The following is a 72,089-nucleotide window of genomic DNA, read 5'->3' as shown; positions in this document are numbered from 1 at the left end:
CATGGATAATAAACGATTATCATGAACAATGAAATATAATATAATAATAATCAATTTATTATTGGCTCGGATGCCACTGTTGGGAACGTAGTAATTTCAAAAAAATTCCTACGCACACGCAAGATCATGGTGATGCATAGCAACGAGAGGGGAGAGTGTTGTCTACGTACCCTCGTAGACCGGCAACGGAAGCATTGACACAACATAGAGGAAGTAGTCGTACGTCTTCCCGATCTGACCGATCCAAGTACCGAACGTACGACACCTCTGAGTTCTGCACACGTTCAACTCGGTGACGTCGCTCGAGCTCCGATCCAGCCGAGTGTTGAGGGAGAGTTTTGTCAGCACGACGGCATGATGTTGGTGATGATGTTCTACCGACGCAGGGCTTCGCCTAAGCACCGCTATGATATGACCGAGGTGGAATATGGAGGAAGGGGGCACCGCACACGGCTAAGGAATGATCACGGAGATCAACTTGTGTGTCATGGGATGCCCCCTTGCCCCTGTATATAAAGGAGGGAGGGGGGAGGTGCGGCCGACCCCTAGGGGTGCGCCTGGAGGAGTCCTACTCCCACCAGGAGTAGGACTCCCCCCTCTTGCCTTGTTGGAGAAGGAAAGGGGAAGGGGAAAAGAGGAAAGGGGGGCGCCGCCCCCTCTTCCTTGTCCTATTAGGACTAAGGGGGAGGGGGCACGCAGCCTGCCCTGGCCGGCCCTCCTCTTCTCCCTTAGGGCCCATGTAGGCCCATTAACCCCCCCCCCCCCGGGGGGGGGGGGGTCCGGTAACCCCCCGGTACTCCGGTAAAATCCCGATTTCACCCGGAACGATTCCGATATCCAAATATAGGCTTCCAATATATCAATCTTTATGTCTCGACCATTTCGAGACTCCTCGTCATGTCCGTGATCACATCCGGGACTCCGAACAACCTTCGATACATCAAAACACAAAAACCCTAATTATGATCGTCACCGAACTTTAAGCGTGCGGACCCTACGGGTTCGAGAACTATGTAGACATGACCGAGATACGTCTCCGGTCAATAACCAATAGCGGAACCTGGATGCTCATATTGGCTCCTACATATTCTAGGAAGATCTTTATCAGTCAGACCGCATAACAACATACATTGTTCCCTTTGTCATCGGTATGTTACTTGCCCGAGATTCGATCGTCGGTATTCCAATACCTAGTTCAATCTCGTTACCGACAAGTCTCTTTACTCGTTCCATAATACATCATCCCGCAACTAACTTATTAGTTGCAATTCTTGCAAGGCTTGAGTGATGTGCATTACCGAGAGGGCCCAGAGATACCTCTCCGACAATCGGAGTGACAAATCCTAATCTCGAAATACACCAACCCAACAAGTACCATTGGAGACACCTGTAGAGCACCTTTATAATCACCCAGTTACGTTGTGACGTTTGGTAGCACACAAAGTGTTCCTCCGGTAAACGGGAGTTGCATAATCTCATAGTCATAGGAACATGTATAAGTTATGAAGAAAGCAATAGCAACAAACTAAACGATCAAGTGCTAAGCTAACGGAATGGGTCAAGTCAATCACATCATTCTCCAAATGATGTGATCCCCTTAATCAAATGACAACTCATGTCTATGGTTAGGAAACATAACCATCTTCGATCAACGAGCTAGTCAAGTAGAGGCATACTAGTGACACTCTGTTTGTCTATGTATTCACACATGTATTATGTTTCCGGTTAATACAATTCTAGCATGAATAATAAAAATTTATCATGATATAAGGAAATAAATAATAACTTTATTATTGCCTCTAGGGCATATTTCCTTCAATATCCATATACCCTAAAACACCAGGGAGCAGAATAGATCAGGAGTTCCACTGCCAGAAGCCTCCGTAGCCACCGAAAACCAATCTAGACCCGTTCCGGCACCCTGCCGGAGGGGGCAATCCATCTCCGGTGGCTATCTTCATCATCCCGACGCTCTCCATGATGAGGAGGGAGTAGTTCACCCTCGGGGCTGAGGGTATGTACCAGTAGCTATGTGTTTGATCTCTCTCCCTCTCTCGTGTTCTTGAGGTGATACGATCTTGATGTATCGCGAGCTTTGCTATTATAGTTGGATCTTATGATGTTTCTCCCCTCTACTCTCTTGTGATGAATTGAGTTTTCCCTTTGAAGTGATCTTATCGGATTGAGTCTTTAAGGATTTGAGAACACTTGATGTATGTCTTGCATGTGCTTATCTGTGGTGACAATGGGATATCACGTGATCCACTTGATGTATGTTTTGGTGATCAACTTGCGAGTTCCGTGACCTCGTGAACTTATGCATAGGGGTTGGCACACGTTTTCGTCTTGACTCTCCGATAGAAACTTCAGGGCACTCTTTGAAGTTCTTTGTGTTGGTTGAACAGATGAATCTGAGATTGTGTGATGCATATCGTATAATCATACCCATGGATACTTGAGGTGACATTGGAGTATCTAGGTGACATTAGGGTTTTGGTTGATTTGTGTCTTAAGGTGTTATTCTAGTACGAACTCTATGATAGATTGAACGGAAAGAATAGCTTCGTGTTATTTTACTACGGACTCTTGAATAGATCGATCAAAAAGGATAACTTTGAGGTGGTTTCGTACCCTACCATAATCTCTTTGTTAGTTCTCCACTATTAGTGACTTTGGAGTGACTTTTTGTTGCATGTTGAGGGATAGTTATATGATCCAATTATGTTATTATTGTTGAGAAAACTTGCACTAGTGAAAGTATGAACGCTTGGCCTTGTTTCAACGCATTGCAATACCATTTACGCTCACTTTTATCATTAGTTACCTTGTTGTTTTTATATTTTCAGATTACAAAAACCTATATCTACCATCCATATTGCACTTGTATCACCATCTCTTCGCCGAACTAGTGCACCTATACAATTTACCATTGTATTGGGTGTGTTGGGGACACAAGAGACTCTTTGTTATTTGGTTGCAGGGTTGCTTGAGAGAGACCATCTTCATCCTACGCCTCCCACGGATTGATAAACCTTAGGTCATCCACTTGAGGGAATTTGCTACTGTCCTACAAACCTCTGCACTTGGAGGCCGAACAACGTCTACAAGAAGAAGGTTGTGTAGTAGACATCAAGCTCTTTTCTGGCGCCGTTGCCGGGGAGGTTAGCGCTTGAAGGTATATCTTTAGATCTTGCAATCGAATCTTTTTGTTTCTTGTTTTATCACTAGTTTAGTTTATAAAAGAAAATTACAAAAAATGGAATTGAGTTTGCCTCATAAGCTTCATCTTTTTAATATCTTTCGTGAGTGTGATGGAAAATAAAATTGTGCTCAAGTGCTAGAAGAAGAAGTCTATAAAATGTTTGGCACTAAATCTTTGAATGATGAGTATGATTGCAATGTTGTTAGTATGAACTCCTTGAATATCCATAGTACTAATGATGATTGCACTAGTCATGATGAAAATGTCTCTTCTAAGCATGTCAATTTTTGTGGAGTGCATAGAGCTTGCAAGTACACACCAATTAGGGAAAATAGATTTTGCAAGAGGCATAAGTATTTGGAAACTAAATGGTTGCAAGAGAGGCTAGATGTTTGTGCTGAAAATTTAAAATTTCCTCACCATACTTGTGAACTTTGCAATGAACATGGTCATTTAAATCTCAAATGCAAATTGTTTCATGATTGTATTGTGTCCAAAAATTGTGATGATTTGATTTCCCTTGCACATCATAATGAACTTAGTTTGCTTTTGGGTTATGAAGAAATGAAACGTATAACTAAGCATATTCCAGAATATAACCTTGAGAAATTCCTCGATATTGATCTAGAAGAAATTTTTATGTATTGTTCGGTGAATTGCATTGAAAATCCTTATATTGCCAATTACATAAAGAAAATAAAACAAATAGAGGATGAAGAGAATACTAATGAAAGGGAAGAGGCTTCCCAGTATCCTCCTATTATTTCTTATGATGAATCAGGTAACGAGGAGGAGCCTTCTATTCAACCGATCTCATTAATAAGGAGCTCCAAAAAGAGGATTGAACCCACACATAATGTGAAGAAGAAAAAGAAAAGATGGAGAAGTAAAGGTAAAAATGTATCCCTCCCAAATGATGATGTTGCTCCTACTACTCATTGTGATGATGATAATTGCTATACTATTGGTGCTATCCATACTATTAATGATGAGAGTGATTATGATTATGATATGAAAAGGCCCAAGCTTGGGGATGCTATGTTTGATGAGAATGACATGTTTGAGAATATATTTTCTGCAATTAATGTTTTTCCCAAGCTTGGGGATTCTATGTTTAATGAAGATGATATTTCTAGCCTCCCAAGTTTTGATATGCAAATTTGTTATGATGATAGCATGCCTCCTACTTATGATGATTATATTGATGAAAGTGGGTTTGGAAGAGTGTCAAATTTAGGAAGTAATGATCCCACTATTTTGGAGGATGTTGAATCTTATTGTCATAATTATGAAAGTGTATTTGGAGAGGTCATCACTTTATTTAGTAATGATTCCACTATCTTGGAAGAGGTTTCAATTGGTTATGATGAGAACAAAGTTGCTACCTATGATGATTATTGTGATGACACTTATGCTATAAAAAGTAGTGATGATTATATTTATAAAACTTGTCATGATTATGATTACCCTTTTTCTGAACATTATTCTTTGAATGTGGAAACAATTTATAGTATTCGAGTTTCTTATGATACTCCCACTATTCTGAATAAGAAGAATTTTGCTTATGTGGAGAGTAGTAAATTTTCTATGCTTGTAGATCATGAAAAGAATGCTTTATGCGATGGTTATATTGTTGAATTCATTCATGATGCTACTGAAAATTATTATGAGGGAGGAACATATGCTTGTAGGAATTGCAATAATATCAAGTTTCCTCTCTATGTGCTTAAAATCCGGAAGTTATACTTGTTTTACCTTCCTATGCAAGTTGATTCTTGTTCCCATAAGTTGTTTGCTCACAAAATCCCTATGCATAGGAAGTGGGTTAGACTTAAATGTGCTAGTCATATTATTCATGATGCTCTCTTTATATTTCAAATCTTGTCTTTCATGTGAGCATCGTTGAAATATTTTGCCTAGCTAAAAGGCTTTAGAGAAAAGCGCTTGTTGGGATACAACCCAATATTTTTCCTTGATGTTATTAAATAAATAATTTATGTAGAATCTGTTTTGGTTGTGTTTTTTGTGTTTAATTAGTGTTTGTGCCAAGTAGAACCGTTGGGAAGACTTGGGGAAAGTCTTTTTGATCCTGCTGTAAAAAACAGAAACTTTAGCGCTCACAAGAATTGCTGCCATTTTTATTGGAGAGTGATATTTAGTTAATTCTTTTTGAAGATGATTAATAGAAAAATTACTCAGGTCCACCAATTTATTTTAGAATTTTTTGGGTTCCAGAAGTATTATAAAACTACAGATTACTACAGACTGTTCTATTTTTGACAGATTCTGTTTTCTATGTGTTGTTTGCTTATTTTGATGAATCTATGAGTAGTATCGGAGGGTATGAACCATAGATAAGTTGAAATACAGTATATATTAAACTAATATAAATAAATAATGAGTTCACAACAGTACCTAAGTGGTGATTTATTTTCTTATACTAACGGAGGTTACAAGTTTTCTGTTAAGTTTTGTGTTGTGAAGTTTTCATGTTTTGGATAAATATTCGATGGACTATGGAATAAGGAGTGGCAAGAGCCTAAGATTGGGGATGCCCAAGGCACCCCAAGGTAATATTCAAGGACAACCAAGAGCTTAAGCTTGGGTATGCCTCGGAAGGCATCCCCTCTTTCGTCTTCGTCTATCGGTAACTTTACTTGGAGCTATATTTTTATTCGCCACATGATATGTGTTTTTCTTGGAGCATCATTTTTTTTGCTTGATGTTTTAATAAAATACCAATATCTGAAATTATTAAATGTTAGAGAGTCTTCACATAGTTGCATAATTATTTGACTACTCATTGATTGTCACTTATATCTTTCGGAGTAGTTTGTCATTTGCTCTAGTGCTTTACTTATATCATTTAAGAGAACGGCGGTGGTTTTATTTATTAGAAATAATTTATCTCTCATGCTTCACTTATATTATTTTGAGAGTCCTTTAGAACAACATGTAAATTTTCTTTTAGGAATAATATAAAAACTTTCATAGAAGTGCATTGAATACTATGAGAAGTTTGATACTTGATAATTGTTTTGAGATATGGAGATGGTGATATTAGAGTCATGCTAGTCGAGTAGTTGTGAATTTGAGAAATACTTGTGTTGAAGTTTGTGATTCCCATAGCATGCACGTATGGTGAACCATTATGTGACGAAGTCGGAGCATGATTTATTTATTGATTGTCTTCCTTATGAGTGGTTGTCGGGGACGAGCGATGGTATTTTCCTACCAATCTACCCCCCTAGGAGCATGCGCGTAATACTTTGTTTCAATAACTAATAGATTTTTGCAATAAGTATGTGAGTTCTTTATGACTAATGTTGAGTCCATGGATGATACGCACTCTCACCCTTCCACCATTGCTAGCCTCTCTAGTATCGCGCAACTTTCGCCGGTACCATAAACCCACCATATACCTTCCTCAAAATAGCCACCATACCTACCTATTATGGCCTTTCCATAGCCATTCCGAGATATATTGCCATGGGACTTTCCACCATTCCGTTATTATGACACACTTCATCATTTTCATATTGCTTGCATGATCATGTAGTTGACATCGTATTTGTGGCAAAGCCACCGTTCATAATTCTTCATACATGTCACTCATGCATCATTGCACATCCCGATACACTGCCGGAGGCATTCATATAGTCATATTTTTTTCTAAGTATCGAGTTGTAATTCTTGAGTTGTAAGTAAATTAAAGTGTGATGATCATCATTATTAGAGCATTGTCCCAGTGAGGAAAGGATGATGGAGACTATGATTCCCCCACAAGTCAGGATGGGACTCTGGACGAAAAATGAAAAAATGAAAAAAGGATGAAAGGCCAAAAAGAAAAAAGAAGGCCAAATAAAAAAATGAGAGAAAAAGAGAGAAGGGACAATGTTACTATCCTTTTTCCACACTTTCGCTTCAAAGTAGCACCTTGATCTTCATGATAGAGAGTCTCCTATGTTATCACTTTTATATACTAGTGGGACTTACATTATAGAACTTGGCTTGTATATTCCAATGATGGGTTTCCTCAAAATTGCCCTAGGTCTTCATGATCAAGAAAGTTAGATGCACACCCACTTAGTTCTTGTGTTGAGCTTTCATACACTTATAGCTCTAGTGCACCCGTTGCATGGCAATCCCTACTCATTCACATTGATATCTATAGATGGGCATCTCCATAGCCCGTTGATACGCCTAGTTGATGTGAGACTATGTTCTCCTTTTTGTATTCTCCACCACCACCATTCTATTCCACATATAGTGCCTTATCCACGGCTCACGCTCATATTTTGTGTGAAGATTGAAAAAGTTTGAGAACATCAAAAGTATGAAATAATTGCTTGGCTTGTCATCGGGGTTGTGCATGATTTAAATATTTTGTGTGATGAAGATAGAGCATAGCCAGACTATATGATTTTGTAGGGATAGCTTTCTTTGGCCATGTTATTTTGATGAGACATGATTACTTTGTTAGTATGCTTGAAGTATTATTATTTTTATGTCAATATTAAACTTTTGTATTCAATCTTATGGATCTGAATATTCTTTCCACAGTAAAGAAGATTACATTGATAGATATATTAGGTAGTATTCCACATCAAAAATTATGTTTTTATCATTTACCTACTCGAGGACGAGCAGGAATTAAGCTTGGGGATGCTGATACGTCTCCAACGTATCTATAATTTTTGATTGTTCCATGCTATTATATTATCTGTTTTGGATTTTAATGGGCTTTATTTTACACTTTTATATTATTTTTGGGACTAACCTATTAACCGGAGGCCTAGCCCAAATTGTTGTTTTCTTGCCTATTTCAGTGTTTCGAAGAAAAGGAATATCAAACAGAGTCCAAATGGGATGAAACCTTTGGGAGAGTTATTTTTTGAACGGAAGCAATCCAGAAGACTTGGAGTAGATGTCAGGGAAGCTTCGAGGTGGCACGAGGCAGGGAGGCGCGCCCTACCCCCTGGCGTGCTCCCACCCTCGTGGGCCCCCTCGTGGCTCCCCTGACCGACTTCTTCGCATATATATATATATATATCCATATACCCTAAAACATCGAGGAGCAGAATAGATCGGGAGTTCCGCCGCTAGAAGCCTCCGTAGCCATCGAAAACCAATCTAGACCCGTTCTGGCACCCTGCCAGAGGGGGGAATCCCTCTCCAGTGGCCATCTTCATCATCCCGGTGCTCTCCAGGACGAGGAGGGAGTAGTTCACCCTCGGGGCTGAGGGTATGTACCAGTAGCTATGTGTTTGATCTCTCTCTCTCTCGTGTTCTTGAGGTGATATGATCTTGATGTATGGCGAGCTTTGCTATTATAGTTGGATCTTATGATGTTTCTCCCCCTCTACTCTCTTGTGATGAATTGAGTTTTCCCTTTGAAGTGATCTTATCGGATTGAGTCTTTAAGGATTTGAGAACACTTGATGTATGTCTTGCATGTGCTTATCTGTGGTGACAATGGGATATCACGTGATCCACTTGATGTATGTTTTGGTGATCAACTTGTGAGTTCCGTGACCTCATGAACTTATGCATAGGGGTTGGCACACGTTTTCGTCTTGACTCTCCGATAGAAACTTTGGGGCACTCTTTGAAGTTCTTTGTGTTGGTTGAATAGATGAATCTGAGATTGTGTGATGCATATCGTATAATCATACCCACGGATACTTGAGGTGACATTGGAGTATAGGTGACATTAGGGTTTTGGTTTATTTGTGTCTTAAGGTTTTATTCTAGTACGAACTCTATGATAGATTGAACGGAAAGAATAGCTTCGTGTTATTTTACCACGGACTCTTGAATAGATCGATCAGAAAGGATAACTTTGAGGTGGTTTCGTACCCTACCATAATCTCTTCGTTTGTTCTCCACTATTAGTGACTTTGGAGTGACTCTTTGTTGCATGTTGAGGGATAGTTATATGATCCAATTATGTTATTATTATTGAGAGAACTTGCATTAGTGAAATTATGAACCCTTGGTCTTGTTTCAACACATTGCAATACCGTTTACGCTCACTTTTATCATTAGTTGCTGTTTTTATATTTTCAGATTACAAAACCTATATTTACCATCCATATAGCACTTGTATCACCATCTCTTCGCCGAACTAGTGCACCTATACAATTTACCATTGTATTGGGTGTGTTGGGGACACAAGAGACTCTTTGTTATTTGGTTGCAGGGTTGCTTGAGAGAGACCATCTTCATCCTACGCCTCCCACGGATTGATAAACCTTAGGTCATCCACTTGAGGGAAATTTGCTACTGTCCTACAAACCTCTGCACTTGGAGGCCCAACAACGTCTACAAGAAGAAGGTTGTGTAGTAGACATCATGTACCAGACCTATTATGTACCTCACCATAAGTTTGGCAAGAGGGTACAATAGTGATCCAGGAGTAGATCACTGGACAACAGTCAAAATATCCTTAGTGGAATAAGGAAATGTTTCTCGGTCATGGAGGTGACAAAGAGTTCGTCGTAAAGAGTTACGTCGATGCAAACTTTGACACCGATCTGGCTGACTCTAAGTCTCGATCTAGATACATATTGAGAGTGGGAGCAATTAGCTAGAGTAGCTCCGTGCAAAGCATTGTAGACATAGAAAATTTGCAAGATACATACGAATCTGAATGTTGCAAACCCGTTGACTAAGCCTCTTCCACGAGCAAAACATGATCAGCACCAAGACTCTTTGGGTGTTAATCACAGAGCGATGTGAAATAGATTATTGACTCTAATAAACCCTTTGGGTATTAGTCACATAGAGATGTGAACTATTGGTGTTAACTCACATGACGATGTGAACTAGATTATTGACTCTAGTGCAAGTGGGAGACTGAAGGAAATATGCCCTAGAGGCAATAATAAAGTTGTTATTTATATTTCCTTATACCATGATAAATGTTTATTATTCATGCTAGAATTGTATTAACCGGAAACTTAGTACATGTGTGAATATATAGACAAATAGAGTGTCACTAGTTTGCCTCTACTTGACTAGCTCATTGATCAAAGATGGTTGAGTTTCCTAACCATAGACATGAGTTGTCATTTGATTAACGGGATCACATCATTAGGAGAATGATGTGATTGACTTGACCCATTCCGTTAGCTTAGCACTTGATCGTTTAGTTTACTGCTATTGCTTTCTTCATGACTTATACATGTTCCTATGACTATGAGATTATGCAACTCCCGAATACCGGAGGAGCACTTTGTGTGCTACCAAACATCACAACGTAACTGGGTGATTATAAAGGTGCTATACAGGTCTCTCCGATGGTACTTGTTGAGTTTTCATAGATCAAGAATAGGATTTGTCACTCTGATTGTCGAAGAGGTATCTCTGGGCCCTCTCGGTAATGCACATCACTATAAGCCTTGAAAGCAATGCAACTAATGAGTTAGTTGCAGGATAGTGCATTATGGAACGAGTAAAGAGACTTGCCGGTAACGAGATTGAACTAGGTATTGGGACACCGGCGATCGAATCTCGGGCAAGTAACATACCGATGACAAAGGGAACAACGTATGTTATTATGCGGTTTGACCGATAAAGATCTTCGTAGAATATGTAGGAGCCAATATGAACATCGAGGTTCCACTATTAGTTATTGACCGGAGACATGTCTCGGTCATCATCACCTAGTTATCGAACCCGTAGGGTCCGCACGCTTAATGTTCTGTGACGATCGGTATTATGAGTTTATATGTTTTGATGTACCGAAGGTAGTTCGGAGTCCCAGATATGATCACGGACATGACGAGGAGTCTTGAAATAGAGATGTGATATATTGGAAACCTACATTTGGACATTGGAAGAGTTCCGGGTGAAATCAGGATTTTACCAGAGTGCCGGAGGGGTTACCGGAACCCCCCGGGGCTAATGGGCCTTGTTGGGCCCTAGTGGAGAGAGAGAGAGGTGCCGGCCAGGGCAGGCCGCTCGCCCCCTCCCTCTCTGGTCCGAATTGGACTAGGAAGTGGGGCCCCCTTTCCTTCTCCTTCTCCCCCTTCCTTTCCTCCTCCTAGTAGGAGTAGGAAAGAGGGGAGTCGTACTCCTACTAGGAAGAGGACTCCTCCTCCTGGCGCGCCCTACAGGGCCGGCCGGCCTCCCCCTTGCTCCTTTATGTACGGGGGTAGGGGGCACCCTAGAACACACAATTTGATCATTGATCTCTCCCAGCCGTGTGCGGTGCCTCCTCTCCACCATAATCCACCTCGGTCACACTATAGCGGTGCTTAGGCGAAGCCCTGCGATGGTAGCTTCATCAACATTGTCACCACGCCGTCGCGTTGACGAAACTCTCCCTCGAGCTCCACTGGATCGTGAGTTCACGGGATGTCACCGAGCTGAACGTGTTCTGAACGCGGAGGTGCCGTACGTTCGGTACTGAGGATCGGTCGGTCGTGAAGACGTACGACTACATCAACCACGTTGTCATAATGCTTCCGCTTAACGGTCTACGAGGGTACGTGGACGACACTCTCCCCTCTCGTTGCTATGCATCACCATGATCTTGCATGTGCGTAGGAATTTTTTTGAAATTACTACGTTCTCAACAAATAGTGCCTCATCGATCTTTTGTGGGCATCGATCATATCCCTCCAAATTTTCTGCCGACCCATAACCGAAGCACCGTGCTTCGGTTTTCTATTGAAGTGCATAGCTAGGATCATTGCAAGATCCTCCTCCTCTTCAATGTCAAATTCTTCTTCGGAAGAATCATATGACGAACTCATCTACAATGTTAACTAGGCTATAAAAACTACAGACAACATGCACCAAGTTCATGTACAAAATGTGAAGTTGAAGCAATACATACCTTGCAAGCGTTTTGTCAAACACCTTGTGTGCGCCAAGCGACAGTGGGCAGCTGGGCGCTGTTCGTCGGAGGAATGGCGCGCGCGAGTGGCAGTGGTGACTAGAGGAAGAAGGAGAAAGCGACGGCGGCGCGGGGATAGGACGGGGAAGCGCCGGAATGGTCGCCGGAACAAATGGGATGGTGCGGGTGGTGGTGCCAGCGCCTGGGTCGGGGTAGGTGGAAGTCGTGAGTGGGTGCTCCAGTGTGCGGCGCACGGTAGCGGGCGCACCAAATAAACGGCGCGTGATGGTGTTTCGGACCGCGCGCTGAACTCCTTATGCTGCACGCGCGGTTATTGCGCCTCTGCCGGAGCTCGCTTAGCGATTGCGCGCGTGCTAAAAACCATAAATTTCTAGCGCAATGTTTATATAGCGCGGCTGTTGAAGATGCTCTTGCACCCGGCACGCCGGCCGAACTTTGGGCCGGACGCGCGCGGGTCGTTCGATCTACTCACAACTTACGACTCTATTTTGTGCCGCATCAACCAGTTTAATAGCACCACACGATAACTGTGAGAGGGACCACGTGCCGCTTCAGAAACAAATCTTATGCTCTCGAATCTTCTCGTTATGTTTCTATTCTCGGTTGGAGCTCCTTCCCTTGCTTCAAATCAAGAGAGCCCATGGCAGCACTTCCCTACTCCAGATGGGCAGAGGCCATGGCTGCCGTGTACATGCCCCTACCAGCCCTTCTCAAATCGCCCGTGAGGGACGCCGCCGCGACGTCTAGGTTGCAGCTATAGGTGTGGATGTGCGCCGGCAGTGCCGCGCGGGGAAGGCCACCCGTGCTGCTGTTGGCCATCTCCCACTTGCAACCTACGAGTGGCGGAGCTGGGTATGAATACGACGGGAGTTGCCACTAGTCAAAGAGGGAGTGATGCAACCTGCATATGGCAGAGCTGGAACCGACCAGGGGGAGTTGCATCCGGCAAGCGGCGGAGCTGGAACCGGCAAGTAGGTGAGCTGGAACCAGCGTTCCTTTTTATTTTGCTGAAACCGGTGAATTTTTTGCTGGAACGGTCATTTTCTTTTGCTAGAACCAGTGGCGATTTTTTCTACTACTGCCTGCTGTAATTTTTGCTGGAACTAGTTTGCTTTTTTGCTCGGGTCAGTGCCGATGGTGAGTTTTGCTAGAATAGTCATTTTATTTTGCTGGAACCAGCGGCGATATTTGCTACCACCTGCTGTAATATTTGCTGGAACTAGCGGCGATTTTGGCTACCACCTGCTGTAATATTTGGTGGAACTGGTATGGTTTTTTTCTCGGATCAGTGCCGATGGTGATTTTTGCTGGATCGGTCATTTTATTTTGCTGGAACGGGTGATGTGTTTTGCTTCTACCACTGCTATCTTTTGCTGGAACTGGTACGGTCTTTCTGCTTGGATTGGTGCCGGTGTTGTTTTTGCTGCAACTGACGAGCATGGCTGGCGATGGCACCATGATTTTGTTGGGGAATGCAGTAATTTCAAAAAATTCCTAGCACATGCAAGATCCGTCTAGGTGATGCATAGCAACGAGAGGGGAGAGTGTTCTCCACGTACCCTCGTAGACCGTAAGCGAAAGCGTTATGACAACGCGATTGATGTAGTCGTATGTCTTCACGATCCGACCGATCCTAGCACCGAAGGTACGACACCTCTGCGATCTACACACGTTCAGCTCGGTGACGTCCCATGAACTTTAGATCCAGCTGAGTGTCGAGAGAGATCTTTGTTAGCATGATGGCGTGATGATGGTGATGATGAAGTTACCGACGCAGGGCTTCGGCTAAGCACTACAACGATATGACCAAGGTGGAAATCTGTGGAAGGGGGCACCGCACACGACTAAGAGATCAACTTGTGTGTCTATTGGGTGCCCCTCCCCCGTATATAAAGGAGTGGAGGAGGGGGAGGGTCGGCCCTCTCTATGGCGCGCCCTAGGGGGAGTGCTACTCCCACCGGGAGTAGGATTGCCCCTTTCCCTAGTTGGAGTAGGAGAGGAAGGAATGAGGAAAGAGGGCGAAGGAAAGGGGGGCGCCCCCCCTTCCCTAGTCCAATTCGGACCCAGGGGGAGGGGGCGCGCGGCCTACCCTGGCTTCCCCTCTCTCTTTCCACTAAGGCCCAATAAGGCCCATATACTCCCGGGGGAGTTCCGGTAACCCTCGCTACTCCGGTATATGCCCGAACTCACCCGGAACCATTCCGATGTCCAAACATAGGCTTCCAATATATCGAGCTTTATGTCTCGACCATTTCGAGACTCCTAGTCATGCCCGTGATCACATCCGGGACTCCGAACAACCTTCTCTACATCAAAACACATAAACTCATAACACCGATCGTCACCGAACGTTAAGCGTGCGGACCCTACGGGTTCGAGAACTATGTAGACATGACCGAGACTCATATTTGGTAAATAACCAATAGCGAAACATGGATGCTCGTATTGGTTCCTACATATTCTACGAAGATCTTTATCGGTCAAACCGCATAACAACATACGTTGTTCCCTTTGTCATCGGTATGTTACTTGCCCGAGATTCTATCGTCGGTATCTCAATACCTAGTTCAATCTCGTTACTAGCAAGTCTCTTTACTTATTCCATAATGCAACATCCCGTAACTAACTCATTAGTCACATTGCTTGCAAGGCTTATAGTGATGTGCATTACCGAGCGGGCACAGAGATACCTCTCCGATACACGGAGTGGCAAATCCTAGCTAAACAAACACCATCGAAGACACCTTTAGAGCATATTTATAGTCACCTAGTTACGTTGTGACATTTGATAGCACACTAAGTGTTCCTCCGGTATTCGGGAGTTGCATAATCTCATAGTCATAGGAACATGTATAAGTTATGGAGAAAGCAATAGCAATAAACTAAACGATCAAAGTACTAAGCTAACGGATGGGTCAAGTCAATCACATCATTCTCTAATGATGTGATCCCGTTCATCAAATGACAACTCATTGTCCATGGCTAGGAAACTTAACCATCTTTGATTAACAAGCTAGTCAAGTAGTGGCATACTAGTGGCACTCTGTTTGTCTATGTATTCACGCATGTACTAAGTTTCTAGTTAATACAATTCTAGCATGAATACTAAACATTTATCATGATATAAGGAAATATAAATAACAACTTTATTATTGCCTCTAGGGCATATTTCCTTTAGTCTCCCACTTGCACTAGAGTCAGTAATCTAGACTACATTGTAATGATTCTAACACCCATGGAGTCTTGGTGCTGATCATGTTTTGCTCATGAGAGAGGCTTAGTCAATGGGTCTGCAACATTCAGATCCGTATGAATCTTGAAAATCTCTATGTCTCCCTCCTTGACTTGACCGCGGATGGAATTGAAGCGTCTCTTGACGTGCTTGGTTGTCTTGTGAAATCTGGATTCCTTTGCCAAGGCAATTGCACCAGTATTGTCACAAAAGATTTTCATTGGACTCGATGCACTAGGTATGACACTGTAGGATCGAAAGTATATCTAGAGGGGGGGGTGAGTAGACTACTTGACCAAATAAAAATTTAGCCTTTTCCCAATTTTAGTTCATGGCAGATTTTAGCAACTTAGCACAAACAAGTAATCAACCTTCACATGCAATCCTAAGAGTATAGCAGCGGAATGTAAAACAATTGCATATGAAGGTAAAGGGAGGAGTTTGGAGGGAGGAAACGCAATGCAGACACGGAGATTTTTGGCGTGGTTCCGATAGGTGGTGCTATCGTACATCCACGTTGATGGAGACTTCAACCCACGAAGGGTAACGGTTGCGCGAGTCCACGGAGGGCTCCACCCATGAAGGGTCCACGAAGAAGCAACCTTGTCTATCCCACCATGGCCGTCGCCCACGAAGGACTTGCCTCACTAGGGTAGATCTTCGTGAATTAGGCGATATCCTTGCCCTTACAAACTCCTTGGCTCAATTCCACCATCTTGTCAGAGGATCCCAAGTGACACCTAGCCAATCTAGGAGAACCACTCTCCAAGAAGTAACAAATGGTGTGTTGATGATGAACTCCTTGCTCTTGTGCTTCAAATGATAGTCTCCCCAACACTCAACTCTCTCTCATAAGATTGGATTTGGTAGAAAGATGATTTGAGTGGAAAGCAACTTGGGGAAGGCTAGAGATCAAGATTTATGTGGTTGGAATGGAATATCTTGACCTCAACACAAGTGTAGGTGGTTCTCTCTCAGAAAATGTGTATTGGAAGTGTAGGCATGTTTTGATGGCTCTCTCCTTGAATGAATAGTGGGTGGAGGGGTATTTATAGCCTCCACACAAAACCTAACCGTTACAAACAAATCACCAAACTCGGTGGGACCGCATCATGAAACTCGGTCAGACAAATTTAGTTCAAAATGTGAACATTAGGATTCTCGGTGGGACCGACATGTCAACTCGGTGGGACCGATTTCGTTAGGGTCAGGGCATAACGTAATCTCGGTGAGACCGATTACACAAACTTGGTGAGACCGATTTTGGTAATGGACTAACAGAGAGTTGGTCAGGCAAACTCGGTGGGACCGATTCGCTCATCTCGGTTGGATCGAAGTGTTACGAAAGGGAAACAAAGAGTTTACATTGTAATCTCAGTGGGACCGATCGCTCATCTCGGTTTTACCGAAACATTACAAAGGGTAACAGAGAGATTGCAATCCCATCTCGGTGAGACCGAGATCCCTATCGGTGAGACCAAACTGATTAGGGTTTCTAGAAGTGGCTATTCAACTGAACTCGGTGGCGCCGGATAGAAAGAATCGGTGGGGCCGAGTTTGACTTTTGGTTTGGGACATAAGTGGATGTGAGAAAGTAGTGGAGGGTTTTGGAGCATATCACTAAGCATTTTGAGCAAGCACCTCATTAAGCAACACCTCATCCCTTCTTAATAGTATTGGCTTTTCCTATAGACTCAATGTGATCTTTGATCACTAAAATAGAAAATGTAGAGTCTTGTGCTTTGATCTTGAGCCAATCTTTTATCCTTAGCATTTTGAAGGGTCCACTTTCTAATCCATGCCATGCCAATCATTGAGATTTCTTGAAATATTCATCTTGGAATAGCATTAGCTCAATGAGCTATATGTTGTTAGGAATTACCAAAACCACCCAGTGATAGTTGCACTTACAATCTCCCCCTTTTTGGTAATTGATGACAACATATAGATCAAAGCTTCGACAAATAATAAAAAAGATTGAAAAACATCGTTGCTTTGAGAAGTATGTGATAAGCAAGAGCTCCCCCTAAATTTGTGCATTATTTAAAATATTTGCTTTTGAATGCAAATGCACAATCGATTAGGATCATGGGTTACTCTTCCATGTCACATACATCTTGGTGGACTGCTCAAAATGATAGAGATTAAAAGCATGCACTCGTCACCAAGCAAGTGAATGATCATATAAGAGATATAAAAGATATCATCATTCAACCAAACATTAATGTATCATATGATCAAACACATGATCAACAAGTATCTCACAAGTAGCTCACACAAGCACACAATAAAGTTTCAAACCAAATAAGTGTGAAGAGAGATAAAAAACCAACTCTCTCTCTCTCTCAGCCTATGATCTATACATTTTTCTCCCCCTTTGGCAACAAGTTACCAAAAAGTTAAAAAATGCATAGTGCTAAATGACTCTTAGGCTTGATCTTCGGGAGGTGGTGTAGAGAGAACGCAAGGACGAAGGCTTCCGATGAAGTAGTTGGAGCTGATGGAGTGGGTGCTGGAGGTGGCACTGGAGCTGTGGCTGCTGGTGCTGATGCTGTAGCTCTCGTGTCTGTCACAGGCACCACAGCAGACCTTGGACCTCGTGGCACTCTCTTGAAAGCATCAGTAGTAGACTTGCCCTTCCTCTCCTCTGCTTCCTCCTGTAGCTGCTCAATTGCAGTTTGGATCTCGGTGACCTTGACATCCAGATCATAGAACTTCTGCTCAACGACCCTCTCTAAACTCTCCTGGTTCTTAGTCAGGGTGGCCAAGCCCTTCTCAATCCTCAGGGTGGATTGGATCAGATATCCAAGTTGATCTTGTTTGGATTTCAAGAACACTTGAGATGCTCTTCAACAGTTGGCATCTTTGCAGCTTTCTCTGCTTTTGCCTTGTCTCTCTTTTCATGTGCTTGAGCTGAAGATGGTTCATTTTCATCCATCACCACAGTGTTGTCTTCAAATTCAGGATAGATGGGCAGGTGCTCCTTGTCCAAAAGATATGTGCCTGTGCCCATCTTTGAGTTAATGAGCTCCTGAATTTGTGGGGCATACCCACAACTTCTCTTCTGGTCAGCAGCAGTCCTCTTGATTGTCTCAACAATCAAACTCATGACCTTGAACTTCTGTGGGACATCAAATATGTGCAGCAAGTTGATGGCATGTCCTCTGATCATCTTGTGATCACCTGACTTGGGTATCAGTGTGTGTCTCAGAATCCAATTGATTGTTGGCATACCAGACAACATGTAATGGACAGATCCAAACTTATGTGTATCCAAAGCAACATCTGGGATCTCCTTGTACATGTTGGCCATAGTGTTGTGGTCTTTCTTCTTCTCTGCATAAATGTCCATGTCATCTTCGCTTTCTTTGGGGGCATTGATCAACTGAGCCCATTCATCAATAGACGATTGGTACCTGGTACCCTCAGACATCCAAACGATCTTCCCATCTAGATAGGAATGGGCAGTGGAGTAGAACTGCATGATCAGCTCATCATTCCACTTGGTGAGCTTCTAGGAAATAAATTCATCAACTCCACATGCCTTAAAACTGTCATACACTCCAGGATGTTGATCTTCATTCTTCTGGATGTACTCCCAGTCTACCCATCTCATATCACACACAATGGGCTTCTTGTCAAGCAACACTGTCTCATAGAAGTCCTGTTGTTCCTTAGTGTGAAACCTATAGTCCACAACAGTTATTCTCCTGATAGCATATGGATCAGACTCTCTCCATATTCTCAAACCTGCATCCTTCCTGATTTTCATATTTTCTGCAACTGGATGTGCATCATTGTGGTCAGGGATCTTGGGTTTCAGCTTCCTTAGCACTTGAGTTTCATCTTCTTCAGCAGCCTCAGGCACTGGGGCCTTGTTCTTTTCCTCAGCATAAATGTTTCTAGTGCTTCTCTTGGGCTTCTAAGCTGGAGCAGCTGCCTTGGGAGCAGCTTTGGGCTTAGGTGGAGCATCCCCTGATCTGATTGCGTCTCCCATGAGCTTTTGAGCATTGGGTGCTGGTGCAGCATCCTATTCCTCTTCATCATCATCTCTTATAATTGATGATATGCCAAGCACTTTGGCAGTGGTCTTCTTGACCCTTTCCTTCCTTTTCTTGCCTTGTCCAACTACCTCACCAGATGGCTTGTAGGTTTCAGTAGTGGATGCTCTGGCCTTAGACATGGTGACTCTCTTTGCTGGTGCCTTCTTATGCATCCCTGGCTTGACTGTAGCAGCTGAGCCATACCCCATTTTCAGCACCTTTTTCTTGGAGCTGACTTCTTCCTCAACAGCCACATAATCCTCATCCTCTGAATCTGAGGTCTTCTTCTTTCTTGTTCTGGTGGCTTCCTTTGGCAAGTTACTTGGTGTGCTCCTGCTGCCATCATCAGATGAACTGGAGGGACTAGTGCCCTCACTTAGTTGAACATGCTCCTCAGACTTGTTCTGGCTATCACTTTGGTCAGACATCATGCAAGCAACCTGACAGCAGACCCCTAGTTCGGCGACGAACTTGCTACGACGGCAACGGCGGTGAAGATTTCCATTGACGGCGGCGGAGACCAGCGGCGGGAGGTCGCTGGCGACGAGAGGACGACTCGGTGGCACCGAGATGCAGAACTGCAAGCGGTTACTGCAACTCGGTGTGACCGAAACGTTCTAATCAGTTGCACCGAGATTGAAACCTAGATCAACTTAGTGGTCTCGGTGTGATCGAAATGGATGACTCGTTCATACCGAAATGCACAAAGGGGTTTTGTAAGTTTATGTCTATGACGAATCGGGGACTCCGAGTGCTCCTCACACAGAGTGGTATGAATCTGACTTGATCAAACTTTGTGATGTAGCATGAATAGAGTTTGAGACGAGGAAAGCATAGATAGCTAGAGGGAGTTCTTAGGCATTCTTGTCCATCCATTTGGCAGAAGAGAAAAAGGCAAACAATCAAAGCAACAAATGGATGTCCTTGAATGAGTAAAATATGCATCCAACATGCTCACACAATAAGATGGCAAACGAAATATGTGAAAAAGCATGCACAAACACTCTAGCATCTATCAAGCAATTTGGTGATGACTAGGTCATCTATATATGAGTATATTGACTTAGCAAATGAGAACACTTGATCGTAGGTCATACTCATCGTTAAGCGCAAGTGGGGTTGCCACTTTTACATAAAGCATTGTTGTGTTCACACCATTTGAGTTGCTTTAGCTCAATTGATTGGAGTAAAGCTCCCCCTAGATATGATGTCCCCCCTGAGAGGGATGAACTAACCTTGGGTTTTGTCGATGATGACTTCATGCAGGTGTTGAAGATGTAGATGCTCAATGTTGATGTAGATCATTTGGAGCAATCCTTTGGAGTGAGTTGCACTTTCAATACCTACACGGGTTAGTCCCACAAGGAAGCAACAAGGATATCCATAGACATAGAGTGATGCATACACAAGATGATGTCCATGAAAGCATTAGGTTACCTTGTCCCTTGTCTTACCAACAGGAGGGTTTGTGACTCCTTGAACTAGTGCAAGATATGGAGGTTGTTTGCCCTTGTCCTCGCCAAAATGATAAGAGTGAAATATGTTGGCGGAGTCACCCTCAAGAACTCTCTAGTTCTTCCTCTTCTAGATTGAGGGAGTCTTGGATTAGGGGGTCTCCGGACAGCCGGATTATCTCCATTGGCCGGACTGTTAGACTATGAAGATACAAGATTGAAGACTTCTGTGATGTATTCGGAGAAGGAACCCGCCTTGCAATGCCGAAGACAACTGCGCGCTGGACTCATCGTCATTGAAGCCTGGTTCAGGGGCTACTGAGGGAGTCCTGGATTAGGGGGTCTCCGGACAGCCGAATTGTCTCCATTGGCCGGACTGTTAGACTATTTAGATACAAGATTAAAGACTTCGTCTCATGTCCGGATGGGACTCTACTTGGCATGGAAGGCAAGCTAGGCAATACGTATATGGATATCTCCTCCTTTGTAACCGACCTTGTGTAACCCTAACCCTCTCCGGTGTCTATATAAACCGAAGGGTTTTAGTCCGTAGGACAACCATCACAACAGACAATCATACCATAGGCTAGCTTCTAGGGTTTAGCCTCTCTGATCTCGTGGTAGATCTACTCTTGTAACACCCATATCATCAATATCAATCAAGCAGTACGTAGGGTTTTACCTCCATCAAGAGGGCCCGAACCTGGGTAAAACTTCGTGTCCCTTGCCTCATGTTACCATCCGGCCTAGACGCACAGTTCGGGACCCCCTACCCGAGATCCGCCGGTTTTGACACCGACATTGGTGCTTTCATTGAGAGTTCCTCTGTGTCGTCGCCGTTAGGCTTGATGGCTCCTGCTATCATCGATAGCGATGCGATCCAAGGTGGGACTTTTCTCCCTGGACAGATCTTCATATTCGGCGGCTTTGCACTGCGGGCTAATTCGTTTGGCCATCTGGAGCAGATTGAAAGCTACGCCCCTGGCCATCAGGTCAGATTTGGAAGTTTGAATTACACGGCCAATATCCATGGGGACTTGATCTTTGACGGATTCGAGCCACAGCCGGGCGCACGCACTGCCGCGATGGGTATGACCTAGCTCATCCACCGGACGATACTCCAGAGGCCGCGCCCGCATCAGCTCCGACCCTTAGCTCGGAGCCAACTGCGCCAATCGAGGACGGGTGGCTAGACACCACCTCAGGGGGCTGCAGTCTCGACGGCGATCGAGCCAAACACCAGCTTAACCCTCTGCACAGCCCGTGACTCCAAGGTGCCGGACTCTCTTCTGGACCCCAAACCATCTGCGCCCCTGCTAATCGAATCCGATTGGGCGCCGATCATGGAGTTCACCGCCGCGGATATGTTTCAGCACTCGCCCTTCGGTGACATACTGAATTCACTAAGGTCTCTCTCTTTGTCAGGAGAGCCCTGGCCAGATTATGGCCAACAGGATTGGGATGTGTACGACGAAGAAATTTGACGCCCACCCACCACCCACTTTGTAGCCACTGTCGATGATTTAACTGACATGCTCGACTTCGACTCTGAAGACATCGATGGTATGGACGATGATGTAGGAGATGAACATGAACCAGCACCTACAGGGCACTGGACAGCCACCTCGTCGTATGACATATACATGGTGGATACACCCAATGAAGGCAATGGCGACGAGATAACGGAGGATGACCCCTCCAAGAAGCAACCCAAGCGCCGACGTTAGCAGCGCCGCTCTTAGTCCCGTCAAAGCAAAAGTGGTGATACCGGCACAGGAGATAATAACACTCCGGATAGCGCTGAAGACAACAACAATCCCCTCCAGCAAGATTTAGAGCAGGAGGATGAAAGAGCTAGCTCTCCTGAGAGAGCGGTTGGTGGAGAGGAGGAGGATGACAATTACATGCCCCCTTCGAAGACGAGGCAAGCCTCGGCGACGATGAATTCGCCGTTCCAGAGGATCCGTCGAACAAGAGCGCTTCAAGCGCAGGCTTATGGCCACGGCAAATAGCCTGAAGAAAAAGCAACAGCAGCTTCAAGCTGACCAAGATCTGCTAGCTGACAAATGGACTGAAGTCCTCGCAGACGAGCAATATAAACTCGAGCGTCCCTCCAAGAGTTATCCAAGGCGCAGGTTACTTCCCTGACTGGAGGTAGAAGCGTATGAAACGGCTGATCGTCCACCCCGTGGCCGCGACAGAGAGGCATTCCAGCCAAAAGCTGAGCCCCCACCCCAACGCCATTCAAATAAAATGGCATGGGGAGATACGCCAGACCCGCGAGACATATTGAAGGACAAAGCAAAGCATTCAAGATCGATCTACGGATCACGAGGGCGCACCACTCTACGAGATGATAAACGTCACACCGGATACAGAAGCAAATCCGGCCGGGCTGAACACAGCGGGCAAGACCCATTCGAGCTGCGTCGCGATATAGCCCAATACAGAGGCGCCGCACACCCCTTATGCTTCACAGACGAAGTAATGGAACATCAATTCCTAGAAGGTTTCAAACCTGTAAACATTGAATCATACGACGACACTACAGACCCCGTGGTATGGATTGAGGACTTTCTCCTCCACATCCACATGGCCCGCGGTGATGACTTACATGCCATCAAGTACCTCCCACTAAAACTCAAAGGACCAGTGCGGCATTGGCTCAATAGCTTGCCAGCGGACTCCATTAGCTGTTGGAAAGATCTGGAAGCCGCATTCCTCGACAACTTTCAGGGCACTTATGTGCGACCACCAGACGCCGATGACTTGAGCCACATAATTCAGCAGCCAGAAGAGTCGGCCAGGCAATTCTGGACTCGGTTCCTTACAAAGAAAAATCAAATCGTCGACTGCCCGAATGCAGAGGCCTTAGCGGCCTTCAAGCACAACATCCGAGACGAGTGGCTAGCCCGGCACCTTGGTCAGGAAAAGCCGAAATCTATGGCAGCCCTCACGACGCTCATGACCCGCTTTTGTGCGGGAGAAGATAGCTGGTTGGCTCGCAGTAATAACATATCAAAGAACCATGGTACCTCAAACCAAGGACAGCAATAGCACGTCACGTCGCAACAAGCATAAGCGCCGCATTAACGACGAAAGTACTGAGGATACGGCAGTCAATGCCGGATTCAAAGGCTCGAAAACCGGTCAGCGGAAAAAGCCATTCAAGCAAAGTACGCCAGGTCCGTCCAGCTTGGACCGTATACTCGATTGCTCGTGTCAAATACACGGCACCCCAGACAAGCCAGCCAATCACACCAACAGGGATTGTTGGGTGTTCAAGCAGGCCGGCAAGTTAATTGCCGAAAACAAGGAAAAGGGGCCGCATAGCGATGATGAGGAAGAACCCCGGCAGCCGCACACTGGAGGACAGAAGAGGTTTCCCCCGCAAGTGCGGATGGTGAACATGATATACGCAGCCCACATCCCCAAGAGGGAGCGGAAGCGTGCGCTCAGGGACGTATATGCGTTGGAGCCAGTCGCCCCAAAGTTCAACCCTTGGTCCTCCTGTCTGATCACCTTCGATCGCAGGGACCACCCCACTAGTATCCGTCATGGAGGATTCGCCGCACTGGTCCTAGACCCAATCATCGACGGATTTCACCTCAATCGAGTCCTTATGGATGGCGGCAGCAGCCTGAACCTGCTTTATCAGGACACCGTGCGCAAAATGGGTATAAACCCCTCAAGGATCAAACCCATAAAAACGACCTTTAAGGGCGTCATTCCAAGCGTAGAGGCCCACTGCACAGGCTCAATTACACTGGAAGTGGTCTTCGGATCCCCGGATAACTTCCGAAGCGAAGAGTTAATCTTCGATATAGTCCCGTTCCGCAGTGGTTATCACACGCTGCTCGGACGAACCGCATTTGCTAGATTCAATGCGGTACCACATTATGCATACCTCAAGCTCAAAATGCCAGGACCTCGCGGAGTTATCACAGTCAATGGAAACACAGAGCGCTCTCTCCGAACAAAGGAGCACACCGCGGCCCTTGTAGCCGAAGCGCAAAGCAGCCTCTCAAGGCAATCTACTAGTTTGGCGTTTCAAAGCCCGGACACCTTCAAGCGCGCTTGGGGCAATCAGCAGACAGACCGCCTGGCGTGATCTGAGCTCGTGTAGCAATACGGCGGCCACCCCAACCCCATCCCAACGGCAATATTCGTGCCGCAAGTACATAATTACGCATTAAAAATACCATGGGCATAGATGGGGAGGGGGCGGCACAACTGAGGCACGCCCCAAAATGCGGCCTAAACCGCACTAGGGGCTTCCCGTTTGGTTATTTTTTTTCTTCTTTCAGGACTTTAATCTCTGGAAACACTGTCCGGCCGCTCTACTACTGAACACATGATACAACAACCAAGGAGGCAGACAACTACGGAATTCCCAGGTGGATTGCAGATTTCATATCATTCCTTAGCTCGCCCTTGGAAGGGACATAATCCTACTCTTTTGCTTATTGCACTATCTGTATCACTCTGCTTTAATGCAATTTTTCAATATACAATGCATGACATTACGACTATTATTGCACTTTTGTTATATACATATATCTATGTGCTCATTAACGACGCGTTGCAACCGTACACTCTGGTACGGCCGATGCACCAGGGGCTTACGTACCCACAATATGGTGTGAAAAGTCCGAACACTTTCACAAGTGCGGCACCCCGAACTTATAGCATTATATGCATCAGCTCCGAATCATGTCTTTGGTCAAATGTTGGGTTTGCCTGGCTCCTATGTTTTGGTACCTTACGTTCCGCTCTATCGGCTAAGGTAGCGCTAGGAGAACTACTGTGATTGTGCCCTAGTTCTGCCGGGCCGAGCACCTCAGTAGAGAAAGCTAAAACTGACTGTCATGATAAGGCGAGAGACTGGTCGCTGTTTGGCGAGGTTTTTCGAGTCCCTAAAGACTTATGCCGCTTAGGGCGAGGGGCCGGCTCCGTCCGGCTTATAGGCGTGTATCGCGCCCCGAATTCGGCCTTCCGAATACCAGGGGCTTCGCCGAAATTTAAAATTATAGAATTCTATGGCTAAGTGAGAGTGATAAAGAATTATTAGTTCGGTTGCCTTGTTCGTTGTGCTGAGCACCTCCCTCGAAGGACCCAAACATGGGAACAAGAGTGCTTAGGTTTATCCCGAACACCCCAGCACTTGTGGCATGGGGGCAGAAGCCGAGGACTAGCCATCTCTCAGATTGGATAAACAGCCAAACAGAAGGTAATATTTTAAATTCACACAAGCGTTGCATAGCGCGTATGAAACAAGTTTTCATCACACAGGATAAAAAACAAGCAAGTCTCATTCAAATATTACATTTTGCGAACACTCATCCACGATAAGACAGGCACCCGGCAGAACACCCTCGTAGTACATCTCGGGGTGGCAGTGCTCCTTTCCCTCCGGCGGCCCCTCCTTGATCAGCTTCACGGCGTCTAGCTTGACCCACTGCGTTTTGACACGATCGAAAGCCCGGCGTGCTCCTTCAATGCAGAAGGATCGCTTGATGACCTCCAGCCGTGGGCGGGCATCCACAAGCCGCCTCACCGGGCCGAAGAATCTGCTCGGAAGGGCATCGCCAGGACACAACCGGACTATGAATCCCCTCATGGCCTGATCGGCCGCCTTATGTAGCTCGGCCATCTGCTTCAGCTGGTCGCTCATTGGCACCGGATGTTCGGCCTCAGCATACTGAGACCAGAACAGCTTCTCCGTCGAGCTTCCGTCCTCGGCCTGGTAGAATAGTGCGGCATCGGACACACTGCGGGGCAAATCTGCGAATGCTCCTGAAGAGCTCTGGATTCAGGTAAGTAATCGGTAATTCACCTTTACAGGCTTGCTTTGCATATAGAAAGCCTTACCCGCCGATATCTTCTTCATCACGTCGATCTCCTGAAGGGCCTTCTGGGCCTCGTCCTTGGCACTCTTCGCGCTCTCACGGGCCGCGGCAAGCTCAGACTCTCGTGTCTTCAAGTCAAGCTCCAACGCCTCGTGCTTCGTCACGAGAGCCTAGAGCTCTTGCTGCACCCCGCCCACACGAGCCTTGTGCCTCTCTTGCTCGGTGCGCTCCTTGGCCACTGTATCTTCGGCCTTGGTCAGCGCTTGCCTGAGGGTCGCCACCTCGGTCGTGGCCCCTGGCAAACATACAAAGATCCTGTGATTTAGCAATCGCGTCCTTTTTCCCATCTATAGACGAGGGTATTACTTACCCTTGTTCTCCTCGAGCTGCCTCTTAGCAAGGCCGAGCTCTTTCTGGGACCCCTTGAGGGCCTCCTTCAGTACGGCGACCTCCGCAGTTAGTGCGGCGGACGCCAGCAGCGAAGCCTGCATATGCATATCAACATACTTATATTAGACTCCTGCGATATTATTTGATCATCTGTTCGGCTTTTCTTTGTGAACACCGAACAAAGCATCAGGGGCTACTATCTATGCGGTAATACTTCTACTACATTTTAAAACACTTACCTCGAAGCCTGTTAGAAGGCTAGTACAGGCTTCAGTCAATCCGCTCTTGGCGGACTGAACCTTCTGGATCACCGCACTCATGATACTGCGGTGCTCCTCCTCGATGGAAACGCTGTGAAGCGCTTCCAACATATTGTCCAGCGCCTCTGGATGGACAGAGGTCACCGGCACAGGCGTTTCACCCCCTTAGAAGGGGACCGCCTGCCCGAGCTCAGAACTGTTGGAGGGTCCGGCGCGGTGTTCGGCTGAGGGCCGAACTCGGAGCTCTCGGGCTCCCCGTCCCCTCGGCTCCCGGAGTCCAGAAGGTCGCCTTGAGGCGCCTCTGGGACTGTCCCCCCTCGATCTGGTGCCTCTTGAGACAGCACCTCGGTGTCGTCGGCTGGATGAGGGGAGGTGGTGGTCGGGACTAGATCGCTATCCATGTTCGACGAGCCCAGGGAGCCGTCCGGGGATACCTCGGTATTAGCTCGGGGCGGCCTGCACAATTGAGTTCGGCGTTAGGAAAAGCAATGCGACAAAGGAATCCTGGGTTACTTTGGTATCCGAATACTTACGATCTCCCCTGGGGCTTGGCCCTGGGCAACCACTCATCTTCACTCTCGTCGGCGGCGGTAGAGCTGTCCGGAAGGAGCGTCCTGCCCTTCTTGGACCCTCCAGCCTCCCCAGTTGGGGCGGCCTTCCTTTTCTTGTCTCCCCCAGTCGATGGGGGAGCCTCTTCTTCCTCTTCCTCGTCTTCAGGGGAAGAGTGCGCTGCAGAGTCATCAAACGGTGAGTCCGACGACGCCTGGCGTCGGGAACTCTTTCGAGCTCCCTTGGCCTTCTTGGTCTTCTCCGGCACCTTGTAAGGGGCCGGAGTCAACATCTTCGCTAGAAGGGGGTCTGCAGGGCCTTCGGGCAAGGGAGCCGGACAGTCGATTTGTCCGGCCATCTTCTGCCAGTCCTGTTAATGGCACGGGAGTTTAGATCCTGCATAGAGCCAATCTATATAGAAAACAAATATCCTGTAAAAGGTGAAACAACTTACCGCACTGGCGTGGCACTTCGCGTTGAATCCCCGATCCTCAGTAATGGGGGGAGGGACCGCGACGCCCTTGAACAACACCCTCCAGGCATCTTCATGAGTCGTGTCGAAGAGCCTGTTCAGAGTTCGATGCTGCGCCGGATTGAATTCCCACAAGGTAAACTCCCGTTGTTGGCACGGGAGTATCCAACGGACGAGCATAACCTGGACTATGTTGACAAGCTTGAGCTTTTTATGCATCATGTTCTGAATACATGACTGGAGTCCGGTCAGCTCTTTTGAATTACCCCAGGACAGGCCCTTCTCTTTCCAGGAGGTGAGCCGCATGGGGATGCCAGATCAGAACTCGGGGGCCGCTACCGATTGCCACCCCTTTATGGTGTCCACGAAGGTACCCTCGAGCCATGTGATGTTGGGCATCTTGCCCACCATGGCGCCTCCGCACTCCGCCTATTGGCCGCTCACTACCTTCGGCTTGACATTGAAGGTCTTCAGCCATAAGCCGAAGTGGGGCCTGATGCGGAGGAAGGCCTCGCACACGACGATAAACACCGAGATGTTGAGGATGAAGTTCGGGGCCAGATCATGGAAATCCAGGCCGTAGTAAAACATGAGCCCCCGGACGAAGGGATGGAGAGGGAATCCCAGTCCGCAGAGGAAATGGGTGAGGAATACCACCCTCTCATGGGGCTCGGGGGTGGGGATGACTTGTCCCTCATCTGGGAGCCGGTGCGCGATATCGTCGGGCAGGTATCTGGCTCTCCTTAGTTTCTTGACGTCTCCCTCCGTGACGGAGGAGACCATCCACTTGCCTCCCGCTCCGGTCATGGTTGGAGAAGGTTGAGATTGAAGTGAGGACTTGGGCGCTAGAGCTCGAGTGTGCGGGAGCGGATGAGCAGAGGAGGAAGAAGGCGTGGATAGAAAGGTGGATCCTTATCCCTTTATATGGGCGGACAAAGTTAAAACGTCCCCACTTGCCTGGTAAAACTCGCTTGTCCCCAAGCGCCGTAATTGATGGCGCAGTTGGGTTACCCACACCCGTATTGATGAGAATCCCATAATAAGGGGACACGATCTCTGCTTTGACAAGACGTGTCGAAAAACTGCCTCGCGTTATGTGCGGGGCTGGTTAAAAGAAAGGGTTCGAATAATCACCGGGCCATGACGTAACGTCATGTTGCCAAAACAAGCTAGCGGATTAGATGTGCAAAAATATTATTCTCTCTACGGTGAAATGCGGGACTTATTTTGCAGGGTCGGACACTATCCTCGTATTCAAATTCTTCTGTGATGTATTCGGAGAAGGAACCCGCCTTGCAATGCCGAAGACAACTGCGCGCTGGACTCATCGTCATTGAAGCCTGGTTCAGGGGCTACTGAGGGAGTCCTGGATTAGGGGGTCTCCGGACAGCCGAATTGTCTCCATTGGCCGGACTGTTAGATATTTAGATACAAGATTGAAGACTTCGTCTCATGTCCGGATGGGACTCTACTTGGCATGGAAGGCAAGCTAGGCAATACGTATATGGATATCTCCTCCTTTGTAACCGACCTTGTGTAACCCTAACCCTCTCCGATGTCTATATAAACCGAAGGGTTTTAGTCCGTAGGACAACCATCACAACAGACAATCATACCATAGACTAGCTTCTAGGGTTTAGCCTCTCTGATCTCGTGGTATATCTACTCTTGTAACACCCATATCATCAATATTAATCAAGCAGGACATAGGGTTTTACCTCCATCAAGAGGGCCTGAACCTGGGTAAAACTTCGTGTCCCTTGCCTCCTGTTACCATCCGGCCTAGATGCACAGTTCGGGACCCCCTACCCGAGATCCGCCGGTTTTGACACAGACATGGATCCACACCATCTTGATGGGAACCCTTGGAGATGTAGTTGTACTTGATGAAGTAGAACTTGATGTGGTCTTGGGAACCCACTTGACCAAGGCCTTGGGTGCTTCTTCAAATGCATCAATCTCCTCTTGAAGCTTGTCCTTGCCTTTTTGCTTATGGTCTTGTGGTGGAAGATCATCTTGAGCTTGTGTCCCTTTGAAAGAAGTAGGATCATACTTCTCTTGTTGAGGAACAAACTTCGTCTTGGGGTATTGATCTTCTTCCCACTCAACTCCATTGGCATTGAACTTTCGTTCAAAACCAACACCTTGATTCTTCCGGTGTCTTCCTTGCTTGCGTACAATTTCCTCAAATTGCTTACTCCCGACAAGGCTCTTGTAAACACCTTTCTCTATAATTCCCTTCAATAAGCTATTTTCTTGCTCAAGTGTAACTTGGCTAAGAGAATCATTAGTGGAATCAAGAGAACTACTAGAAGCAACAATATTGGATTTATCATGATTGTTGTTACTACTAGATGAAGAATCTTTCTTGCTCTTGTTGCTAGATTTAACTTGTGGCACGTAAGTAGACAAGAGTAAACGCTTGGCAATGTAAGAAGAACTTTTCTTGCGAAGATCATCATTGATTGCCTTTAAAAACTCATGCTCTTGCTCAAGGTTGAGCTTTTCAAAGCGTAACTTATCATGAGTCTTTAAAAGTTCTCGATGATTTTCCAAGGTAGTTTCATGAGCTAACTTAAGAGTGTTTAGTTCTTTAGTTAGACGCTCAATCTCCTTCTTATCATTATCATTCATTTTATCTTGATTAGCATGATTAATTGATGTTTCATCATAGTTTTCATCACTAGAGTTGTCAACAAGTAAATCATCATCACCTAGCAAATCATCTTCATCACTATCGAAATCAACATACTCGGGATGTGTAACCTTTGGACCTTTGGCCATGAAGCAGCTTCCAATTCCTTCATTTGGTGAGTCAAATATGTCGTAGGAGTTGGTTGACACAAGTGCTAGATCGGCAACACCTTCATCTTGAGTATAATCGGAGTCGGAGTGATAACTTCTTTCAGAGTGATTGTCGGAGTCGGAGCCGGATACCCATTCACCAACATGAGCTTGATGTCTTCTTTTTGTGTAGCTCCTTGATGACTTTTGTTTCCTTTCCGAGTCCTTGCTTCTCCGAGAGGGTTTTCGTTCATAACGATCATCTCTATTCCTCCTTTCTCTTGGTGGTGATTCTTCTCTTCTACTTTTTCTTTTGGGAGAATCTTCTCTTCTTTTGTAGGGAGCCGTACACTCGTTGGAGTAGTGTCCGGGTCTACCACAATTGTAGCAATTACGCTCACTAGAAGATCTTTTGTCATTGTAGGACCTTGACTTGGAACTTCTTTCTTTGCTTCTATTCTTGTATAACTTGTTGAAGTTCTTTACCATTAGGCTCAATTCTTCATTGAAGATTTGTTTCTTGCTTGATGATGTGGGAGCATCACATGAGGCTTTGTAAGCACCACTTGACTTGTTGTGGAGCTCTTCCTTATCCTTGAGTGACATCTCATGAGCAACAACTCTTCCAATGACTTCCGTTGGCTTGAGATCTTTGTAATTGGGCATCATTTGGATCAATGTGCACACGGTATCATATTTTCCATCCAAGGCTCTTAGGATCTTCTTGATGATGAATTTGTCGGTCATCTCTTCACTTCCTAAGTCGACAATCTCATTTGTGATGAGAGCAAGCCTAGAATACATTTCAGTGACACCTTCACCATCCTTCATTTTGAACTTGTCAAGTTGACTTTGAAGCACATCCAATTTGGATTCCTTGACGGAGTCGGTACCTTCATGCATGTCAATCAAAGTATCCCAGATTTCCTTTGCATTCTCAAGACGGCTGATTTTGTTGAATTCTTCGGGGCACAATCCGTTGAAGAGAATATCACAAGCTTGAGCATTGTATTGTAGCATCTTCAACTCTTCCGTGGTAGCTTCACGGTCTTGTTCTCTCCCATTAAAGAATTCACCTTGCAATTCAATACACACAATAGCCCAAAGGGCGGGGTTATGTCCAAGAATATGCATTTTCATCTTATGCTTCCAACTAGCAAAATTAGTACCATCAAAGTAAGGACCTCTATGATGGTGTTTTCCCTCGCTAGACGCCATACTCTCCTAAGTTGTGAAACCAAGGCTATGATCACCAAACTCTATGGAAATCAAAGCAAATGGAGACTAAAGCTTTGATACCACTTGTAGGATCGAAAGTATGTCTAGAGGGGGGGTGATTAGACTACTTGACCAAATAAAAATCTAGCCTTTTCCCAATTTTAGTTCTTGGCAGATTTTAGCAACTTAGCACAAACAAGTAATCAACCTACACATGCAATTCTAAGAGTATAGTAGTGGAATGTAAAACAATTGCATATGAAGGTAAATGGAGGAGTTTGGAGGGAGCAAACGCAATGTAGACATGGAGATTTTGGGCGTGGTTCCGATAGGTGGTGCTATCATACATCCACGTTGATGGAGACTTCAACCCAAGAAGGGTAACGGTTGCGCGAGTCCACGGAGGGCTCGACCCACGAAGGGTCCACGAAGAAGCAACCTTGTCTATCCCACCATGGCCGTCGCCCACGAAGGACTTGCCTCACTAAGGTAGATCTTCACGAAGTAGGCGATCTCCTTGCCCTTACAAACTCCTTGGTTCAACTCCACAATCTTGTCGGAGGCTCCCAAGTTACACCTAGTGAGGGAGTCCTGGATTAGGGGGTCTTCGGACAGGCGAACTATATCCTTTGGTCGGACTATTGGACTATGAAGATACAAGATTGAAGACTTCGTCCCATGTCCAGATGGGACTCGACTTGGCGTGGAAGGCAAGCTTGGCAATACGGATATGTAGATCTCCTCCCTTGTAACCGACTCTGTGTAACCCTAGCTGTGACGCCCCAAGACCGGAGCTTCAGATGCCATCCTTGATTTTTCGAGTTTTCGTCGTGTGATTTGTTTGGTTCGTTGCTTTAATTTTTGCATCATGTCTTCTTGCACCTCTTCTTAAAACTCAACTAAATAAATTGCATGGATATTCGCTCCATTTAAACTGAGGGAATTCACGTGGTGATTCTCTTTACAACATATCCTCCCAATATGTTAGGGAGCTATAATAAATATTCTAACACACTTGCAAATATTCCCCATGTCTTTTCTATTTCAAGTTCGACTTCAAAACCTTGCCGACAAACTCCTTCACCTTTTATCGAGGTTCCTCCAAAAATCCTCATCTTTTTCTGGGCACTTCATCACCCTAGTCCTAGTTCAAACCTTTTGTTTAAATTCAAATGAGTTTGAATTTAAACTTTGCAATCTTGGACTTTTTCTATTTTCCCCGAACAAGAACATTGTTGTGATTCCGGGAAGATTATCCGCGTGTCCAACTCCTTCCCCTATCCTCCTCTTTTTTTCTGTTTTGTTTTATTATGGGAGAAGAGAGAATAAGAGATGAGAGAGGGAGTGGAGAGCCCAGTACCCGCCCTCTCTACTGGGCCGGCCTCCAAGGCCCAGCCAACTCCCACAACCTCTAACCCTAGCCCGCACCCAACGCCACCTCTCCCGATCCAATTCCCTCCTCCTCGTTCCTCCTCCCGCCGCCTCACGCACCTGCACAACTTTCGCCGGGGAGAGGAGCTCCCCAGCAAGCGCGCGCCCTTCTCTTCGATTTCCCCGCACCCAATGCCCATCTCTCAACCCCAGATCTCTACCTTCGTTCTCCTCCTAGCGCCGCCACTTGCAGGGAGAGAGAGAGCTGCACCACACCCTCGTCTCCTTCCCCTTTGCCCCCTCCTCGTCGCCGAAGTCCAGCCACTGGACCAGCAGGAGGCTGCCGTCGCCATGGACGCCCGCAGGAGCGCCAACACCACCAGGCCACCATCCCGCTCTCAAGCTCCTCCGCGCCCTGCTTCTCCTCCGGCGCGCCCCAGCTCCCTTATCCTCCTCGGTGCTAGCTCCGCCTACGCTGGAGCACGCGAGCAGCAGCATACTGAGACGCTCCCGGCCTGCATCGCGTCATGGCCCTCCCGAGGCCATCATCACGCAAACATCTCTTCGGCCTCCTGTTCCGCCGTTCTGCCTCCCCACGCCGGCAACGAGCCCCGCTGCTGCTGCTCTTCGCCAAGCTCCGATGACGAGCACTCCGTCTTGCGCCGCCCCTCTCGCCTTGTCTCCTTCATCTTCAGCGCCTCGAGGCCCCTTTGCTCGCCCGACCATGGAGGCCACCGTGCTGGCCTGCAGCTTCGCGCGCGCTGCCGTGCCATGATGCTGCTGCTTCGTCCGACCGCGGACGACTGATATGTCTCCAACGTATCTATAATTCTTGATTGCTCCATGCTATATTATCTTCTGTTTTGGACATTATTGGGCTTTATTATCCACTTTTATATTATTTTTGGGACTAACCCATTGACCCAGAGCTCAGTGCCAGTTTCTGTTTTTTTCCTTGTTTTAGAGTATCGCAGAAAAGGTAAATCAACCGGAGTCCAATTGACCTGAAACTTCACGGAACTTATTTTTGGAAGGAAAACAACCCGGGAGACTTGGAGTCCACGTCAAGGAAGCTTCGAGGAGGCCATGAGGTAGGGGGGCGCGCCCACCCCCTGGGCGTGCCCTCCACCCTCGTGGGCCCCTCGTGCCCCCCCTGACGTACTTCTTCCACCTATATATCTCCATATACCCTAAAACGATCGGAGATCACAATAGATCGGGAGTTCCACCGCCAGAAGCCTTCGTAGCCACCGAAAACCAATCTAGACCCGTTCTGGCACCCTGCCGGAGGGGGGAATCCCTCTCCGGTGGCCATCTTCATCATCCCGGTCCTCTCCATGACGAGGAGGGAGTAGTTCTCCCTCGGGGCTGAGGGTATGTACCAGTAGCTATGTGTTTGATCTCTCTCTCTCTCGTGTTCTTGAGGTGATACGATCTTGATGTATCGCGAGCTTTGCTATTATAGTTGGATCTTATGATGTTTTCTCCCCCTCTACTCTCTTGTAATGGATTGAGTTTCCCCTTTGAAGTTATCTTATCGGATTGAGTCTTTAAAGATTTGAGAACACTTGATGTATGTTTTGCCGTGCGTATCTGTGGTGATAATGGGATATCACGTGATTCACTTGATGTATGTTTTGGTGATCAACTTGCGGGTTCCACCCATGAACCTATGCATAGGGGTTGGCACACGTTTTAGTCGTGATTCTCCGGTAGAAACTTTGGGGCACTCTTTGAGGTTCTATGTGTTGGTTGAATAGATGAATCCGAGATTGTGTGATGCATATCGTATAATCATACCCACGGATACTTGAGGTGACATTGGAGTATCTAGGTGACATTAGGGTTTTGGTTGATTTGTGTCTTAAGGTGTTATTCTAGTACGAACTCTAGGGCTGTTTGTGACACTTATAGGAATAGCTCAACGGATTGATTGGAAAGAATAACTTTGAGGTGGTTTCGTACCCTACCATAATCTCTTCGTTTGTTCTCTGCTATTAGTGACTTTGGAGTGACTTTTTGTTGCATGCTGAGGGATAGTTATGTGATCCAGTTATGTTATTATTGTTGAGAGGACTTGCACTAGTGAAAGTATGAACCCTAGGCCTTGTTTCCTATCATTGAAATACCGTTTACGCTCACTTTTATCATAAGTTACCTTGCTGTTTTTATATTTTCATTCAGATTACAAAAACCATTATCTACTATCCATATACCACTTGTATCACCATCTCTTCACCGAACTAGTGCACCTATACAATTTACCATTGTATTGGGTGTGTTGGGGACACAAGAGACTCTTTGTTATTTGGTTGCAGGGTTGCTTGAGAGAGACCATCTTCATCCTACGCCTCCTACGGATTGATAAACCTTAGGTCATCTACTTGAGGGAAATTTGCTACTGTCCTACAAACCTCTGCACTTGGAGGCCCAACAACGTCTACAAGAAGAAGGTTGTGTAGTAGACATCAAGCTCTTTTCTGGCGCCGTTGCCGGGGAGGTGAGTGCTTGAAGGTATATCTTTAGATCTTGCAATCGAGTCTTTTAGTTTCTTGTTTTATCACTAGTTTAGTTTATAGAAGAAAACTACAAAAAATATGGAATTAAGTTTGCCTCATATGCTTCATCTTTTTAATATCTTTCGTGAGTATGATGGAAAGGAAAATTGTGCCAAAGTGTTAGAAGAAGAATGCATTAGAATGTTTGGCACTAAATATTTGAATGAGAGCATGATTGCAATGTTGTTAGTATGAATTCCTTGAATACATGTGATGCTAATGATATGCAAAGCCACAAGCTTGGGGAAGCTATGTTTGATGAAGATGATATTTTTTGTCCCCCAAGTTTTGATGAGAAAATTTATTATGATGAAAGCATGCCTCCTATCTATGATGATTATTGTGATGACACGTATGCTTTAAAGAACAATTATAACCATGAAACTTGTCATCTTGATCTTAATTTTCAATCACATGATAGTTATTTTGTTGAGTTTGCTCCCATTATTATTCATGAGAAGAAATTTGCTTATGTGGACAGTAGTAAATTTTCTATGCTTGTAGATCATGAAAAGAATGCTTTAGATGCTGGTTATATTGTTGAATTCATTCATGATGCTACTGAAAATTATTATGAGGGAGGAACATATGCTTGTAGTAATTGCAATAATATCAAGTTTCCTCTCTATGTGCTTAAAATCTTGAAGTTATGCTTGTTTTGCTTTCCTATGCAAGTTGATTCTTGTTCCCACAAGTTGTTTGCTCACAAAATCCCTATGCATAGGAAGTTGGTTAGACTTAAATGTGCTAGCCATATTCTTCAAGATGCTCTTGTTATGTTTCAATTCTTATCTTTTATGTGAGCATCATTGAAATCATCATGCCTAGCTAGGGGCGTTAAACGATAGCGCTTGTTGGGAGGCAACCCAATTTTATTTTAGTTCCTTGCCTTTTGCTCCTGTTTACTAATAAATAATTCATCTAGCCTCTGTTTAGCTGTGGTTTTATGTTTTTAATTAGTGTTTTTGCAAAGTAGAACCTTTGGGAAGACTTGGGGAAAGTCTTTGCGATCATGCTGTAAAAAACAGAAACTTTAGCGCTCACGAGAATTGCTTCCATTTTTATTTGGAGAGTGCTATTTAGTTAATTATTTTTGCAGTTGATTAATAGATAAATTCCTCAGGTCCAGCAATTTATTTGAGAATTTTATGAGTTCCAGAAGTATACGTTTAATCCAGATTACTACAGACTGTTCTGTTTTTCATGTGTTGTTTTCTTATTTTGATGAATCTACGAGTAGTATCGGAGGGTATGAACCATAGATAAGTTGGAATACAGTAGATATTACACCAATATGAATTTATAATGAGTTCATTACAGTACCTTATGATGGTGATTTATTTTCTTATACTAACGGAGCTTACGAGTTTTCTGTTAAGTTTTGTGTTGTGAAGTTTTCAAGTTTTGGGTAAGATTCGATGGACTATGGAACAAGGAGTGGCAAGAGCCTAATCTTGGGGATTCCCAAAGAACCCCAAGGAAATATTCAAGGACAACCAAGAGCCTAAGCTTGGGGATGCCCCGGAAGGCATCCCCTCTTTCATCTTCGTTCATCGGTAACTTTACTTGGAGCTATATTTTTATTCGCCACATGATATGTGTTTTGCTTGGAGCGTCAATTTATTTTGGTAGAATTTTCTTGCTGTTATTTATAACAATGTTTTTCATATTTTATTTCAATAAAAGTGGCATTGATAGCCTTTACTAAGCCTATTTTAGAAGTCCACATGTTGCTGTTTGAAAACAGAAAGTTTAGCGCTGTTGCAATAATTCCCTAGAAAAGTCAGAATGTGATAAAATGTTGAAACCTTTTGCATATTAAGCTCTGATAAATTTACTACAGTGGGAATTTTCTTTCATAATTTTTGGAGCTAGGGAAGTATTGATGTTGCTGCATTCTTTACAGACTGTCCTGTTTAGGCAAATTGCTGTTATGTTTGCATTGTTTGCATATGTTTGCTTCTTTAATGATTCTATTTGAGGACAGGACTATTAAATATGAAGAGGCATTTATTATGCAATTTTGAATAATAATTTTAGTGATTTGCTACAGTAGAGTATGATAAGGTTTTTGCAATGGTTTATACTAACTTATCTCACGAGTCCTTGTTGAGTTTTGTGTGGATGAATCTTTTGAGATTTAGGGAGACCGTGATATGAGAGGAATTAAGGAGACACAAAAGCTCAAGCTTGGGGATGCCCAAGGCACCCCAAGATAATATTTCAAGAAGTCTCAAGCGTCTAAGCTTAGGGATGCCCGGTTGGCATCCCACCTTTCTTCTTCAACAACTATCGGTTAGTATCGGTTGATCCTAAGTTTTTGCTTCTTCACATGATGTTTGCCATTCTTAGATGTCATTTTATTTTGTTTTTCTTGCTGTTTGAATAAAATAACAAGATCTGAAATTATTAAATATTAGCGAGTCTTCACATAGTTGCATAATTATTCGACTACTCATTGAACTTCAGTTATATCTTTCGGAGTAGTTTGTCGTTTGCTCTAGTGCTTCACTTATATCTTTTAGAGCACAATGGTGGTTTTATTTTGAAGAAATAGATGAACTCTCGTGCTTCACTTATATTATTTTGAGAGTCTTAAATAGCATGGTAATTTTCTTAAACAATCCTAATATGCTAGGCATTCAAGATTAGTAAATTTTTTCCTATGAGTGTTTTGAATACTAAGAGAAGTTTCATGCTTGATGATTGTTTTGAGATATGGAGGTAATAATATCAAAGTCGTGCTAGTTGAGTAGTTGTGAATTTGAGAAATGCTTGTGGTGAAGTTTGCAAGTCCCGTAGCATGCACGTATGGTAAACATTGTGTAACAAATTTGAAACATGAGGTGTTATTTGATTGTCCTCCTTATGAGTGGCGGTCGGGGACGAGCGATGGTCTTTTCCTTACCAATCTATCCCCCTAGGAGCATGTGCGTAGTGCAGAGGTTTTTGATGACTTGTAGATTTTTGCAATAAGTATGTGAGTTCTTTATGACTAATGTTGAGTCCATGGATTATACCCACTCTCACCCTTCCATCATTGCTAGCCTCTTCGGTATCGTGCATTGCCCTTTCTCACATTGAGAGTCGGCGCAAACTTCGCTGGTACATCCAAACCCCGTGATATGATATGCTCTTTCACACATAAACCTCCTTATATCTTCCTCAAAACAGCCACCATACCTACCTATTATGGCATTTCCATAGCCATTCCGAGATATATTGCCATGCAACTTTCCACCATTCCGTTTATCATGACACATTCATTATTGTCTTATTGCTTAGCATGATCATGTAGTTGACATAGTATTTGTGGCAAAGCGACCGTTCATAATTCTTCCATACATGTCACTCTTGGTCCATTGCATATCCCGGTACACCGCCGGAGGCATTCATATAGAGTCATCTTTTGTTCTAGTATCGAGTTGTAATCATTGAGTTATAAATAAATAGAAGTGTGATGATCATCATTTTCTAGAGCATTGTCCCAAGTGAGGAATAAAAAAAAGATAAAGGCCATAAAAAGAGAAGGCCCCCCAAAAAAGGGAGAAATGCCATAAAAAAGAGAAGGCCCAAAAAAAAACAAAAAAACAGAAAAAGAGATCAGGGACAATGCTACTATCCTTTGCCACACTTGTGCTTCAAAGTAGCACCATAAAGTTCATGATAGAGAGTCTTTTGTTTTGTCACTTTCATATACTAGTGGGAATTTTTCATTATAGAACTTGGCTTGTATATTCCAACAATGGGCCTCCTCAAGTGCCCTAGGTCTTCGTGAGCAAGCAAGTTGGATGCACACCCACTTAGTTTCTTTTGTTGAGCTTTCATACATTCATAGCTCTAGTGCATCCGTTGCATGGCAATCCCTACTCCTTGCATTAACATCAATCGATGGGCATCTCCACAGCTCATTGATTAGCCTTGTTGATGTGAGACTTTCCCCTTTTTGTCTTCTCCACATAACCCCCCTCATTATATTCTATTCCACCCAAAGTGCTATGTCCATGGCTCGCGCTCATATATTAAGTGAAAGTTTATAGGTTTGAGATTACTAAAGTATGAAAAAATTGCTTGGCTTGTCATCGGGGTTGTGCATGATGATAGCATTCTTGTGTGACGAAAATGGAGCATGACTAAACTATATGATTTTGGAGGGATGAACTTTCTTTGGCCATGTTATTTTGAGAAGACATGATTGCTTAGTTAGTATGCTTGAAGTATTATTGTTTCTATGTCAATATTAAAATTTTGTCTTGAATCTTATGGATCTGAATATTCATACCACAATTAAGAAGAATTACAATGAAATTATGCCAAGTAGCACTCCGCATCAAAATTTTTATTTTTGTCATTTACCTACTCGAGGATGAGCAGGAATTAAGCTTGGGGATGCTGATACGTCTCCAACGTATCTATACTTTTTGATTGCTCCATGCTATATTATCTTCTGTTTTGGACATTATTGGGCTTAATTATCCACTTTTATATTATTTTTGGGACTAACCTATTGACCCAGAGCCTAGTGCCAGTTTCTGTTTTTCCCTTGTTTTAGAGTATCGTAGAAAAGGAAAATCAAACAGAGTCCAATTGACCTGAAACTTAACGGAACTTATTTTTGGAAGGAAAGCAATCCGCGAGACTTGGAGTCCATGTCAAGGAAGCTTCAAGGAGGCCACGAGGTAGGGGGGTCCGCCCACCCCCTGGGCGCGCCCTCCACCCTCGTGGCCCCCTGACGCACCTCTTCCGCCTATATATCTCCATATACCCTAAAACGATCGGAGAGCACAATAGATCGGGAGTTCCGCCGCCAGAAGCCTCCGTAGCCACCGAAAACCAATCTAGACCCATTCCGGCACCCTGCCGGAGGGGGGAATCCCTCTCCGATAGCAATCTTCATCATCCTGGTGCTCTCCATGACGAGGAGGGAGTAGTTCTCCCTCGGGGCTGAGGGTATGTACCAGTAGCTATGTGTTTGATCTCTCTCTCTCTCTCTCGTGTTCTTGAGGTGATACGATCTTGATCTATCGTGAGCTTTGCTATTATAGTTGGATCTTATGATGTTTTCTCCCCCTCTACTCTCTTGTAATGGATTGAGTTTCCCCTTTGAAGTTATCTTATTGGATTGAGTCTTTAAAGATTTGAGAACACTTGATGTATGTCTTGCCGTGCGTATCTGTGGTGATAATGGGATATCACGTGATTCACTTGATGTATGTTTTGGTTATCAACTTGCGGGTTCCACCCATGAACCTATGCATAGGGGTTGGCACACGTTTTCGTTGTTATTCTCCGGTAGAAACTTTGGGGCACTCTTTGAGGTTCTATGTGCTGGTTGAATAGATGAATCTGAGATTGTGTGATGCATATCGTATAATCATACCCACAGATACTTGAGGTGACATTGGAGTATCTAGGTGACATTAGGGTTTTGGTTGATTTGTGTCTTAAGGTGTTATTCTAGTACGAACTCTAGGGCTGTTTGTGACACTTATAGGAATAGCCCAACTGATTGATTGGAAAGAATAACTTTGAGGTGGTTTCGTACCCTACCATAATCTCTTCGTTCGTTCTCTACTATTAGTGACTTTGGAGTGACTCTTTGTTGCATGTTGAGGGATAGTTATGTGATCCAATTATGTTATTATTCTTGATAGGACTTGAACTAGTGAAAGTATGAACCCTAGGCCTTGTTTCCTATCATTGCAATACCGTTTACGCTCACTTTTATCATTAGTTACCTTGCTGTTTTTATATTTTCGGATTACAAAAACCATTATCTACTATCCATATACCACTTGTATCACCATCTCTTCGCCGAACTAGTGCACCTATACAATTTACCATTGTATTGGGTGTGTTGGGGACACAAGATACTCTTTGTTATTTGGTTGCAGGGTTGCTTGAGAGAGACCATCTTCATCCTACGCCTCCTACGGATTGATGAACCTTAGGTCATCCACTTGAGGGAAATTTGCTACTGTCCTACAAACCTCTACACTTGGAGGCCCAACAACGTCTACAAGAAGAAGGTTGTGTAGTAGACATCAATGACCTATGTCGAGCTCGCCCGGCCACCTTCGACCTCGGCGTGGCCCTGCCTCTACTAGCAGCCTCCTGCTGCCGGCCATTTCCGTGGGTTCGGGAAGCCCCAAGTCTTGTCCGTGGCCTCGTGTCTGTTGATGCTCCGTTGTTTGCTATCTCCATTGTCTCCCTAGGCTCGTCAAATCTTGAACCCGGAGCCCAAGTCGGAAGACTACCTGGATGTGCATCTCACTTGTGCCATTTTGGATCGTCAAGAAGTTTTCGGGATTCGCCAAGTACCATTACGCCCGGAGACCACGGATCCGTGAAGTTCCACTACCGTCACTGTGGATCCGACAAGTTCGCGAGTACGACTACTTCCCACAACGACCTTGTACAACTACCATCGCAAGAACCGAGACTGGCAAGTCCGAAGACCCTAGTACCATGACGCCAAGTACCCCTTCGGATCGCCAAGCTGGATCAAGAACGTTGACGAGGTTCCGATAAGACTGTCGACGTGTACGGCTACAATGTGAACTTGTACCCGACGACCCCGGAGACCTATGTTGCGCCAAGTACCCGCCCATCGAACCTCGAAGACTTGTGGACGTCAAGTTCCTTGTTTTGACCCCGAAGACCTACGGAGTGTGAACATCTACGAAGCGAGAATGACTACCTCCAGTACGAACGTGGCGAGAACGTCTACTTCCGCTACGAACTTGATCCATTCCGAAAAGTCACGCCTGGAAGGTATAACCCCGAGACGACGCCCGCGAACGAATGATTGCTTGTTGTATGAGATGCACCCTTTGTCTGTACCGTGTCCGTAATGTCTCTCGCTTCCATGCCATCGACTCGTGGAAACCTGGTACCGGGGATCACCCCACCATCTTTTGCACGCTCCTGCCACACTACCTTTTGCACCGGTATCTCCATGAGCTATCGGAACCGATATGGTGCCGTGGCATCATTTTCGGATTCATCACCGTGGCACCCTTTCTTTTCACCACGGTGACAAATGCTTCATATTTTTCTCATGTCAACTTTTTCATAAAATTGCATAACTTGCACATGTCATCCGCATCATGATAACAACATCAAGAATTTTTAAATTGTTGTTGCATTAAATTACTAATGCACATGAGGATTTACCGAAATTGTTGTTTGATATTTCTGGCCTCATTTAATATGCCTAACTGTGTAGTTTACTTTTGGTTCACCTCTTGCCATGTTTAACCAACATTTAATATTGTTGAGTACCTAATCGGGAGTGAACTAAATAATTGATGTGGTGTTCCGTCAATATGCAACTCGTTGCATATTGGGCTCCACTTAACTTGTAGTTTTGTTTGTGCACTTTACCATGCCATGCATATTTAAATCGGACATGCATCATACTTGGTTGTGCATCATGCCATGCTTATGTGATGGTTGTTTACTATGTTGTTTGCTTCTTTCCGGTGTTGCTTCTTCGGGTTAGTTCCGATAACATCGCGTTTGTGAGGATCCGTTCGACTACGTCCTATTGTCTTCTTCATGGACTCATTCTTCTTCTTTGCGGGATCTTAGGCAAGATGATCATACCCTCGAAATCACTTCTATCTTTGCTTGCTTAGTTGCTCGCTCTATTGCTATGCCACGATACCTACCACTTGCTTTATCATGCCTCCCATATTGCCATGTCAAGCCTCTAACCCACCTTTTCCTAGCAAACCGTTGTTTGGTTATATTATCGCTTTGCTCAACCCCTCTTATAGCGTTGCTAGTTGCAGGTGAAGATGAAGTTTGTTCCATGTTGGAACATGGATATGTTGGGATATCACAATATCTCTTATTTAATTAATGCATCTATATACTTAGTAAAGGGTGGAAGGCTCGGCCTTATGCCTGGTGTTTTGTTCCACTCTTGCCGCCCTAGTTTCCGTCATACCGGTGCTATGTTCCTCGATTTTGCGTTCCTTACGCGGTTGGGTTATAATGGGAACCCCTTGACAGTTCGCCTTGAATAAAACTCCTCCAACAAGGCCCAACCTTGGTTTTACCATTTGCCACCTAAGCCTTTTTCCCTCGGGTTTCCGGAGCTCGAGGGTCATCTTTATTTTACCCCCCCGGGCCAGTGCTCCTCTGAGTGTTGGTCCAAACTAGAGCCCCTTGCAGCGCCACCTCGGGGAAACTTGAGGGTTGGTTTTAGTTGTACGGATTGCTCATCCGGTGTTCCCTGAGAATGAGATATGTGCAGCTCCTATCGGGATTTGTCGGCACATTCGAGCGGCTTTGCTGGTCTTGTTTTACCATTGTCGAAATGTCTTGTAACCGGGATTCCGAGACTGATCAGGTCTTCTCAGGAGAAGGAGTATCCTTCGTTGACCATGAGAGCTTGTGATGGTCTAAGTTGGGACACCCTGGCAGGGTTTTGAACTTTTGAAAGCCGTGCCCGCGGTTATGGGCAGATGGGAATTTGTTAATGTCCGGTTGTAGAGAACTTGACACTTAACTTAATTAAAATGCATCAACCGCGTGTGTAGCCGCGATGGTCTTTTTTCGGCGGAGTCCGGGAAGTGAACACGGTTCTTGTGTTATGCTTGAACGTAAGTAGTTTCAGGATCACTTCTTGATCACTTCTAGTTCACGACCGTTGCATTGCTTCTCTTCTCGATCTTATTTGCGTATGTTAGCCACCATATATGCTTAGTTCTTGCTACAGCTCCACCTCATAACTTTTCCCTACCCATAAGCTTAAATAGTCTTCATCTCGCAGGTGTTAGATTGCTGAGTCCTCGTGACTCACGTATACTCCCAAACAGTTGTAGGTGCCGACGATACCAGTGCAGGTGACGCAACCGAGCTCAAGTGGGAGCTCGATGAAGATCTTGTTCATTGTGTTGTTTCGTTTACGGTTGATCAGTAGTGGAGCCCAGTTGGGACGATCGGGGATCTAGCATTTGGGGTTGTCTTTCTTTATTTTGGTTCCGTAGTTGGACCTTGATTGAATTCTGGTTAATGTATGATATTTATGTATTGTTTGAAGTGGCGATTGTAAGCCAACTCTTTATCCCTTTCTTATTCAGTACATGGGATGTGTAAATATTACCCCTCTTGCGACATGCCTACCATGCGGTTATGCCTCTAAGCCGTGCCCCGACACATGAGAGATATAGCCGCATCGTGGGTGTTATAAGTCGGTAATCAGAGCCATCCCCGACTTAGGAGCCCCCTGCTTGATCGAAACGCTGGCGTTGTTGAGTCTAGAATAAAATGTTTTGAGTCTTAGGATTATATATATCGGAGAGTAGGATTCTTTTTACTCCCCAGTCCCTTCGTCGCTATAGTGAGGCCTCCTGACGTAGAGTTTTGACTCTTCTCTCCTCAAATTTCACTGATTTTTTTAGGATCACGCGAGTATCTTGGAATCGTTCTGATGGTTTTGTGATGAGAACATTGTTCTTGGTGCCTCCTGACATTTAGGGGTTGTGGCAGTGTCCCGGGGAGTTGAGATCCGAGGTGTTGTCGTCACAAATTTTATCATTGCAGTTTTGGAATACCTGAGTTTTGCCGACATCGAAAATCTCTTTTATGCAGTTGTTGGTCACTACACCACAACACTGATGCAAAGGCATGTAAACTGCCAGGAGAAATCACTTTACAGGGTAAACAAACTACCGGGACAACATTTCTCCCGGCAGGTAGAACCGTCACGAGAACGGCTGCCGGGGATTACTTGTCCCGGCAGATAGACTCTTCCCGGCAGTTTTTCTGCCCTCGCCCTTGTATTTGCCGGCAGTCTCTCTTCTCCCGGCAGATTTGTCAAAACACATTAAACTTCAATTGGCGGCAGTCCAACTGCCTGCAGAAGCTTGTTCTCCCGGCAGTTTCTATGCCAGCATGTAGATTTCAGTACCAAATTAATTTAGGCATCCCTAATGTTATGTCCATCTCATCATGTTCGAACAATCAGGACAGATCACATAATTTATACATACACTTCAATCACAGTAACATATAGGTCTCATCCAAAAACTTCAATCAAAGTAAGATATAGGCCTCATCCAAAACCTTAAACTTCATCCGATAAACATAACAATCCTATATATATAAGGTGGTTCTGCCACAAAAGGTATAGTACACATATGTTAATTGTGCCACAAAAGGAGAAAGTACATATCTTTCTGAGGGTGCCACACAACCAAAATGAGCATATAGTGGCATAACCAGCAAAATGAGCAGAGCAAGTGTCCAGGTTCAACAAACAAAGCATATTACATGATCACTGCACCAACTTAATCATAGGTCTTCCAAATCTTCAGCAGCTTGAAGATCTTCCAAACCTCTGTAAACTTCTGTAGCAAAACCTGCAACAGTTGGGAAATTCAAAATGGAACTTCTGTTGCAAAACCTGCTCAGTTTGAAACAAATTAGAACTTACTGGTGAAAGCTATGACTAAAACTGAGTTAAACATGTATAGCATCATCCCTGGAGTTAATATAGTACTCCCTCCGTCCGGAAAATCATGTCCTCAGCTTAGTTCATTTCAAATTTTGCACCGGTGGATCATCGAGTTGGATTAATTGGATGTTTGTTCTGCAATTTGATGAGCATGTAAACTGAATTGTCTATCCTGTATAGTGACTGTAATTTGGATTAATTGGAGTAACTTGGATTAATCAGAGTAACCAATGTTCAGTCTAATCTACTAAAACAAATGTTCAGTCTCAGCTACTGAAACAAATGTTCAGTCAGAAGCTTCAGAACAAATGTTTATTACTAGGAGCAGTAGATCATCTTCCCAGGAGGATTATAATACTGAAGAATAGTGCACAATTATGCTAGCTTCAGAACATGGACCCTAACTGATTATCTTCCCAGGAGTATTTTTTAAAGCAGATAATCATCATACAGTTGTATAAATCCACTACAGCATAAGAGGAATACCAAGGTTAGAATTGGCAGTTTAGGAATGACCAAAAACATACATGGAACTGAAATAAGTAAGAACAAATTACATGCAGCACTGACCTGATATCAAAGAACATGCAAGCCAGCACCGGAGATATACATGCAGCACATCAGGTCAAGTACTGCATCATTTAATTTCAAGTCGACCAAATCTGCTGCTAGTATCAATGGAGAGAAAACCAGAGATGATATGCGACTTCCATCATCAGAGAGGTCTTTGGGAGAACAGGACTCAGCTGCGGACCAGACAAAACAAGACAAATTGCATCCAGTAAAGCAAACTTCAAGCAGACTACAAGAAAAGAAAAGTGTGTCTATCATCAAATGTTCCTGGCTGAACCAAGGTCATCACAGGGTGTGATTATTTATTTATTTATTGCAAAGATCACAGGGTGTGATTGGAATACAAGAAAAGAAAAGTGTGTCTATGGATGACACATCACACAGACTGGTAACCTACAGGCCATTAGTTACATATATGCACCTTCAAGCAGCACATAAATCAAAGAAGCAACAATCTGGTTCCAGTTTAGCATTATCTGGGAGTAGACCTTTTTTCATTTTTGAAAAAAGGTCAAGCTGACCAGTCACTACTTGGCAGATTAGAACAAGAAAAAAAAAGACATGACAATTTTAATCAAGGACCAAGTCTTAGACCATTGATAACAAAACAACGTACTTAAAGAGAAACAATATGAGAAAATTAGTTCTGTTAATAGCCTCTTCAACTCTGCCAAGGAATAGCCATCTCTTCCTTTTAATCTCTAAGAATAGATCAATCTTGAGTCACTGAAGCATCTTCTAATAATGTTCATCACATAACTGTAGTAAATTTCTATGCAACTTTGTCCAGTGTACACCCTTAAATATCTGTGATACTAATCCTTACACTTAAACAACTAGTCATGCAAAATGCAGTAGCCAAGGGGAGAAAGGCTAACTAATCATGCATGCCCATTTTAGACTTCAACCAGTGTCTAGTTAACCACTAACTTAGTGTAACCAATGACGGACATGAACACTAACTTACTGTAACTAGAAAACCAGACCTTCAAAGATCTGACAGAAACACCAGCTTCTTATGTGGAAGACAAGCAACTGTAACTACAAACTTCAGTAGTTACCACTAACTTGACATGAACACCAACTTCAGTAGTTACCACTAACTTGACATGAACACCAACTTCAGTAGTTACCACTAACTTCAGACTTGACAGTAAAGACCAAAATTTCAGACTTGACAGTAAAAATATAGCACTAGCATTTATCACAAATGTTTCTTTAGCACTGCATTTCTTTGTCATCAGCATAAACCTTTAGCACAAAACATTTCTTGTTGATAAACTTTAGCACAGAACATTTCTGTCATCAGCATAGCAGTGCATTATCCAACAGTAGAAAAAAATCATTTCTTTGTCATAAATGTTTACTCCATTTAGATTGAATTTAGTCTGAGTATTTATCAGAGAACAATTCAGAGAGCCAATCAATCTTATGGCAGCAACAGCAAGATAACAGGGCCAAGGAGGAGCAAACCATGGGTTTGGTGTGTTTGGCGGTGGAGTCTCACAGTGGCAGGCCCTCGGCGCCGGCCCTCCAGTTCCAACTGGCCGCCCCCTTGTCGCTACCCTCCCACCGTCGGCGTGGTCGGACCTGGCGAGATCTACCTGGTCAGGAGCTAAAAATGGGGGCAAGGAAAAGTTGATGTGGGGGAGAAATGAAGGGGGCTCGGTAGCCGCAACTTGCCTTGAGGTGGTGGTGCTGGTTGCTGAGCGCGACAAAGGCGGCCATGAAGCCACGACTGCAGGAGACGAGCTCCTCACCTGACGACCAGCAGCAGCAGCCCCTGACAGTGGCAGGCGACCGACAGTAAGTTACACGTGTAAGTTATACACCTCCGTATCAAGATACATCCATTCCAAGCATGGCCTTATACTCTTTAGAACACAGCTAGGCATCAATGTTTAAGAAAGAATGCTAACCAGCCATGTAAACTTGAAAGTTTACTAGTACAAGTAGTATTTTTCTCAACAAGTTATACTCATGCTAGTTTGTTTTGTTAAAATCATTCAAAGTTCAAATTAGTCCTCCTAGAATTGGAGCTTGCCTTTGTATGTAGAGAAACTACCCTGATGTTATACTCCTAAAACCTTAGTGTATGGCCACAAATTAGTTCTCCTAGAATTGGAGTACCTTGATGTTGAGAACGCAGAGTGTATGACCACAAATTTGGTCATTCTCAAATTAGTTCTGTACTAGAATAATAGTATTAGCACTAAAATGTTCAGGTATTTCTAACTGAACCTAACTGAAGTGAATAACAATAATCCCCATCTCTCTTCATGGACCAGACCGAACACAATAATCCCCTTCTCTCTATACTCCAGCACAATAAAATGGATGTAGGCATCAACTAAACAAACAAAGTGTTAAAATAATTAGGTTTCTTTCATCTCAAATTAAAATGAACTCCAAAGCTCAACTAAACAACTTAGTCAAGTGTCAACAAATCTAATTAAGGTATGCAGTTATTAATCACCAATGGTCCCTGTCCTTTGATCTGAAGTGGTGCTAACAGTAGTAGTGTTAGTTTTTAGACAAGCAAAGAACCTTCAGACGTGTCTAGCTCATGGTTTTCACTGTTATTAGATCAAAGCAATTCAAAATGATGATTTGTACTAACTGCCGGAATAGTTCAGTGTTGCTACTTTTCAACATTATTACACTTCTACACAATGCGTAGCTACACATTCAAAACAAAAAAGGCAACAAAATTGAAACGAAATCTCACCTGTCAAAGAGGAAACGATGTCCAGGGAAATGATGTTGAGGAGGCAGAGCTGCTCGTAGGAGAGGAGGGTCGACGATCTACTGCTTCGGGGGCGTGTGAAGGACGAGGCAGACCCGTTGCTTGGAGGTCGGTGAAGCTTGCGGGGAGGCCTACTCGGGGAGGAAGCGCGCGAGTAGGTTGGTGGCGAGGAAGGCATTCCATGGAGGATGGTAGCCGCCGGTAGTGCTCTGCGTCAATCAGGTGCTCGGCCCCGCAGCTCTGGAGTGGGGCGACGAGGCAGTGGTCGGCGGCAGTGTGGTGGTTGTTGGGGCGGCGGAGGGGCGGCCGTGATGGGGGGCAATGGCTGCAGTGATTTGGTTGGAGAGCAGCCGTCGGCGGTGGGATGCTTGGGGGCGTCGGCGGCTTGCGGTCCGCTGGATTTGTTGGCGGCAGAGGAGCTGCGGTGGTGGGGAGGTACGCCGAAAGTGATCTGATCGAGTGGAACGCGGCCGCTCGCCGGCGGTGGGAAGATCTGGGGGCGACGGGGGCGGCGGTTGGAAGGTTTGGGGGCGGGGGCGCCGGGGGGGAGGGGGGCGGCGGATCTGGATCTGGTGGAGGGCACAGGTGGGGATTGGGCGTGATGTGGGGGCGGGCGTTGCGGTCTGGTAGAGGTAGGGCCGGCGCGTATATTTCTTTCGTGCCAAAATTTTCGCCTAGTCGCGCGCTTTTTTTCCTCGCTGCGCGCGCTTAGGACCGATACTATATTCGATCTCGTGCCGAAGACGGTTTCTGGCAGATCATGGGCCGAGATTTAGTTCTTCCGGCAGAGTTTGGGTTGTAAAGTGTACCGGCAGTTTTCGCGCCGGCGTTGCTTAAGTTCTCCCAGCAGTTGTCCTGCCCTAATGTGCTTTTAGCGGCAGTAACTAATGTCCCAGCAGATTCTTTGCCCTTAGACATGTTTTTCTCCTGGCAGTTAACTGCCCCCAATCGAGTGTTGTGGTGTAGTGGGTGAGATAACCTCGACGCCACCCAGTACTGGGGCGGGAGTTCGGGAGTATTGCCATAACTCGTATAACAGATGCTTTTCGAAGGTTGAGGTAAATGATTTCCGAAGGTTTCTTGGTTATGTGTTGAAGGATGGATACAACTAGATGTAGGAATTGTTAGTTTGGGTGAGATATTATGCTTCCCCTGTATCCCCAACACCTGATAGCATAACCAGAATGTTTCGGGAGTTTATAAGTGGGAATTCAAGTAGCTCCTAGAATATCTTTTCAACAGACACATGATACGATATGGGATATATCATATGTTTGTTTCCGGCTTATTTTGCAAGCCAAACCTTTGCTTTGTTTTGAGTTGTGGTATTCGAGTTGCTTCAATGTCAAATGTTGATTCCATACCTTCCCTAAGTCGTGTGCTCATATTCCTATGTGAATACTAATCCTTCTTGATCATCGAGGTTGTCATGTCAATCCTTTTCCAACCGGTGTGTTTCTCTTCAAGTGGATCTGATCATTTCAACATCCGCAAGATCAATTATCACTTCTTCTCAACGGTGCTCATTTCATCTGTCCCAAGCTGCCTTTGTTTTTCCCGCCCTCCCACCCTTTTCCTTCAAGGAATCAGATTTATTAATCAAGTATCATTTTATTCATGTGAACTTTCTTCATTCTTTTCCTTCAATGTTCGTATCCGGTGATTCTCATGAAGATTCTAACGGAGCTTCTAGTTCATCATTATTCGTTCTCTTTCTTCTCCAGTGGATTTAATTCAAGCTTTGTTGATCACATCCTTTTCCTTGTTTAAAATGCTTTCCCATGCCGGTGCACCTCATAATCATTCCCCACTTGCTATTCAATTGTTCCGTGTGCTGAAGATATCTCAGAAGACTCACGGTTACATTCTCGATCTATTCAAGTTAATTTGAGGTTGTTATCTCATTCAATCCATTTAATTCAACCAGTGCGATCTCTCTTCAAAATCATTCCAAAGGTGTTTCTTTTGAGTGGGCCCTAACCCACAGGTCTTTTCCCAGGATCTTACCTGACTCCTCTATTTTCCCGGAGCTTCTCAAATTCTTTCAAAGTTTGACGTAAGAATGAATTATCATCAGTCATATGTCTTTCTCTAAGATCTTTCAAATTCTTTTCATCGTTGGTTCAACCTTTCTAATTATCATTCCGGAGTGCCTCAGCAATTCATGACGGTGTTTTCTCAACGTCATTCTCGGATTTTGAAGACTGAAGAAGAGTTTTTCCTCCATATCTTATCCGTTCTCTCAAAGATTCGTGATTCTAGCTTGATGCCATCGTCTCATAATTGTTTTTGATTGTGAGAATTCTTTTCACCCATCCGGAGCATTTCATGAGTTCTTTCTATTTCTGTCCTCCGATGGCCATCTTTTCAAATATTACTCATTCTCAGCTTTCAGCTCTCGCTCTCCAAATCTTACCGGCGCATCGCTCAAATATCCTCTAGTCAGTCCATGATCTCTCCATTCTCTTGTATCTAAATTCCCTCAAGTATCTTCATTCATTTTCCAAGTCTTCCCGGTGAATTGTGCCTTTGCTACGTCCTTTTTAAATTCTATGGTGGTTTGTTCAAGATTTCTCTTCCTTTGTGTTCATATCAATTCTTTCATTCTTTCAAATCTTAACGGTGGTTCATTGAAGTCTTTTCTCAAGTTTGCGCTATATCTATCTTAATCCTTTCTGTGAGAATAAGTAGTATGCCAAATCCGTTGCTTATCATCAATCTAAATTGGTGAAGGATAAGCATAATGCAATTCTTATTCTTGTTTCATCGAGTATATTCAACTCCTTATTCCAGAGGCTCATCAAATTCTTGATTTCATTTGTTCATCTTTCTTTTCCGGAGTTCCAGTCTTCCGCATTATCTCGTCGCGAAGCTCCATCTAAATCATCGTAAGTCTTCACCTCGTGTTTTCAACTTCTCTTTGTTTCTATCATCCTTTTATTACCGGAGTTCTTCATGGAGACTCTACATGGTGGTTCGTCAAGGATTCTTTTCATTCTTCAATTTTTCATCAAGATTTCTCTCGAAACGATGATCCGCCAAGCTATACTCTCAAATAAACATGGTGTTCAACATGTGTCTTGTTTTGAGGAGTCCAAGCATTCTTAACCTTGCATTCCGAAATGCAATTCTTTCATATCTCATCTTTTGAGGTGGTGTTATGTCATTGTTGATAATTTCCCTTCGTGTTTCATGCTTCACAAGTTTTCAAGAGTGACATATCTGAAATCCATCATTTTCAATTCATTCAGGACATCTTTTCTATCATATCAATCTCGTTGTTGGAGTTATCTTGGGTTATATTTCACCTAAATCTTGCCCTAAGGATTGTTACTATTTACGGTGCTTATAAATGACCCAAGTTCTTCATTCATCCTCCCGGTGAAATAAGTTTCTCGTCTTCTTGTTCATATCAATCCAATCTATTGTTTTTCATTAGTGGAAGAACTTCACCTCAAGATTTTGAGATGTTTTCCATAAGCCCACAACAAGCTTACTCTTTTGTTGTTGGTTTTCCAACAACTCTATTCGACCCTTCTCCTAAAGATGCTTTTTCATCCTCATTTGAGGTAGAAGATGTTGTTTTCTCCTCTGTTCTTTTGATTCCATTCTTACATTTGTTCCGGAGGCAATGTGTTGCTGATTTCATCAAGTATCCTCTCATCTTGTCAAGTTCATGTTGAATTCTTTCCATTTACAGTCGGAGTGCTGTCCAAATTATATCATTCTTATGCCTTCTCTATCTTGTTTTAACCGGAGTGTTGTATTATTAGCTCAAGTTCTTTTCGTCTTATCAAGTCTTGCATCCTATTTCAATCGGAGTGCTTGCATCTACTTCTTGTCCATTGTCACCTTTTCTTATGTCTTTCAACCCACAAGGTTCTCGTAATGTTCCTTGTTCCTATTTTCTAACGGAGTGTTTTCAACTTTGTTCATCTTCGTTGTATTCCTTCTTTCAATTTGTTCAACCTCTCAAGGTTCTTTGGTTTCACTCGTTTGTCAAAGAAGCAACTTTGTTTTACCTCTTCATCTTTCGTTTTTCCTCCGGTGCCATCCGAGATCTCAGGACGAGATCCTCTTGTAGTGATGGAGTGTTGTGATGCCCCAAGACCAGAGCTTCAGATGCCTTCCTTGATTTTCAGAGTTTTCATCATGTGATTCGTTTGGTTCATTGCTTTCATTTTTGCATCATGTGCATTGCATCATGTCTTCTTGCACCTCTTCTTAAAACTCAACTAAATAAATTGCATGGATCTTCGGTCCATTTAAATCGAGGGAATTCATGTGGTGATTCTCTTTACAACATATCCTCCCAATATGTTAGGGAGCTATAATAAATATTCTAACACACATGCAAATATTCCCCATGTCTTTTCTATTTCAAGTTCGACTTCAAAACCTTGCCGACAAACTCCTTTGCCTTTTATCGAGGTTCCTCCAAAAATCCTCATCTTTTTCTGGGCACTTCATCACCCTAGTCCTAGTTCAAACCTTTTGTTTAAATTCAAATGAGTTTGAATTTAAACTTTGCAATCTTGGCCTTTTTCTATTTTCTCAGAACAAGCACATTGTTGTGAGTCTGGGAAGATTATCCGCGTGTCCAACTCCTTCCCCTATCCTCCTCTTTCTTTCTTTCTTTCTCTTTTTTTGTTTTGTTTTATTATGGGAGAAGAGAGAATAAGAGATGAGAGAGGGAGTGGAGAGCCCAGTACCCGCCCTCTCTACTGGGCCGGCCTCCAAGGCCCAGCCAACCCAGCACGCGCGCGCCCTTCTCTTCGATCGCCTCGCACCCGATGCCCATCTCTCGACCCCCAGATCTCTACACTACAAAAAAATACACTTCCATGATGATACATGTTTGTCACAGTAGGTCGCATTTTTTGTCATGCATGTACATCCATGACGATTTTATGACAAAATCAAGATAGTCATACCTGTGTTGTCGTAGAAGTGTTCCATGACATTACCAAAATTATCATCACGGAAGTGTCCACTTCCATGACGATAAATCGCGCTTCACAGAAGTGCTTTCATCAAGGGTGACCGACACGTGGCATCCACCGTAACGGAACGCCGTTAAGCCATCGGGTCGGATTTTGGATCCAATAACCCTGTCAGATTTCGGGTTCCGGCAGACCCTTGAGGTTCGAACACTGGGGTGCGCGCGGAGATCTCTCCCCTACTGATCTACGCCCAATCTCCTCGCGTGATTTGAGCTGGAAACAACGAACAACACAAGGGACACAAGGTTTATATTGGTTCGGGCCACTGTTGTGGTGTAATACCCTACTCCAGTGTGTGGTGTGGTGGATTGCCTCAGTTGCTGATGAGGATTAGTACAAAGGAAGAACAGCCTCGTGAGAGGTGTTCTTGAGCTGGGGCGATGAACTGCTAGGGTGAGTTCTGTCACCTCTCTTTCTCTCTGCTAGGGTTCTACCCGATTTCCAGCCGTCCCCCTACTCTGTGGTGGCTAGCTCTGTTTATAGAGGCCCTGTGCCTCTCCCCAAATAATGAGCGGGAAGGGCGCCAACAATTGGCCATTTTGAAGGGGAACGGGTAGTACAAGTTATCCTGACCAAAGGTGGTCTTCGGCTGCCAAAAGTACTGGTGATGACGCCGTCTTGGGCTCCATGGTGACCTCCGTCCTGCCGCTCTGCTGATCTTGGTCTCGTTGCACCGGAATGGCAACCTTTGCCTGATGCCTTGGCCTGTGCTTGCCCCCTTTGCACCAAAGGGGAAACAAGGACACTGCGCAGGCCGGCGCCCGCCTGGTCTCGATCGTCATGGCTTGCGTCACGGGTTCCTCGCGAGGTACCCCTGCCTTGATCTCTCCGCCTCCTCGCGAGCCTGCCTGATGAGGCTGCCTCTGAGGAAGCTTCCTGTCGTCCGCCCCGCGAGGCTTGGCCCCTCGCGAGGGTCTTGAGCTTGAGCTGATGAAGATGGGCCGCGCTGGGACCCCGCTTGAGCCACGCGCAGGCCGCAGGCAGGCAAGTCTGGGGACCCCCGTTCGCAGAACGCCGACAGTAGCCCCCGGGCCCAAGGCGCGCCCGGGCTTGGCCTAGCAGGAAAGCGAAGGGGCAAGCGCGAAGCGTCGCGGGCCCTAATAGCCGGCGGCCTTGGGCGCCGTGTGGCGATTGATTGGACGTGGGCGACTGCGCTTCCCCACGACGCCTCGGCGCCGCATGACTTGATAAGTCCCTGCATGCAGAGAAACCGGTCATGATTACCTGCGATCGTGGTGCGGGCTGGGCGAGCGCCTTCGGCCCGTCCCTTCTTGCTGCTCCTTTCCTTCTTCTCAATTACTCACCGCTCCCATGGCTCCAAAGAGACTCTCGGCCGCGGAGAAAGGAAAGGCCCCTCAGGCTGGGCCTGACTCCCCCCCGGCCAAGCGTGGCCGAGGCCACCCTCGCAAGTATACCACGGTCCCCGTGGTGGCCTCCCGCGGCCATGGAGGCGGTTCCCGGCACGATGGTGAGCGCCCGGTTGCCGACGGGGGGCACGTCGTGGGTGTGCGCCCCCCTAGGCCATGCTTTCGCTCTGCGGAGGTGCTGCCGGAGTTCGTCGTGTGGTCGGCAGACCCATCCAGCACCAGGCTCCAGCTCCCCCGTTTCTTCGTAGATGAACTGCCAGCCAGCGCATGGTATGGCTTCTGGCTCCAGGCAGACGGATGCTGCAGCAGGGCCTCCTGGGCATCGCTGGAGGTCTCCATTTCTGGGAATGGGGCTTTGACACGCGGCTGGAAAACGTTTGCCCGCACGCACGGCCTGTGTCGGTGGTGTACCCTGTATTTCAAGTTTGATGGCGACGCCACCCTCCACGTGAGGGTGTTCGGGGAAGACGGTCGCCGTGCCGGGTGCTGCCCTGAAGACGATGACCGCAGCCGCCTGCCCAGCCCCGGCACTGACCAGGATGAAGATGGAGACTGGCATACAGGCGGCGGTGCTCGGGTTCGCTGAGCTTCGGCGACCCCCTCTCAGGCAGCAGCTCCTCCAGCGGGGGCCGCGACCAGCCTCCTCGCTATCGCGCCCTCCTGGGTGAGGGTAGCGGGTCAGCCCGCCGTCGCGCCCCGATGAAGCGAGAGGAGGGATCCACCTGAGCCCCAAGAGCAGCTCGAGCCTTCGCCGTGGGTTGGCGCAGGACGAATCGTGCCCGTCTTGTTTTCTTTTTATCCTGCGCAAAAATAGAAAGTAATGTAGGGCCCCGCGGGGGCGTATTAGAACTGCTGCTGTTTAACCATCGCGTCATTTCTGCTTTTTCTGCGCCGTGTTTTTGTGCCGCGCACCCATGTGCGGGAACTATTTTAGCTCGGTGGGGCTTGGCGCAGTCCTCGCCTCCCGAGGCCGTGGCCTCCTCATGTGCTTCGTGCCCTGCAAGGATCGGTAGGAGGTGTAACTTACAGTCTTAGTTGTGGGGGCAATCGGCCCAGGTCCTGCGCTTGTGTCGCGATGCCCGTGGGGCACGGACCGGGAGGGGTGCTCCCGCAGAGGACTCGGATAGGAAAGCTCAAAACTATCGGGGCAGAAAACACTTGCAAGGGCGCCCGCGAACCTCCCTCGCGAGACTTGTGCGAGAGAAAACGAGGCGAGCGAGCGAGAAAGACAAAGAGTCACAAGCCAGGAATGTCAGCAACTCCAATAAAACTTCAAATGGGAATAAACAAGCCAACTGCAGAAAGCAAATGGGAAAGCCATGTCCAACACCTATTCTAGTCTTCGACGTCTTCTCACCAACGTAGAGCTAAGTGCTGCCACTGGGCGTGGGCGGGAGCCCCCGAGGCCCGAGGGCGGCACTCCGGAGACTCCGGGGCGTGTACAACCCCACTCATTATTACGTGAGAGTTTCACGGGTGGAGAGCTTCACAGGCATTGGCCTTCTTCACAGGCACCGGGCCTTTCTCGAAATGCGACAGCTTCACAGGCATTTGCCTTCTTCACAGGCACCAGGCCTTTCCCAAAACGCAGCTTCACAGGCATTCGCCTTCTTTACAGGCACCGGGCCTTTTCCAAAATGCAGCGGCTTCACAGGCATTCGCCTTCTTCACAGGCACCGGGCCTTTTCCAAAACGCAGTGGCTTCACAGGCATTCGCCTTCTTCACAGGCACCGGGCCTTTTCAAAAACGCAGCGGCTTCACAGGCATTCGCCTTCTTCACAGGCACCGGGCCTTTCCTAGGCGCTAGGCCTCGCTCAGGGATAGAACCTCCAGAGATGTTGAATGTTCCACGCGTTCTGGATGGGTACCCCCTCCGTGGTCTCCAAGCACGCGGAGCCAGGCCTAGAGCCATGAACAACCTTGAACGGGCCCTCCCACATGGGAGAGAGCATGTGCAGCCCCTCCTTGGAGAGAACCTGTCTGAGCACGAGATCCCCTACCTCAAGAGTTCTGGGGCGGATGTTGTGGCAGTGGTATCGTCGCAGCGCCTATTGATACCTTGCCGCTCGTAGCGCGGCTTCTCGATGATGTTCCTCCCCCAACACAAGATCCGTCCCCCGCATGGCGTCCTGCTGCGTCTCGTCGAACGCCAGGACTCGTGCGGAACGACGCCTGATCTCATGAGGGAGGACAGCCTCTGCTCCATAGACGAGGAAGAACGGGGTCTCGCCAGTCGGCTTGGTCGCAGTTGTGCGGATTGACCACAACACGGACTAGAGCTCGTCGTACTAGCCCCTGCCGCAGGCCTCCAGCTTCTTCTTGAAGGTCCTGGCTTTGAGGCCCCTCAGGACCTCCGCGTTGGCCCGCTCGGCCTGGCCGTTGCTCCGGGGGTGTGCTACCAAAGCGTAGCATATCTGCGTTCCAAGGTTTGCACAGTACGTTTTGAAGAGATTACTGGTGAATTGCGAACCGTTGTCGGTGATGATGCGGTTGGGCACCCCAAATCGGCTCACGAGGCCCTTGATGAATTTGACCGCAGAGCCTGCCGGGATTGTGCGGACGGCTTCCACCTCAGCTCACTTGGTGAATTTGTCCACGGCGACGTAGAGGTAGCGATAGCCCCCTGGCGCCTGAGGAAACGGGCCCAGAATGTCCAGCCCCCAAACTGCGAACGGCCATGAGAGGGGTATAGTCTGTAGACCCCCCGCAGGCTAATGGATCTGCTTATCGTGAAACTGGCAGGCCTCGCAAGCCTTCACAAGCTCAACGGCGTCGTTGAGCGCCGTGGGCCAGTAGAATCCACTACGGAACGCCTTGCCGATGAGGGTCCGCGACGATGAGTGGTGCCCGCAGTCTCCACTGTGTATGTCCGCCAGTAGCTCCTTCCCTTGCTCTCGGGAGATGTAGTGTAGGGACATGTCATTTGGTCGCTTCCTGTAGAGCTCTCCATCCCTGATGCAATAAGCCGTGGCCTGCCGCGCCACATGCTCCGCTTCCTCCTCATTCTCCGGCAGAGTCCCTTGCATTAGGTAGTTCTTGAGCTCCGGGATCCAACACCCTTCCTGAGGCTCTAACGCCAGGAGCAGGCATGCCCCTGAGGCTGGGCCGCAGACTAGGGCTCCTGAGGCAGGCGGCTGAGGGAGCTCCTCCCTTGGTTGCACCATGCTCGATAGTGGCGGCACCGCCGAGGGTTTGAAGAGCCGCTCCTTGAAGACGCCAGGCTCCCGAGGCAGCCGTCTGGACGCCCTCTTGGCATATGTCATCGGCCTCCTGATTGGTGCCGCGAGGCACATGCTGCAACTCCAGCCCCCAGAACTGTTTCTCCATCTTGCGAACCTCAGCGAGGTACGCTTCCATGTGCTCGTCCTTTGGCTCGTATATCTTGTTGGAGAAGTTGACGAGGAGCTGAGAATCGCCCTTGATGACGAGGCGCTTTACCCCTAAGGCAGTTGCAGCCTTCAAGCCTGCTATTAGGCCTTCGTACTCCGCTATGTTGTTGGAGACCTTTTCTCCGTGCTGGAAGCAGAGTTGTACGGCGTAATAGAGTTTGTCCTGGGTAGGGGACACAAGCACTGCGCCAGCTCCCGCACCGTGTCGGGAGAACGCCCCATCGAAGTACATGACCCAGCCGTCCGGTGCTTCACTTCCCGGGGAAAGTGATCAGTCTTCGCCTGCCTCAAGACCCGGCGCCTCTGCCCATTCTGCCATGAAATCTACAAGTGCGGCTCCCTTGATAACTCTGGTCGTGCTGAATTCTAGCTGAAATGCATGTAGCTCAATGTTCCATTCGGTGACCCTTCCGGCTGAGTTGGGGCTCCTGAACACTCTTTCCAAGGGGTATGCTGAGACGACCTTTATGGGATGTCCTTGGAAGTAGTGGCGCAGCTTGCGCGAGGCCACTAGTAGCGCGAGGAGGAGTTTTTGAGGCATGGGATACCGTGCCCTTGCATCCCGTAGCACCGTGATGACGAAGTACACGGGATGCTCGACGAGGTTGAGGGTGTTGGCACAGCTTGCGTCCTCCAGAGGTCGAGGCGTCTCTTGAGACGACAGAGCTCCCAGGGCTTGGTCACCTGAAGAGGCCTCTCCTGCTCCGGGTGCGTTCTCCTGCTGCAGCTATTCCTTTCCGGCTATGGTTGCGGCCTTCGCGAGGCCCTCCTGACTCTGCTTTGCTTCAGTTCGGACGGTCGATGCGGCCTTGGCACAGCGCTCCTCCCTGACCGCCACCAGGGCTGCGCTAGCGGAGTAGGGGGTGGCCGCAAGGTAGAGCACCAGGGGTAAGGTACCTCTTGAGGTCTTGGAATGCCTTGTCGGCCTCTTCAGTCCATTCGAAGGGGCCCTTTTTCTTCATCATCTTGAAGAAGGGAGCGCTCGTTCCCCCAACTTAGAGATGAAGCGCCCAGCGCAGTCACACGCCCGGTGAGCTTCTGCATTTCTCTGAGGGTCCTTGGCGGGCTCATGTATTCGACTGCCTTGACCTTCTCCGGGTTGGCCTCGATGCCCCTATGGGATACGAGGAAACCCAGGAGCTTGCCCGAGGGGACTCCAAATACGCACTTCTCCGGGTTGAGCCGTAGGTCCACTTCGTTGAGGCTTGCAAAGGTTTCTTCCAGGTCCTGTATCAGGGTCCTTGCCTCACGAGACTTCACCACAATGTCATCGATGTAAGCTTCATCGTTCCTCTTGAGCTGCCGGCCTAAGGCGATGTGCATCAACCACTGAAAGGTCGTGCCTGCGTTGCGCATCCCAAACGGCATGCACGTATAGCAGTACACTCCACACGGGGTCAGGAAAGCCGTCTTCTCCACGTCTTCTACCGCCATCTTGATCTGGTGATAGCCCGAGAAGGCATCCAGGAAGCACAATAGGTCACACTCCGCGGTGGAGTCGACTATCTGGTCGATGCGGGGGAGCGGAAATGGATCCTGTGGGCAGGCCTTGTTGAGGTTGGTGAAGTCGATGCACATGCGCTCTTTTCCCCCCTTATGAGGCACAACGAGCGGATTAGCCAGCCAATCAGGGTAGCGGACCTCGCGAATAACCCCTGCCGCCTCTAGCTTCCGGGTCTCTTAAACGATGCCAGCCTGTTTCTCAGTAGACTGCCGCCTTGCCTTCTGCTTCACGGGGCGCACATTGGGGTATACATTGAGGTGATGCTCAATCACTTCCCTTGGGACCCCCGCTAACTGATCTGGTTCCCATGCGAACACCTTCTTGTTCGCACACAGGAACCTGATCAGGGCCTTCTCCTGCTCGGGCTCGAGGTTGGCCCCTATGGTGAAGGTGGCGCCAGTGGACCCGTCCTCGTCGACTGGTACCTGCTTGGTTTCCGCCTTGTCTTGGGTGAACAACTGCTTCTTTTTAGCCGGCGCAGCCCCCTTGGGCTCAAGGGCGTCGGTGCTAGTGGGCTGCGCCACCGTGGCCACCCTGAAAACAAGCCGGAGCACCTGCAGCGCATCCCTTGTGTCTCCTGACATGGTGAGGACGCCGCTGCTCCCGGGCATCTTCATGAGGTTGTACGCCGGGTGAGTTGCTGCCATGAACCGAGCCAAGGCCGGATAGCCGAGGATGGCGTTGTAGGGGAGGCCGATGGGGGCGATGTCAAAGTCGATCAGCCCCGTGCGGAAGTTGTCACAGGTGCCGAAGGTCACTGGGAGGCCGATCTGTCCCAAGGAGGCGGTGGAACTGGCTCCGACGCCCGAGAAAGGCTTGCTAGGTTGGAGCCGCTCCAGCGGCACGTGGAGGAGGCTGAAGGCCTCCACCTAGAGCACGTTGAGGCCGGTACCACCGTCGCTGAGGGTCCTAGTGACGGCCACCTGGCAGATGGTGGGGGTGCACAACATCGGGAGCGCGCCCGAACCGATGGGGTTGAAGGGGTGGTCCTCCGAGTTGAAGGTTAGATCGGCCTCGGGTGCCACCCAGCCCGGGGGCGGCTTCTCGGCGCTTGGAGGCGGTGCTGATCCGGCAGGCGAACGACTTGACGTGATGACTCGAGGGTGGTGCCTGGAAGCCACCCAGGAGAGCTGCGACGACAGGCGGCGCCGGTGCGGGGAAACGGGCAAGGAAGAGGTCGCGCAGCTCCTCCCAGGAGGTGACAGAGGCCGTCGGCAGGTGGAGGAGCCACGCGCGCGGGATGCCGGTGAGGGCCACGGGTAACCAGTTGGCTATCACCCGATCGTCGCCCCCGGCTCCGAGGACGGCCTCCTCGTACGCCATCAGGAAAATCATCGGGTCCGTCGCGCCGTCGTAGCGTGGCAGCATCTCGGGCCTGAACTTGCGCGGCCACTGCACCTGTCGCAAGGCGGGGGCCAAGGCCCGGAGCCCCCTAGCCCCAGTGTCGGCATCCGTTGCTGGAGTGGGCGACGTGTTGTCCGCCATGAGGGCGGGATGCGATGTCGGGGGAGAGCGGGTCGTCAGGAGGGAGGACTCCGGCGCACCCCTACCTGGCGCGCCAAATGTCGGATTTCGGGTTCCGTCAGACCCTTGAGTTTCGAACACTGGGGTGCGCGTGGAGATCTCTCCCCTACCGATCTACGCCCAATCTCCTCGCATTTGAGCTGGAAACAATGAACAACACAAGGGACACAAGGTTTATACTGGTTCGGGCCATCGTTGTGGTGTAATACCCTACTCTAGTGTGTGGTGTGGAGGATTGCCTCAAGGGCTGATGAGGATCAGTACAAAGGAAGAACAGCCTCGCGAGAGGTGTTCTTGAGCTGGGGCGATGAACTGCTAGGGTGAGTTCTGTCGCCTCTCTTTCTCTCTGCTAGGGTTCTACCTAATTTCCAGCCGTCCCCCTACTCTGTGGTGGCTAGCTCTATTTATAGAGGCCCCGGGCCTCTCCCAAATAATGAGCGGGAAGGGCACCAACAATTGGCCATTTTGAAGGGGAACAGGTAGTACAAGTTATCCTGACCAAAGGTGGTCTTCGGCTGCCAAAAGTACTGGTGATGACACCGTCTTGGGCTCTACGGTGACCTCCTTCCTGCCGTTCTGCTGGTCTTGGTCTCGTTGCACCGGAATGACAACCTTTGCCTGATGCCTTGGCCTGTGCTTGCCCCCTTTGCACAAAGGGGGAAACAAGGACACTGCGCAGGCTGGCGCCCGCCTGGTCTCGATCTTCATGGCTTGCGTCACGGGTTCCTCGCGAGGTACCCCTGCCTTGATCTCTCCGCCTCCTCGCGAGCCTGCCTGATGAGGCTGCCTCTGAGGAAGCTTCCTGTCGTCTGCCCCATGAGGCTTGGCCCCTCGCGAGGGTCTTGAGCTTGAGCTGATGAAGATGGGCCGCATGGGCCCCCGCTTGAGCCATGCCGCAGGCCGCAGGCAGGCAAGTCTGGGGACCCCCGTTCCCAAAACGCCGATAAACCCGTTAACAGCCCTAACCGATGGGAAATTTCCATGTGTAAAATTCTAATTGGCCGAAGGGAACACCTGTCAGCTCGTTAGTGGGCCAGATGTCGCCCGTCCATTGGAGGAGACATGCCTATGATACGTCGACACATGGCTGGGCCCAACAGAGGCCCATATAGGTTAAAAAGACCGGCCCAGTCAAAGGCCCGTAGAACTTAATCAGGTACTAGTGGGACAGCACAATAACGGCCTGCTTAATAAAGGCCCATTTACGGCCCAAAGCCAGATCTGGCCCATTAGTTGTTCGCCCAATATTTGGGCCCATTTACGGCCCGAAGCCAGATCTGGCCCATTAATTGTTCGCCCAATATTTGGGCCCATTTGCGGCCCGAAGCCAGATCTAGCCCGTTTGGGCCCAACTACAGCCCAGTGACTTTTGGCCTGTTAGAGGCCTGATGTAGACATGGGCCCATTTCAGCCCGGTGTGACTTTCGGCCTGGGAATGGCCATGCTGCGCATGGGCCATATATGGTCCGATGGGACATCGGGCCCACTAACGGCCCGTGCTAAAGGTGGCAACAGTTAAGCCCAACGTGACTTTGGGCCTGTAAAAGGCCTGTCGCGTAATTCGGACCGTTGATGCATGCGCTAAGCTTTCGTCCTCTTAAAGGTCCATGATATCAGTGGGCCAACTAAGGCCCGAGATATGTTTCGGCCTGGTAACGGCTCGTGAGCTAACTGGGCCCAAAACAACCCAGTCTACATTTCGGCCTGCTGAAGGCCCGTCGACGACTAGTGAAAATTGAGGCCCAACATGCATTTTGGCCTGCTAAAGGCCCGTGGTTTCATCTCGGCCGTAACAGGCCAGTACAATATTCAGCCTGTTAATGGCCCAACGCTACCTGGGCCAAACTAAGCGCTGGGTCGACAAAAGGCCCAACTAAAATATAGGCCGGTGTAAGTTTGGGCCTGGTGCAATGTGTGAAGGTCCCAATCATTCGGGCCCAAGAAAGACGCAGGCTGGCCCAATTGTGGCCCGCTAAAAACCTTGCCCGTTAGAGTCGAATGTTTCGGTCCGGTCGACTACATCTGATTTTTTTCAGATAGCGAATGATGGCAGTAACTAGTAGGAATTAAGAACAAACCTACTCTATACAATAAACAAATTACGGCATAGTAACAAAGAATAAACCTACACTATACAATGAAGGATTTAAGGTATATTACATCCACTGGGCATCGAAGTTCGCCACCTGTGATCATAAAGCGCAATGAAGAAGCAGATTACAAAAACTGGGCACCATTGCAGCGTAACAAAATAATACTGAACCGAGACCACTTCCAACCCACTGTTCAAGAAAGGTTAGCCTTGCGGGGGAACTGCTGCGCAAGCTGCTGAGCAAGGCTGTGAGACCGGCCTAGCATGTCGGTCATAGCTTCCAGGTGTAGCTGTTTAGCGATGAGGTTCTGATTGGTGTTCTCCGCAATCTTTCTTAGAGATAGGACTTCAAGTTGAAGTTGAGTTGCAGAATGCCTTTCTGCTAGAACTTGGGACTGAAGAAGTCGAACTGATTCAGACAACGAATTCTGTGAGCTTGTCTGACTGTTAGTCTCAAGTAACTTGAACACTGCATCAAGATAAGACTTTGGGGTTGTCTCGCTATCTTCAAGTTGTTTTGCCTTCTTTCCTGCAATATATGTTGGGTTTGTCTCACAGCGTTCAGCAGACTTGTGCATGCCATCAGGCATATCACCCTGAAACAAAGCAGATAGATGACAAGTTTTGCATGTGTATCAACAAAGATGATAACTGTTCTGTCAATTCTAACCAATTTCAAATTAGAAAATAAAGAGTAACTTTAAAATATCAATAGCAAAAGTTGGCATTGTTCATAATGCGGGGAGCTTCACCACACTACTGGATTACCATGTCTACATAACAAGCATAGATGAAGGGCAAACAAAATCATTGTATCTATTTTGGATAATGTGCATGGCATGTTGTTCATATCATCAGCCACATCAGTAAGATAAAACAGGAGATGACAAGGTGCAAATGTGGGCTGCTTCACCACACACTGGATTATAGATCCACAAAAACAAGCATACATATAGGAAGTATTAAGTAATGTGCATGGTATGAATAAGGAATTTGGTTTTACAAGTAAAACTCAGAACTTACGGTTCTTATGAACATGCATTTTGGTAGAAACAGCAAACTAAACAATAGTAAACGATAGGGAGTATGAGCAAATTAAACATCAGTTGAGGATAAAGGCTTTAGAAGGACTGACTTACATTAACAGTTAACACCGGCTTTATAATGCCCTTCTCCATGTCAAGGGAAGGATAACTCAAGAATTTCAGCACAGAATCTTCTTCATAAGCATTGCCTGTACTCTACATTTTGTAGAGAGTAATTATAGATATGATAATACTGGAAGGGATAGAGGATAATGAAGATAAGATGCAGATTGATGCTACATAATCAACTACCAATCCCTGGAAGTACAAGTGTTACAAGACAAAATGTACTGAAAAGAGCAATGGGCTACACTTCTGCACTGGCATTGTCTGTGTATTCTACTTGTTGGTAAGATTAAATATAGATCTAATCTTTTTTAGTAAATGGTGGGCGAGGGAGATAAGATGCAGAATGCTACAAAATGAACCAATCCCTCTTCCCAGAATACAAGAGTGTTTTGAACACTGGTGTACTGTACAAAACGTTCTTATATTATGGGACGGAGGGAGTAGCTGTTAATGTAAGTACAGTGATAGATCACGTTCAGTCCTTACAAGAGGACTGCAGAGCTAAACCTCTTCAAAAGCATTGGGTTGATTCTAAATTTATGTAAGAGTCCATACGGATCTTATAATGTCCACCAAATGGACGATTACGAGGCTAACATGTGCAGTGATGCTACATAATCAAGCATCTATGAAAGTAAGTATGGTCATATAGGGCAAGAGGTACTCACAAGATCAATGCAGTGTGCAGTATAGTTGCGAGATTCTGTGCTCCCTTGAGAACGAATGTTCTTCTGCTAGCAGTTTCCGTACAAGTGAGACATTAAGGCAAATGCAGAAATGTAGTTCAAATTGTGATGTGATATCATAGACAGTACCTTACGCTGCAGCCGAGACCAATGTGTAACAAGATTATTCCAGTCACCGTCGGATAAATGTAGCACCGGAGACTTTACAGAAATTTCGTTCAAAGGCTTACGATCGAAGTGCGCTTGCCTCAGGTAGGAATGATACTTCATCAACGAGTGCTTGAAAAGCGCAACCAACCCTTGCTCGTCATCACAATCCAGTTTGCTCCTCGCCTATTTAAAAGAATGAAATCTTGTGTCTTCTGTCAGCAGAAACATATGCAGTAACAACCATGAATAACATTAGTACATTACTTGCGTGTAAGTTGTGGAGGAAGACTGTAAATTGTTCTGTGTCTGCGGTATAATCTTTCCATGAAGGAAAGATGCACACAAAGTTCCTAACAACAACATAAGCTTCGTCTTCTAAACTGGGAAGAAATGGAATAGGGGTCCTATTTGCTGCAATTGGGGCTCTCTCTGGTTCGAAAAGGGATTTGGCAACTGGATTTGGTGTACTCTTTGCTGGAATGAGGGTTTTGTGTCGTACAGCTGGAGCTATGTCAACTGCATAAACATACTGTTTGCTGCAGTTGGGGTCTGCTGAGTTGGGGCATCAGAAATGACCAGTGTAGTAGGGCTAGAGTCTGCTAGAGTTGGAGTATTTTGTGGATCAGGTGATATTGCAACTACACCTAATGGGCTATTTGATTTATCAGGCGCCACTACCTTTTCCAAATACTTTGCTTGTGCTCCTCCACGACCAGCAATCGCCCTCTTCCTTTTGAACGTCTGATACACAAGAACATCATTTGAATGGATAAATATGGTATGATGACGGATGGAATATGTACTGAAAATGGATAGGCAGGGCATATTCACATACACGATGTGTAAACTAAGCTAATGGCAGTTCAACAAAGTAGAAGCAATGCAAAGCATCAGTTGCAAGATATGTGGGAGCAATGTAACCTTGGAAAGTTAGAGCAAGTACCTTGCTGGGTGAATAAGATAGGGCATCTTCCTCTGACTCCTCCACGAGGGAGCTACATTGACTTAGGTCTCCCGCTAGCTCAGAATCACTGTTAGGATCATATTCTGAGCATGAATCTGTAGGTGGAGAGCATTTGCATTGCATTGCATCCAGACTTGATTTCAGTCCCTTAATGCCAAGTTTCTCAGCCATGGCATTGTTCTGCTTTATTCTTTTCATAAATCTGAGATTCATGAAAACATAAAAAGTAGTCAGATTATCTATGGAATGCATTGCGGATTCAACTCGGAGAGTGTCTCCCTATAAACCCCTGCATATGCAAAGTTCACCTCCCCAACCGTGCTGACTAGACCACACACAGAAATACAAATCCCTTATGTCTCTATAACAGGCAGACACACATTTCAAAACTGAAGTAGGAACATTAGAATCTTATGAAATTCATATTTGAACAAATAAACTAAGAAATTATGAGTGGCGTAATGTTTAGCTTCACGGGTGGAGTGTTGGTAGTGCGACACAAAGCAAGTAGGCAGATTGTATTCCATGTAAAAGATTGAAACCTATGTAAAAGCTGGAAATGACACTTTCTTTCTATACAATGAAGTGTTCGTTACCCACACATGATGGAAGAGATCACATAGAGAAATACTATTCACTCATGTCTACGGTTCTAGTATTTAGAAACAAGGTGGTCCACCCTAAAAGAATATTGACAACAAATATGACAAGGCAAGCATAGATGTAGTGAATCAATCATTTACTTGTGAGCTTACTAGGACAAGTATGCAGAATTGTAACTGCAGTAAGAGACCTTCCAAAATTTGAATGAAGAAGTTTGTCTAGCACTTATTGTTTGCAACTAATCGACGTGAATAATTGGATATTATATCGAATGAGTAAGAAAGACAAGTAAAATTGTCAACAAACCTGGCTTGCAGTAGTAATCTGGGTCAATGTCACTACGACCAACAATCCAAAATGACTAGGTTCTGTTCCGAGGGCCGGAATTTTGAAAACCCTGTGAACTTTAGAGGTACTAAAGATTACCAAAATACATCTGAACCATTAAGTGTAGGTAGCACTGAGCACACAACAAACCCTAATGACAGTCCTGCCTAATGAGTAATGAATCAATTAGAAAATGGGTGATGAGGAGTGGCTGCTGAGTGTTGAGGACATATCTCAGGATAAATCGGGTTGGCTTGGTGGGTGCTGCATGCCTGAGCCTTGAACGGACTGGGAAGGTAGGCACGGCGGCATGCCTAGGCAGCGGTGACGCTGTTGGGAGAGCGGCTCCTGGCCTCCTGTTAGTCCGGCGTCTCCTCCTAGAGTCATGCCGTCCGGGGACGGCAAGTCGCCGGCGAGGCAGGCGGCTGGGGGCGAGTAGAGATCGGAAGCGCAGTAGAACAGAGGGGAATCGGGGCCTGGGATGACCCAAAATCCCAGGGTGGGCCGGCCCACCGTGGGCACCCTGTAGAGATACACACCCGAGCGGCGAACATGCATTTTCGAAACTAATTTAGGAACATTTAGCTAACCAAATAAACATATCTGTTTTAATAATATCAGATTCGTATTTGAACAACTAAGCTTGTTTAGCTTGATGGGTGGAGCAGTGTTATTATGACACGAAGCACGTATTCTGATCATATAGTGATCATAAAAGGGGGAAACTCTAAGCATATTTTTTTTAGCAAAAGAGGGTTTCCCCTCCGATTTCTATTAAAGAAACCACCACGGAACCAACATGATCAATTAAACCCTAAATCAATTAAACCCTAAGCATGATCAATTAAACCGTATTATGGCTGTGCCATGGCAGATTTGAAGCTGCAAACCGGAGAAATGATATTTAGCATCCATTGTTTTCTTCGAACTAAGAACTAAATTCTAAGAGCTGAAAAGAAAGTAGAGTAACCAAGTTAAGATCTATTTTCTGGTTGAGATCAAAAAGTTGAGGAGATATGAAGTACCACCTCTCTTGCGGCGCTGTGTAGGCATTGGGGGTGCGATGGCTGTCGGTGGCGTTGAAGCAGATCTGCGACAGTAGACGGGTGCATCGGGGGATAAGTCCCGTTGCGGTGGAAGAGAAGGTTGTGTGAGCGGCCTCGACAAAGAGGACGACGGCGCCGATGACGCGAGAGGACGTGATGCAGGGCTATTGGTCCGTCGCCGTGGATGAGGAACGTCCATCTCTAGCAGTGGACGACGTGGTCTTGGTAGGCGCTCCGGCATGGTGGAGGACTGTGGCGATGGATGTGGTGGACGACGGCGACGATGGATGGGGTGGCGGACGGAGGCTGGTGTGGGGATGGGGTGTTGTAGCGCGAACGGTGTATGAATCAGAAAATTGAGGGAGAGGTACGGGGAACCTTGTTTTTTGGGACGGGCCTTTCTGAAATATGGGAAAGTTACGAACTTAGCCCCCGTTTAAAATTTGTACGTCTCGTCGGTTGGGGATAGGACGGTAATCTCGCATCTCGCCAATATTTGCCCAGAGCGATTTCGGGCGAGGAGAGGGTGGTTGGCGCCCATGGTGTATGAACGGGGCTGACAGGTAGGGCGGTTGTGTCACGTCTGAGTGAAGTTACAAACCTGCCCCTATTGAAAATATTTGCCTACATCGATTTCGGCCGAGTCGAGTTTGTTTTGCCTCCCACCGTGTATGAATGGGGAATGGAGGGAGAAACAGAGGTCTTTCGGATGAGCTTGAATCAAATGAGTTTTGCCGCCCATGTTTGACGCCCACCGTGTCGAAATGGGCTCAGAGGCGGTCGTGTAACGTCTAATTGAAGTTACTAACCTACCCCTATTTAGAGCAGTGGAAATCGGGCCGATGGATTTTCCGTGTAATGGGTAGACTGTAATTTCCATCTCCCAAACACTTGGCTTCGGGCAGCCGACGTGGGAGTGGACATTTTGCTGCTTCTTTCGAATTTTGGGACAATAAGTATCCACGTTCACCCTAGAAACTAAATTCGAATCCATTTTGTATTCCCATATGAATCTTTATAAATCATTCTATGTGTTTTTATATATCTTCAAAAGGACGACAAAGATGTATTCCACTGTCATCTATGAATATGGTTTACAAATGCCGATACTCAAATTTAGAAACTAGAATCCAGTTTAAGGTGAATTCGAATATTTGGAACACTTCATGTCCAACTCAAATGTCACACGCAGCATAATGTGTACTCCCATTTAGATATGTACACAAGCGATGTATCAAGATTCAAATACCGAGTCAATCAACCAAGAATGTACAGAACTAACAGACATAACACTTATAGAGTATATGGATCAATAATATCAACTAACATACATAAGCCAGGCCGCTGTACTTTTTTATGGCTACAACATCATCCTTTTTTTAGCCAGCATCTTGGCCCTTTCCGATGCGTGCCACTTATGGTCCATCTATACTACTACTATTGCTGAATGCACATTCTGCCCGATTGGCATATTTGTAGGTCTGGAACAACAATCCAAATGAAATGTCTCTGAGTCTTATCAATTAATACAGACTTGTGCTCAAATAAAATTACAAACCAAAAAACAAAAAAACAATTATTACATGATCTCTAAAACAAATGGTTTGATTGATTACATGAACAGACAACACAAAGGTTATTCAACTATGGAAAGAACATTTCACCTATGACTTACCAAGTAGGAATTTAATTTCCTTTTTTCCTTCAGGACCTTAACAATCTGGTCAGTCTCAGCTTGCTTTGTTTTGAAATCCACCAAATATTTAATGGTTGTCTTGAGTACTGCTTGTGATTGTGCTGTTTGCTTCCTCATCATGTCAACTTCATCTCTAAGTGCAGAAGCAGAATCTCTTTCTACCACTAGTTTAGCCTCTAGAGCATCAACAGTTGGTAATACATAATGCACGATTGGGCCGGTGCCACTGCTGTGGGATGATGCAACGTCCATGGGGACCTCGCTCTTTGATCTTGGGCTAACCTGTTTTGCCATTAAAGTTCCAATTGGATTCAGAAAAGTTGATGTTAGCAAAACATCTCAACTGGGAGTTATAACAGCAAACCAGTTAAACAAATAAGGAATTAAAGAGTTTCAATTGGATGCTGAAAAGTAGTTATTAACATCATTGTAACCCGCTGTTGCAGCAGCAAAGCAATTAAACAAACAAGTAGATATTTAAGTTAAGGCAAACAGGTAAATCTTAACAGTAAGTATCAAACACATAGATAGGCGCAGTCTACAATATG

At 46.2% G+C, this 72,089-nt stretch overlaps 1 long non-coding RNA gene across 8 annotated transcripts; it reads right to left on the bottom strand.

Moving 5' to 3' along the window:
- Nucleotides 1-46,332: 46,332 nt before the first annotated feature.
- Nucleotides 46,333-50,597, bottom strand: LOC125515645 (uncharacterized). Of its 8 annotated transcripts, XR_015603438.1 has the most exons (5): nt 50,018-50,594; nt 48,973-49,072; nt 48,763-48,879; nt 47,287-47,462; nt 46,333-47,182 (listed from the first exon to the last, which is right to left on the bottom strand). It is a non-coding gene; the product is annotated as an uncharacterized LOC125515645 (long non-coding RNA). The 8 variants fall into 8 exon arrangements; XR_015603434.1 differs by having other exon boundaries at nt 46,333-46,621; nt 46,696-48,879; nt 50,018-50,597; XR_015603436.1 differs by having other exon boundaries at nt 46,333-46,851; nt 47,036-48,879; nt 50,018-50,597.
- Between the last annotated feature and the right edge of the window lie 21,492 nt (nt 50,598-72,089).

Source organism: Triticum urartu, chromosome 1A, assembly GCF_056163025.1.
Source record: "Triticum urartu cultivar PI428250 chromosome 1A, HENAU_Tu73, whole genome shotgun sequence".
NCBI classification, from domain to species: domain Eukaryota; kingdom Viridiplantae; phylum Streptophyta; class Magnoliopsida; order Poales; family Poaceae; genus Triticum; species Triticum urartu.
The sequence above is the reverse complement of the archived record's forward strand: the minus strand, read 5'-3'. Positions and strand labels throughout refer to the sequence as shown.